We start from the raw sequence: 60948 nt of genomic DNA, 5'->3' as shown, positions 1-60948 counted from the left end.
GGGGACCGCCCGAGGCGCCGGCGGGGCCTTTCCGTGCCGCGGCGGCGGTCACAGCGGCTGGGGCCACCCGAGGGGGCAGGCGGGCGCTGGCCAGCGGCTGGGAGTGGCCGCGGGCAGCCAGGCCTCGCGCCCGACGGGTTCGCGCTCGGCCCCGGGGGGACTGTCTGCGCGGCAGGAGACCAGGGTGCCCGTCACGGGTCTGCATCAGGGTCCAAGTGCCATTTTTTTAAAAAAGTGAAATGTTACTGCTGCAGCACAAGGAATGGCGGCGTTCACACGTGGGAGGCGGCTCAGGACCATGCCAAGCATCCAGCCCGATGTCTGAAGCCAGCGCTGGGGCGGGGGGGGGGGGGCAGGAGCAGGGTTTCCGGGCCCAGGTGTTGGTTCCACAGAAAAGCCGTTTGGCGGCGCCATTTCCCTCACACACCAAGTGCCGCTCTGGCGAATGGCTGCCCTCGGAATGGGACGCGAAGCCTGGCCTTGAGTGACAGGCAGCAGGCGCCCCGGCCCTCGGACCCCCGCGCCGCGCAGAAAGGAACTGGCCCACCTGTCCCTGCAGGACGGCGCCGCGGGCCTGCCCTCCGGGCAGCCAGGCTGGGGGGGCGCCCGTTTCCCTGCGCAACGCCTTAGCGGACCCGGGGGCAGGGTCGGGGCGCCCACGACCCTCACCCTCGCCACGGCCTCGGCCTCCGCACTCCCCCTTCCGTGGCCGGCGCCGGCTTCTCCCGTGGGCTCCCCCAGCTCCGGGGCACAGCCTGCCCGGTTCCGGGCGCACTGTCGCAGACGCGAAGCCTCTGGCCACCCGCGGGCGGCGCTCGGGGCTGCCCTGGGCGGGGCCCCGGGAGCCTGCGGGGACAGGCGGAGGGCCACCCACTCGTCGCCCCAGCTCGCACCGGGCGGGGACGCGGCAGACACCGTGTCGGGGGAGGGCAGGTGTAGGAAACCCATTTATTGGGCAAGGCCGCCCTGTGCTTGGCCGGCAGGGCGGTGAGGGGTGGGAGTGATCCCGCTGGTTGGGAAAGGCACGCTCAGGCCTCCGCCTCCGCCTCCTCAAAGAGCGGGTTGACGAAGTAGCTCTGGCTGGTGGTGCTGGCGTCCGCCTGCGAGGCCGGGGGCGCTGGGGGCGCTGGGGGCTCCGGGGGCTGCGGGGAGGCAGAGTCAAGGGCCGTCGGGCGCCGGGCCCGGCCGCGGGGAGGCCCGCCCCCCAGCGCCGCCGCCACTCACCTGCTCCACGGAGCCTGCCGCGCCGAACACCGGGTTGGGGAAGCCCAGAGGCCCGGCCGCCGCGTCGCGCCTGCTCCACCTGGAGGCGGGAGCTCCCGTGAGCCCCCGAGGCCCCACCTCCTGCTTTTACCCCGCACACCTGAAACCCCGTCTCCTGCCCGAGCCCCGCCCACCCGAGCCCCGTTCCGCGTACCTGAGCCACCCCTTGCGGTGCAGCAACAGCGCCCCCGCCGGCAGCACCAGCAGCAACAGGAACAGCGCGGCCGCCACGCCGCCCGCCAGCCCCGCGCGCGACCCCGACTGCTGCAGACCCGCCGCCGAGCCGTCCCCGACGGGCGCGCCCGACTCCCGGACGGTGGCCGCCAAAACCCCGAGGGCCTCTCCTGCAACGCAGGGCGGGGCTCAGTCTCCCCGAGCGAGGCGCGGCGGGGCCAGGCTGGGGGCCAGGCGGGGCGCCCGCGGTTACCGTGCTCGGCGACGTCGGCCAGGAGGGCCCGGGCCAGGCGGCCCGCGCCGCCCGTGCCGCGCCCCACCTCCACCAGCACCACTTGGATCTCTGTGTCGGCCCCCGCGCGCGTGGCCTCGCGGGGCTGGGGCGAGCGCGGCACCTTGGACACGGCCGCCTGCAGCTCCCGGTACTGGGGCTGGGGAAGGGGATAGGGTTAGCCGGGGACTCCGCCCCTGGAAACTGCGGGGACGTTGCGGGTAGGGACACACGGTGGACAGGTGGGCGGAAAGGGGAGGCGTCCGTGAGGAGGTGCAGTGGGGCCCCCGCGTCCCTGGCAGGAGGATGCCCGGGCCGGGGGGCGGAGCGGCGGGGCCGCATTACCAAGGTCAGGAAGTTGTGCAGCAGCCGCGCTCGGTACTGCTCCAGGTCAAAGGCGGGGCCGTGGGTCAGCGACACAATAGCGCCTGCGACAGGAGGGCAGGGGTCAGCGCCGGGGGTCCGGACCGGTAGGGAGACTGAGCCAGGGTGGCCAGGCCGTCCCAGCAAGCAGGGGCCGGGCGGGGACGCTCACCGCAGAGGTCGCAGCATTGCCCCTGGGGCCGGAGGGCATCGTGGCAGGTGGCCGGGGGACAGCGGCCGCCCAGGGGCTGGAGCAGGGCCGCGCAGATCCATGGCTGCGCCTGGAGGCAAGGGACGGGGTTGGCGCGAAAAGCGCGAGGGGCAGACCTGCGGACCCCGGCCCAGCGCCGGCCTCGCCCCCGCGCGGAGCCCTCGCCGCCCGGCCGCGAGCCGCGCTCACCTCGGCATTGCCGCAGACGCAGCCCGACGGGTCGGCGCAGGGCTCGGGCTCCACGCGCAGCGCGCCGGGCCCGTGGAAGCGCAGGCGGCCGGCGCGGGACGCCACGAAAGCAGCCAGGTCCTCGTCGCGCGTGAGCTTCTGCGGTGGCCGGGTCACCAGCGGAGTCAGACCGAGAAGGCAACATCTGAGTGCTCGCAGCCCACGCGTTCAGATGACAGGGGTGGGAGGCGCCCCGGGGAGGGGTCCTGCCAGGGGCCGAAGTGCCGGAGACCCGCGTCCCTGCCCCGCCCCCGCGCGCCCCGCTCACCTGGCCCAGAGCCCAGACGCTGCGCACGCGCAGGGTGCGGAAGCCGGGGCCGAGGCCCACCCGGAAGGAGCCGTCAGACGGGAAGACGACGTCGTCGTGGTGGCAGGGCACGCGTTCGGCGTCCACGGAGAAGAGGCTGTGCGCCGCGTCTCTGGAGCGCCACAAGCGCGGGTCGTGCCACGAGAAGCGGTCGGGATCGAGGAAGAGCGCCGGGGCGCCTGGCGGGCGGCCGGGCAGGCGTGTGTCCCTGAGCCCCGCGGGGACCAGCCCTCCAACCAGGGCCCCGCCCGTCAGGCCCCGCCCACAAACCGCACTTTAACCCGCACAAGCTCTCACTCGGGACCCGTCGGGATAACGCCCTCCGCGCAGGCCCCTCCCCAGACACGCCCCTCTACCAGGCCCCGGCTCCGACCCGGCCCCAAGGCGGGTCCAGGCCCCGCCCCCCCACCTGCGCAGCCCGCCGCGTCGGGGCGGGGCTCCGCGGCGCCGAATCCTGCTCCCGAGGCCAGGACCAATTCCCCGTCCAGCGGCAGGAGCTGCAAGGAGCACAGACAGGCAGCGCCGCGCCGTGGTCCAAGGCGCCAGACATTCTGGCCCGCGCCCGCCCGGCCCCTGCGACCCTGGGGAGGAAAACCCAGACAGCGGCCAAGGGGGCGGATCCCGGGCTGTGCAGTCCCGGCCTCGGGTGCCGAAGGAGCCACAGCAGCAACAAAGCCAGGAGGGGAAAGGCTGACTGGCCCCCTCCGCTCCCCTCCGTCCCAAGCCTCAAGATCCCACCCCTCCTCCTGTTGTCCCTCCTCGGGGCTGGCACTGGGGGCTGAGCTGCGGGAGCGTCCAGTGCAAGGGCCATGAGGGGTTCAGCCTCATCAGGGGCGCAGCCTCCTGCCCCAACCCGCTGCCTGGGGCCCGCTCCTTAGCTGTCCCCAAGCACTAAGGAGCTGACCCCTGGGCGGATGTGAGGTCACAGGCCAACTACCTCCCCACCTGAGCGTGCAGCCCGGTGACAGCAAGTCAGCCCCACCCACAGGCACCAGGGCGAGCCTTGGGGACAGACGGACGTCAGGTGCCTCCGGAACAGGGGCGGCATCGGCATTGTGAAGCATCAACTCGTTTTCGTAAAGAACCGAAAGGGGAAGTATAAATAAATTATGAAAACTGATACTTGAAAAACACAATCGGAGAGAGGAACGTGAATACGGACCCAGCTGAAGACCCGCCAGGGACGCGTGTTGCTGTTCAGGAACTGCCTCCCAGACAGCGGGAAAGGGCGCGGAAGGACGGGAGATCGGGGTCACAGTCACGGTGTCACAATTCAGATACAAGGACTCGGGCCGGGGTGGGGGGAGATATTTGAAGGGACAGTGAAGGTGAAGTTTCCAGATTTGAAGAAAGCTGGGGAACTTCGGATTGCAAGGTCTCAGTGAGTGCCCGTCAGGAAGTAAGGAAGGTGACACCTAGACAGGGGACAGTGTCCTGTGGAGGGTTAAAGGCACAGGGAACATTCTGAGAGCTTCAGAGAGAGAGAAAGATCGCCCAGGGAAGAAAACTTTTCAGAAACCAGGTTTCTCAGCAACAACAATGGACTCAAAGAGAATAGAATATTTTGTATATTAAAGGAAAAAAACTTTCCAGCTAGAATTTTATATATATATATATTTTTAATCCTCACCCAAGAATATGTTTATTGATTTTAGAGAGAATGAAAGGGGGAGAGAGAGAGAGAGAGAAACATAGATAGGTTGCCTCCTGCACACGCCCAGACCGGGGATCAAACCCCACCAACTTCTGGCGTATGGGGTGACGCTCCCACCGAAGAGCCACCCAGCCAGGGCGCCATCTCGAGTTTTATATCCACACTTCCATTCAAATGCCAGAGCATAATACAAATATGCTCAAGCCCATCCCAGCCAACACCGAGCCATGGGCATCTCGGGACAGCTGGCACAAGGGCCACAAGACAGGACCCGAGAGAAAGCCCCACCGCAAGAAGTGAAAGTATCAGCGGGGACGCGCTGCGGCCAACCTGCGAAGGCCCGCAGCCCACAAGCGGCCAGGCGACAGGCAGCTCCGGGCCTTGGGGCTGGGCATGGGGCCGCTCCCGGGGCTCGGCGCAAGGTGCACGCCACGCGGGGGTCACTGATGTGGCCTACAAGGCGCCCCACCGCGAACTGGCCTGCAGCCAGGCCCTGGCAGAGAACTGCGTCCGGCGCGCGGACCGCCCAGCCCGCTGACCCAGCGCGGCAGGAGTCCACTGGGCGCTGCCCGGACCGCAGAAGGGGAGATCGTCAACAAAAAACGATCAGAGAAAATTCAGAAGAAACAAGACGACAGGAAAAAGAGTGCCACCGTCAGCAGTCTTCTCGAGGCACCGTCCCCGCAGGGCGAGCTCCCGCGCTCACCGCCCGAGACCAGCCGGTGGCTGAGGCGGGGCGAGCGCCGGAGGGCGAGGAGCCGGCCCGGATGGCAAAGAGTCCTCCCCCGTCTTAGCTCTTGTAATTAAGGTGTTTATTCTTTAAAAAAGAAAAGCACAACAACAAAAGAGCCCCTCAAGCCTAAAAGACACGGAATGACTGCCACACACCGACCTGCCCCCAAAATGGCCTTGGGGGTCAGAAGGAGAACAGCCCTGAAGCTGTGAAGTCACGTGTGCGGTAAAGTGAGGAGATGCTTTGGTGACGTCGAATGTTGTCTTTTTAAAAATCTTAAAAGCAAGGAGTGAAGCGTGACGTGGAAGGGGGGCCGCAAGGACAGGCACCCGCGCCAGGCCTGGCCTGGCCTGTCAAGGGAAGAAACAAATACTGAAAAGTTTGAGAATCCAAAGGGACCGCCAAACCCGAAAGCCGAGGTGAAATATATTGGTTTCTAGAAAAAAATTAAAACATCAAAATTGACACAAGAAGCAATAGAGAATTTGAGTAAGTCAGCAGATGTTAAAGAAATTAAAATGTTAGAGGCCTCCTATTTTCAAAATCCTCAGTCCAGATGTTTTCACTGGTGAAGTATACTAAATTCTCAATTACTTTCTTCTTACAGAAATTGTTCTGGAAAAAAAAAAAAAAAGGGGGGGGGGAACTGCCCAGTCCATTTGATGAGGCCAAGGTGATCTTGATTCCAGAACCAGATGAAGGGTCTCCCAAGATAAGAAAAATTACAAGCTCATTTTATTAAGAGGGTACTATGCAAAAACCCTAAATAACGTATTAGCTGACCAGATGCAACAGTGTATTTTTAAAAACACATGGTGTTCAGCCCTGGCCAGTGGCTCGGTTGGAGCATCATCCTGTGCACCAAAAGCCCGCGGGTTCAATTCCCAGCCAGGGCACATTGCCTAGATTGCGGCTTCTATCCCCAGTCGGGACACGCACGAGAGGCAACCTATCAATGTTTCTCCCTCACATGAATGTTTCTCTCTCCCTCCTTTCCTCTCGCTCTCAAATCAATAAACATACCCTCACGTGAGGATAAACAGAGAATGAAAACATGGCGTTCACAGGGTTCAGGGTTCAGGTCCCAGGAACGCAGGCAGGCGGGCCTGGGACGTCCCAGCAGCACGGGTGTCTGGCCACGTCCCAGCAGGTGGCAGTGGAGTCTCGTGCTGGGAAAATCAGCCTGTTGTGACAGAGGGGAGTCCTGCGCCTGGAAGAAGCGGGCGGGTGGCTCTGACCTGCGCCCGCTTGGTGGCGCCAGGGGGACAGCCTGGCAAGGATGGCTCAACCTCCAAAAGCCTCGCTGACAGGCTAAAGGAGGGACAAAGCCGCAGCTCCACCGTCAGAGGAAAAAACTGAAAAAGTCCAACAGCCTGCTTAAGACTTTCAAAACACTGCTGGCAAACAGCAATAGAACAGAACCGGATAAAGCCTACGCTCCGAAACCCCACGGCCAATGCGGCGCTCAGCGGGGGAGGCCGACACACTTTGCCGTTCACGTTGAACAACAAAAGGACGCCCACTGTTGCTGCTTTTGTTTCACACGGTCAATGCTATAAGGAGAGAGCGAGGACTAAAAGGAGTTAGGACCAGAAGGGGAAAGGAATGGCTGTCATTATTTACAAAAATAACCTACTAGGGAATACAATTTTTTAAAATTGAGCTCCATTCACAACAGACACCAAACCATAAAGTATTTCTAAATTAACCAATACTATAAAAGACCTCCATGGGGACCACTTTAAAATTCTAGTAAAGGGTTTTACAGGTGGGTAAGCTGAAGTATTTGAAGAGACAGACAGTATGACTCCCACAAAGACGCAGCGTCGGACATCAGCCGTGGGCAGGGGATGGGCAACAGGCGTGGGGGACCTGGGGGAGCCACGCGGGCACCTGCGCAGGGCGGGCTGCGGGCAGTGCCGCGGGCCTAGAGCAACGCTGGTGCTGGCGGTTTGAAGGACAGCGTCTGAAACTGGGCGTGTTCCAAGAGAAAAAAGGAGAAAAAGCTGGTCCTGCCGCTGGCGCCTAACTCAGACACGCGCCCTGACGGTGAGGCTGCGGCTTAAGAGACGGAGCGTGTGGTTTGTTGCGCCGTGATGAGGCGCAGGCAAGGGACCCAGAGAAAACTGCAGAGCCGGCTGCGAGGCCGTGGGTTTTCGCTGGATTGTAACAGGGCTTCTGCCCAGGGAAGGGACAGGGGGCGAATTCACAAGAAACAAGAAAACTGGGCGAAGGGTTGAAACAGGAGGGGAGGGGGCTTAGGAGGAAGGAAACCCCAGGGAGAGACGCTTCAAACCTGAGAAACACACGTTGAAACACGGGTGTCCCTGAGCCTGGGACGAGGGCAACATCGAGGCTGCGGGACACTGCTGAACCCCAGAGGTCGTGGAGGACAGGACCCGCGCAGCCGGGTGGGAGGCAGGCTTGTGGGGCGCGGGGTCCACCCGCCCCCTGCCAGCCGGGACTCCGGCCCACCGCCCCCCTGTTGCGGGGCCCCCGCCTGTTCCCACCCGGGTCCTCCGGGGCATCAGGGTGTGGAGGAGAGGCTGGGAGGTGAGGGGGCCGCCCCAGGGGCCGTGCACAGGGACATGTGAGCCTGGAACCCCCCCAAGAGAGGAGGGGCTCCTGTCTGGGCGGTCTGATGGAGGAACCTGTCCAGCAGTGAATGAGGGACGGAGGGAGCGGGGGTGGTTGTCTCTTAAGAGCTCCAGGATCTCAAGATCATCAGAGCAATGAAGTCAACTGGGAGGGGCCCCGGTCGAAGAGCCCCTTCATTGGCTCCCCTGCCTGCGGGTCCCCCACCTGCCCCAGCTGCTGCCCAAGTGATGCTTCAAATTAGGGATCCACTACCCTTTCAGCGACGGGCGGGAGACGGAATATTTTAGGCTTCCCGGTCACCCGGCCGCCTCGGCCCCTGGGCTCTGCCGTCGCCGCCGCCGCGGCGGCAGAAGCAGCGGCCAAATGGGGGGCCGTGGGCGGGTCACTGAAGTCTGAGTCCTGTCCTTTTCTCGAGTCACAAAGAAGCCTTGTTCTTCCAGTGCCGCCCCCCAACCATTTAAAATGTGAAAACCCAGGGCGGGGCATGGGGTTTCCGGCGGCTGGCTGACCGGCCCTGACTCGCCTGCGGGTCCCGCCCACGGGCCTCACGGGCTTCTAACACCGCGCAGCGCCCGCCTCCCGCTGCGGCCCCGGGCAGACCCCCTGATCCCCCGCGGTCCCCGCCGCGGGGCTCTGGCAGCGGTTGGGAGAGGGGCCGCGGTGCCACGTGGGAGGGCGACACGCGCGGGGACGCGGCGCCCGCGGCGCCCCAGCCTCGGAGCGCACGGGGCGGGCGCCCGGCCCCACAGCCCTGTCCGCCGAGGGTCGCGCTGAGGACGGCCCCTCCCGTCCCGCAGCCCGGAGCCCCGTCGGCACCCCCCGCCCCCGAGGCCCGGGCCGCGGGCGCAGGCTCCTCACCATGTCCGAGACGCCGTGGGCTCCTCGCACCAGGACGGACACCACCTGCGGGGAAGCGGAGTCAGCGGGGCCGCCGGGCGCCCGCCCGCACCGCGCGGCGCGCAGGCCTCCTGCCCGCACCTTGTCCGCGGGGAACTCGACGGCGCCGCCCGCACACGGGGTCCGGTTCTGGCTCCAGTTGTCCGCCGTGTCGAAGGCGGTATCGGCGACCCAGATCTTGGAGGCTGCCCGGGCCAGCGCTGGGGAGGCGACACTGAGCGACACTGCGCGGCCCCCGCGGCCCCGACCCAAACGCCCGTCCCCGGGATCGACCCGCGCCCCGGGCGCGGCGGCCCCACCAGGCGCCCCCCGCCCCGCGCCCCGGGCGGACCCGACCGGATTGCAGCGCCCCGGATCCGGGGAGGGTGGTGTCCGCGGTGGGGGTGCTCGCCACGCGCGCGGGGTCGTGTGGAGCAGGGACGGGGCTGCGGCTCTTAAAGCCTCCGCCCGGGTGCGGTGGGGCGGGGCCGTGGTGCCTCTCGTGCAGGGAAACTGAGGCAGGACGCGCCGCCCCGCAGACCCGGGCACACCGGCCCGGCCCCTCGCCTCCCCGGCCGCGGGCTGGGGCTGCGCTGCTGGGACTCGGGCCGCCCCCGCCGGGACGTCTGGGCCTCCGCCTGCGCCGCCGCGCGCCCGCCCGTCGGCGCGCCCCGCTCACCGCAGAGCTGCAGCCCTAGCAGCAGCGCGCCCCCGGCGCCCCTCGCGCCCCTCGCGCCCATCGCGCCCGCTCCTCCGCCGTCGTGCCCAGGACTTTGCCCCGCGGGGCTCACGTGACCGAGCAGGGTGGGTGGCGGCCGCCGGGGGCAGTTACACATTTACCTCCAGACCCGCCTGCGCCCTGCGCCGAGTCTCCAGGCTCCTCGGCGGCACCTGTCGGGCCTCGGGCCTCCCGCGTTCAGCCGCCCAGGACCCGCGGGGCTGGCGCCGCCGGGACAGGGCTCCTTAGGACCCGCCCATGAAGGGGGTGTGTCGCGAGGAGAATAAACAACCTTCCGGGTCCCCCTTTTCTGTCCCCGGCGCCCACCTGTCGGGGCCCCGGGTCCACCCTTCGAGCAGGGCCTCCCGCCGCCGCAGCCGCGCTGTGGGTGGGGACAGCGGTGGAGGCCCACGGAGGGGCCGGGTGCGGGGGCTGGCGCCGCGGAGGGCGTGTGCGCTGGGAGGGTGGGTGGGAAACGGCGCCTGCCGCAGGGGCAGTAACCAGCGACGGGGGACAGAGCGCGAGGCATTCCCACTGCCTGGGTGCCGGCCGGGAGGTGGGCGCCTGGAGGCCCCGGGACAGGGCCAGACGCTGGACGGGGCGGGGGCGTGGGGCGGGGGGCAGGCCGCGGGCTGCGGAAGGAGCAGCGGCGCCGAGCAGGCAGGTGGTGGGTGGCAGGTGAATGGCAGTGGCAGACGGGCGGATGGCAGATCCCGGTGGTGGATGGGTGGGCGGGGGAAGGAGACGAGGTGGAGGACAGAACGCTGACTGGACCAGCGGGGGGCCCAGGGCGGAAAGTCGCAGCGGCTGTGGCTGGACAGCCGCCTGCGGCGGGGGCCTCAGGAGGCCAGGCTGTGGGTTTGGAGGGCAGACGAGGGGGAGGGTTTTGAGGACTTGTGAGTGGACGGCTGGCAGAGCGGCCGCGGCTGAGAGTCGAGGCAAGGAGGAGACGCAGCAGACAGGCCGCTGGACGGGGCCCCTGGCGGGCGGGGACAGAGGGATAGAGGCCAGCCGGATGTTGGGGGATGGGCCTGGGTGGGTGGCCAGACTCAGCCCGAGAGGTAGGTGCCTGGCTCCCTGCTGGCTGCGCGTGGGGACGGACCGTGAGTGGGCGGAGGAGGATTGTGGGTGATGGGTGTAGAGAGCGGGCGGGTGCCCAGGTTTCGCAGGGTAAAGCGGATGAAGGGCAGCGGGCTTATGGGTGGCGGGGTGAAGGGTGAACGGATTGCTGGGGGCTGGGCTGCGAATCAATGGAGGGCGGGCGTCCCCTGGCCGGCGGGCGGCTGACGGGGACGCCTTGCTGCTTCTGGCGACCGCGGGGGCGGGGGCAGGGCGGGGGCGGGGGCAGGGCAGGGGCGGCTGCGTGGACCCGGCGGGCGAGGACGAGGCGCAGGACTGCAGGTGAGCGGCGCCTGGGCCGCCTCGGGAACCCCTGCGCCTTCCTGCCCCCAGACGCCCTGCCCTGTCCCGCCTGCCCCCCTCACCTGCCGCCCCAGCCCTGGGCAGTGTCACACACAGCAGACAGATCTGGGTGCCACGGGGGGCGCTCTTGCCTCTGCGCCCTGGGGATGGACAGCAGCTTGTCTTGAAGGAGGACGTGAGCAAACCCCCCCCGCCCCCGCCCCTTGGTCCTGGTGGGATGGGGCGCCTGCCCTCGGAGGCTCAGCGGAGCCAGCCCTGCCCAGAGGGGCAGGGACAGAGGGTCTGCCTGGCCTGGAGTTAGGCCTCGCCCGCCTGTTGAGCTCTCAGGCGGGTCCACCCTCTGTGGCCTCGACCAGGAACACAGGGGCTGTGAGGGGGTCCCGTCTGTTTTGGCCCGCATCTCACTCCTCTCTGGGAACGAGGTGGTCCTGTGGACAGGGGCTCCGGCCCAGAGCCACAGCTCTGTCTCCCACCCCCACCCCCGGGCTCAGTGCAGGCAACCTGGAGTCTCAGCGGGTTGCTCCCGCAACCAGGGCACTGTGGACACCCTGAGCGGCCAGGCGGGCCAGCTCAAGGCCAGGGCTCCTTTCTCGTGACACAGGCAGAGGACCGTGCAGAGGGCAGGGGCCCAGGGAAGCCCCGGAGGCTGGGACAGGTGGGCCTGGGAAGCGGAGCTCTGCCCGTTCCTGCCCACCTGGGCAGGCCCTTCCCTGAGAGACTGCGTCGTCTGGAGAGGGCAGTCAAGGAAGGCTTCCTGGAAGAGGCAGCACGGAAGCCGCTGCACAAAGGCTGCGGTCACCGCTGTAGGCACAGTGTAGAGGCTGGACGGTGGAGCCGGGGGTGGCTGCCCTGGGTGTGGGCTGCAGCCTCCCACCCTGAGCAGCATCGGGGGCAGCCCACAGAGGGGCCCGTGCCGGGCGGGAGACAGGTGCTCGCCCGGACCAGGCCGCCAGAGCAGCAGACGTGAGGTGGCACGTGGCTGGACCACGCTGGCCGCTGCGCGCTCAGTGCCCCACACCCCCAGGGCCACGGGGCCGCGCGCGCCCTCAGAGGCAAGTGGGAGAAACGCGGCGTCCCCGCGAGAGTTCCCTCCAGCGCCCAGGAAGCCCCTCAGAGCAGCGGCCGCAGGCACGGCCGGACCCAGGGGCTCGGCCTGCCTGGTCCCTTGGCCCCTGCGTCTGTCTGTCTTGCTCTGTCAGGGCTCGGCTGCCCTCAGCGCGCCGCCGTGCCGGTTTCTCTGGGCTCCGCCTTCTCTGTGTGGCGGGGACGGTGGCCGGGAGAGCCGGACCCCCGTGGCCCCGGCTGGACTGCAGGTGGGGGCTCAGCAGGGTCTCAGCGGGTTCCACCTCTGCACCAGTCGCACCGCAGAGCCGCTGTCCTCGGACGACCGCCGCGGTCTTCCCCGGGGCGGGGCGCCCTGGGCGGGGACGGGGGGGGGGGGGGGGGGGGCGAGCAGACCTCCCTGAGCCCCGCCCCCAGTCAGCCTGTGAGCCCGTGAGAGCACCCGCTTTCCTCGCCCTCCCCCTTCTCTGTTCTTCTCACTCTGCGAGGGCCCACTCCCTGGTCAACTCCCCAGCTCCTTTCTCCCACCTTGGTCCTGACAAGTGGCCACCCCGTCCCCCAAGCCAAGGGAGGCCCTGAGGGTCCCGCAGGCAGTCCACCCCGCAGGTCTGGCCCTTGGCCTCCCGGGAGCCGCGGTCCCCAGTGCCGACCCCCGGACCACGGCCGACAGTGGCCCGCCGCGCCGTGGCCCCCTGTCCTCTGGAGTCTGTCCTGGGAGCGGGCAGGGCACCGCTCGGGAGCGGCTGCCGCGCCCCGGTCTCTGGGGCGCCTGCTCGGCTGCAGCCTGCGGCCCGGCCCGCACGGGTGTTCCTCTCCTGGGCTGTGCACGGCTCTTCTCTCCCCTCCCCTGGGGCCCCGCGTGGCAGCTCTGCCGGGGAGGAAGGGCCGGGCCCAGTTTCCGCCCCGAGACGGCACAGGTGGGGCTCCTGGCCACCCAGGGCGTTGCGCAGTGTCTGTCTCTGATGGGGTGAAGGCTGCGGTGGCACCCCGGCCTGAGCACTGGCCCAAGAAGGCGGGTGGAGCATCGGGGGTGCGTGGGCGTGGGAGCCACTCAGACGGAGGGGCCCGCGGGGCTCTGCCCTTCTCTGAGCAGCACCGGGCAGCTCATGCCAGAGGGGCCGGGGCCCCAGGCCCTGAGGGGGGCTCCCCGCAGGGCTGTAGCCGTGGGCTGCCAGGGGCTCTTAGGTGGGCCTGCTGCCCTAGGGACGGCAGGTAGCGCGTGGCCACACCCGTGCGGGGCCCTGGGCTCCGAGAGAGAGGGGCCTCCCTCCCTTGGTGGGTTGAAGCCGTGGCCTCTCCCAGGCCCAGCCCCACATGGCGACTTGGAGAAGGGGGGTGATCGTGGCGCTCCAGTGGCTGAGTGGGGCGCAGGGGTGGCCCGTGGAGGGACGGGGGGGGCGGGGCGGAGCAGCGCCGGGGTCTGTGCCCCCAGCTGGGAGGCGGCCCCCACGCCCAACAGGCTGGGGGCGGCTCGAGGGCGTCGCAGGCTCCCTCCTGCCGGCTGGGCACGCGTGCACCCGGGTGAACCGCGAGGCCAGCCCGTGGGCGCTGCGCTGTGACGGCCTGTTGGCTGTGGAGCCTCTCGCACACGAGGTGAGCGGCCACGCAGGTGGCGTCCCCAGGGCCCCCACACCACCGTCAGCGCTGGGAGGGCTTTTCAACAACTGCTTGTTGCAAAAACAGAGGCTGTTGCTGACCCCGACCTGGCAGAGGGGGAAGCCAAGGCCCAGAGAGCCCTATGCCCCGAAGCGGAAGGAGGCAATGTCCCGAGGGCGAGGGCCACCCCGGCTCTGGACCAGGCCACAGGTGGGCGAGCCCGGCCGCTGGTGCACCGGCCCGGGATGCAAGGGCAGAGCCATCGCCTGAGGGGACGGCCACGCAGCCCGCAGGGCCCGGGGCACAGTGAGCCCTCAGGGCCCTTTTTCAAAACTTAAGAACCGCGCCAGGTGGGGGCCCTCTGAGCAGCCACCCGGACGCAGCGGCCGTGCGAGCCCAGGGCCACGCGCCGCCCTGCCCGCGAGACAGCGTGAGGAGGAGACAGAGAGTCCTTAGTCCGGTTTATTTTCCTCTAATAAGACAGCTTAGCATTTCAAAGTTCTGCATTCTACATTCTTACAAACTTTAGTTTTAGCATCAGAACACAAAAAACGTTACAAGACCTCAAAACACAAATAAATACCAAATAAAACCACACACAATATACAGTAAACAAAAATATAAAACATAATAATGCTATCCGAAAATCAGACATGTTGTTTACTCATATTAACAACATGATTATTGCTGAGCAATAACTTACACTATGTCTTTTTGTTGTTTTTTCTTAGAAGAGCAGAAAAACGCGGACGTGAGTCACTGGTCACAGTCACTTGCACTGTCAAGATGGGGCCTCACAGCCGGCGGTCACCAGAGGGCGGGGTGCGGAGCGGCGGGGCGGGCGCAGGGCTCCGTGAGGCGTCGGCCTTCTTTGGTCTTGGTTGTGGGTCAGAGGGCTGACTGAAGAGGCGAGCGAGCAGGAAAGGGTGCAGTTCTGGAAACGCCACCCAGCGGTGCGCCCGGGGCCACCCTTTTCCTGTGTCCCAGATGTCACCCCCCCGAGAAGTCCTTGGAAATCACACTGCTTTTGCGTTCACTTAGGTCGCTGGGTTTGCTGTTGAGGGTTATCTGTCTTTTCTAAGGGGGCTGAGTCGCGAAAACTGCCCACCACGAACGGCAGGAGCGGAGCAGCCGCCCGACGCCCCTCGTCCCCCCCACTCCGGGACTGCAGGTGCCGCAGCAGCAGCAGGAGGATGAGGTGCGAGCCGGGCCCGCGGAGGGCACCCCCGGGTGCCTCTGTGCTGCGCCTCCCTTCTGCCCACCGGGCCTGGCTCCCTGGCAACAACCGTCACTGCCCAGACAGGCAGGAGCGACCACAGCTGCAGTGGTTGGAGCCGGGAGATGGGGCCGCGGCTGCGGAGTCGACGGGCGGCAGGCGCCTCACCGGTCACGAATGTGCACGAAGGCCGAGGGACCACCGGGCCCCAGCTCGCCCGGCCGCTCTGGGAAGGGCTGGCCTCGCGCCAGCGGCTCGCAGCTCCGCTGGGCCCTTCCCGCACGGAGGGCGGCCGAGGTGCAAGCTCCTGAGCGCCGGGGGAAGACAGCAGAGGTGCTGCGGCCGCATGCGTCCCTGACGGCACCGAATGACGGTGCTGGCGTCACACGTCCAGTGTCGAGGGACAGGTGCTGGGCCCCAGGGTGCGAGTCAGGGTCCTGCCTGTCTCCCTGCCCCCTGGCCTGAGCAGGGAATGACCGCCTCGGCACCTGGCTGTGTTCCAGGCTCCGTCCAGACGCCCCTTCCTCGGCTGGACATCGCCCCCTGCCCTCCGCTGCAGGTTGCCAGGCCGGCGCCGGCCATGGGGTCCCCCGGAGACATCCCCGAGTGCGAAGGGGGTGGTGCTGCTGACTGCAGGCGTCGGTGGGGCGGGGCCTGACCCTGGGCAGCCAAAGACCCTGGAGGAGACAGGTTGGCTGTCCCCTGGGGTGCCCGAGGGGGGCCACCGTGGTCTAGGGGAAGCCCTGGGGGCATCAGTTCCACCTGAGCCCCCCCCCCGGGGACCGGGTGGCAGAGGCGGGACGGGGAGGGCAGGCAGGAGCCGCCCGGCCGTGGGCTTCCCGATCCGCCAGCTGCTCCGGCATCGGGGTCAGTGGGCACTGGGCACAACTGGACCCAGGGCTGGGACGGCAGCCATGGCGAGGCCCCCGCTGTCCATCCTGCACGGAACCTCGTTCTGGGGCCAGTGCCGCCAGCAGGGCTGCGAGCAGGGCGCACTCCACCTACGCCCCCGTTGCCTGGACGTCCGGGGGTGGGGACCCTGCTCAGGAAAGGGCCCAGCAACGCCCCAGCGGCTCGCGGCCCTCGGGGGCATGCGGGCGGGGCCCCGCACCTGCTCCTGCGGGCGTCTCGGCTGCGCGGTGCAGCAGGCAGGGAGGTCACGGCAGCGTCGGTTTCTCTCAAGGCGGGAACTGCTGTCTGGGGGGGAACTTGGTCACTTCTAGCAAAGAGGAAATTGCACCCTATCTCACGGCACCCCATACCCTTTGCTTGTCGCTGGGACGGGAAGCAGAGGGGGTGCCCCAGGACCTGCGGTCGGGCCTCGGTGACACGGGCCAGGCAGCAGGCCACTGGGAGGCTGCCGTCTAGCGGCCCCAGAGCACACAACACGGAAGACACGTGCACACGACAGCGGCCACAGGCCCCCAGGTGCCGCCCAGTACAACCAGGCCGCAGGGCGCCGCTCCCGCCCAGTCGCAGCCTCTCCCCCGGGGATGCTGCCAGCTGCCTGCACCACGTCTTGTGGGCTCCCTGGGAGTGGGGAGGACCAGTGCCGGCCCCCGGGGCAAACCTGGACACGTCCCCCCACGGGGACGGATGTCTCCAGAGGCCGACCCAAAAGGACTTCAACCCAGGGAGCGGGGGAGGGGAAAGGTCTGTTTTGTTTTCCTTTTTGACCACACCAAGCTGCTGCTAACCCCAAATCTGTTAGAGAGGGAGCCACAGGGCTTGCCCCCGATGGCTGCCCCTGACCTCGGGGCGCCCCCGACCTCGGGGCGGGCCTGCCAGGCGGCTCTCTGCCCTGGGCCCGCAGGCCTGGGACGCCTTCGAGGGCGCGGTGGTCCCGCAGCACCTGCCGGGAGCCCCCTCTGAACCGGCACACGCAACCCCTGAACTGATGACGCGGCTTCGCCCTCGGAGCCATACTGGGGGGGCGGGGGAGGGGGGGAGGCACGGGCAACGGGCCTGGCGGGGGCTCGGGGCCCAGGCGGCGGCGGGGGAAGCCCAGGGACGGTGTGCGAGGGGGCGCCTCCCACAGGCACTGGGGCGAAGGCACGCCCAGGGCAGATGGCAGCACCGGAGACGCGGGGGGCTGCCGGGCACCAACCCCGCCGCCGCCGCGCCGCCGCGGGGAGCCCAGAGGCAGGCAGTCGGAGCGCGCGGCCCGCTGGCCGGGGGGGCGTGGCTTCCGGCCGAGCGGCGCGGATGCGGCGGGTCGCGCACTGGCCGGGCCGAGCAGCACCCGTCACGTGTAGCACCCGTCGGTGGTCAGAGCACCAGGAAGCGCGGTGCAGGGCAGAGGGCACAGGAGGCCGGGCGCCGGCTGCCGGTCACAGTCGGGCCATTGAGAGAAGGTAAACAGTGAGCGGAGGCGGCGCCGGCTGGGCCCGCGGACCCCCGCGGCCGCCCCTCCCCGGAGGCGCGGTCCCGGAGGCCCGCGGCCGCCCTGGCAGGCCCCCGAGCGCCGGTCTCTGGAAGGCTCGAGGGCTCCGCTTGGGGGGGCCTAGAGGTCGGGGTCTGTGATGGTGACGCGGGGGCCCGGCCGCCCTGGGCGGAGCCCGCCCCCCGCCCCGCGCCGGGTGGAGCTGCCTGAGGGCGGAGAGAGACGGTCCAGTGGTCAGAGGAGTCTGGCTGCACGGTCACTCCCGGGGACTGCGAAGAGCGCAAAGCTGGGCCGGAAGCAGCATGCACGCCTAAGGCACGTGTACCGTCCGCCGCCGTCTCGAGGCAAAGACGCTGCCCGTGGAGGTCGCGAACAGAACGCAGCAACGTGACAGAATGGAGGACGCCTGCTGTGGCCGCCTTCAGCGCACGCCGCCTGCCCACCCCCGGCACGGACACTGAGGGTCGGCGGGGTCAGCGATCGAGACCTTGTCGGAACACATGGGGCACAATTTTAAAAACCTACAGGATTTTGTTTAGAACTCCAAAGTTCAACGAATGCCCTATTTTAGGGTGAAAACAATTATAAACCTGAAAACGATGCACAGCATCCATGAGCGGTTCTCCTCTCATAGCGATTGTGAAGTAGTGTCATCGGCTACGACGGATATTGAAGGTTTACATTTCTAACGAGAAATAACGACAGGTTGAATATTCTCTTTCCTATCACAAGTGATAACCAGTGTTTGATATTTTACATTTTCTTCCAAGAAATATAAGTCTATCATTGTTTTAAAATAAAATGTCTGCAGTAACAATTATCTTAGAACTTTAAATTAAAAAATGATTCTGAATTTAGAGACTTTCCAAAAAAGACCTAGGTGTACTTCAGGGTCTTCTGACAAACAAATTATTAAAACAGAGACCAGGTGAGGCCTTAAAAATAGACAATATGCTATATTTGGAACAAGATTGCACTCTTGAATTTTAGAATGAATATATAAGAACTGCATTATTATTTCATAAACTCCTCTCTCACTTAGCATGCTGACGTGTCCAGCTGTCCCCAGGTGTGTGTGTGGGTGGGTGGGTGTGGGTGGTGCTTTTTTTTTTTTTTTTTTTTGGGTGTTCAAGTTTCAGGAAGAAAAATCACGGTTCTTTCGTTTAGCATATATGTTTTCCGCCTTACTTAACTAGATCTTTAAAAATGAAAATGAAACCTTCTCTGACAGCAGTATTTATCTTGTCGAAGGATAAATAATTCTTCAGTGAAGTGTTGCTAGTCTATTAGGAAATGTCCTCCCGCGTGGCTCCTCCCGCCGGCCCGCAGCCGCCTTCTGCCACTTCCTCCATCCCACAAGGTCCTTTTCGGAGAGCGAGGACCTCGGTGGAGACAGCGGTTCAAACCCCCCAGAGGAGTTGCCTTCTGCTCGATCTGCCTCCCCGGGGACGCGTCAGGGGTCGGGCAGATCCGAAGTATCCACTATGACTTTAATAAAGATGGTATCATCTTTAATGTACGTCCCGTTCTCCAGCACAGTCTGGGCCACGAAGACTGGGCAGCCGGAGGCGATGTTCATCTCCCCGGTGGGCTTCTTGAAGCTGCTGCTGTTGGGGTCGGGCTTGAATGCGTCCCCCAGGTGGCGCCGAGACGACCCCTGGTCCATCAGCATAAGCGTCACCTTCTGCTTGAAGGGCCAAGGAAGCAGCGCGTCGTACTCCCCGCGCATGATGACGAAGAAGAGCGACAAGTGCGTCCCCTTCCCCATGCCGTCCCCGTTCAGGTAGACCCGGGCACACATCTTGTAGCCGAAGTAGCCGGTGTAGAAAGGCTGGCTGTACAGGGACAGCGTCTTCCCCATGACGGCCTCCTGCTTCCGCCGCTTGTAGTCGCGGATCTTCCAGATCAGCACCCCGTTGTAGCTGGCGGTCTCCAGGACCTGGAACCGCAGGTCCATGTCGGCCAGGCGGATGTCGTGGACGCTCAGCATCTGGTCATGCCGGCTCAGCTGGGACTCCAGCAGGCCTGGCGGGCGGGAGAGATGGGCGCGGTCGTCAGTGGTGATCAGAAAGGTGGGGAATGCCGACGTTCACCGGCGTTTGAACGGAACGCCAGGGAGCTGCCAGAGCTCTCGGCGGGCGGAGGGCAAGAGCCACGCCACGTCCCGACATGGGCCCCCACACCCACAGCGACGGCCTGCTGCGGTGCACCAGCCTGGGGTCCCCGGGCCCTCCCTCCAGGGTCTACAGGGCCCCGTGGGGGGCAGGGATGGCCCTCGGGCCCCTCGGCCGGAGGCTCGGGGTCACCTGTGCCGCGAGTGCCAGCTGCTTCTGTCCCCACTCCAGGTCCTCGGCTGCTGAATCGGACCCCAGTGTCCCCTGACCACCAGTCCTTCCATGCAAACAGCATGTTCGTTCAATTCCCAAGTCACAGGCCCTGAACACTCCCAGGTGCCAGGCACACGTGGCCTGGGCCACGGGGTCCTCACCTTGCTTCTCACGGGCCGATCCCTGGGCCTTCAGAAGCACCCGACCAGCAGGCCCTGCCCCACGGTGGGTGTGCCCCCCCACCCCGCCATGCCCCCGTCCACTGTGCTGGCCTCACGGAGAGGGGACAAGTCTAAGTGGAACCATTTGTTTCTGCCGAGGCCACCGAGGCCGCCTCGGCAGGAAGGCCGCCTCCCTGGGCACATGCTTCCCGCAGGGGTTCGAGCCACAGCACGTGCCTGGGGTCCCAGGCGGAGTCCGAGACACGTGCCACCTGTCCCGGGTCCCGCCCAGACCCGTCGCGGCCCCGCGCCGCCCTCACCTGTGTTCCGGGCCGCCTGCCCTGAGCTCTTGTCCACGCTCTCCAGCTCGGTCACGCGGTTCTGCAGGGACTCCACGCTGCTCTTCATGCTGTCTGCCTCCTCCCAGTTCTGCCGGAAGGGGCGGATCTCCCTGTCGAGCTCTTTCAGCTTCTCGGCCTGGCTGTCTATGACTCGCTTCCGAGTCCAAGGCACCGGAAAGGCAAAATACGGTTGGAGTTCGTGGAAGAGCCCGGCCACCGCCATCAGACCCAGCCCCACAGGCGCCCTGCCCGGCACCTCGCCCGTCTCGGGGGACAGAGGGAACGAGGGCCTGGCCTCCCAGAGGGAGGGGACGGGGCACAGGGAGGCCTCCCCCCACCCACGGCAGGGCAGATGGCGCCCCTCACTCGGTCCTGGGGCCTCCAGCTCAGGACGCCGGCATGATGCCCTTCGGCGCCCCCTGCAGGCCCGTGTCCCCAGAGGCTCGGCCACCAGCTGGGGCCCCTCCCGGCTGCAGGGGCTGCCCTGTCTCTGCCGCTCCGGAGAGCGCCCCCTGGAGGCCTGTGCGTCCGCACGGTGAGGTGGGGAAGGGCCTGGCGGCGGGTCTTCGGGCCCCGGGTGAAGCATGGCGGGGGGGGGGGGGGGCCCAGGCCTGGGGACACGCTGCTTCCTCTGCGCTTGCGCAGGGCGCCCGGCCGGCTAGACATCCACACGGGCTATTGACGGCGGGGCCTGACTTTATGCCACTTTAAACTTAAATAATTCAGGAAACCTCTTCCCCCAGAAACAGACAGAGTGTTCGCATCTCTGACGGGGACGGAAGGGCCGCGACCCGCGCCCCGGCAGTGACGGGGACCCCCATGCCCACCGCTTGAAGCTGGGTCTCAGGGGCTTTGGCGTGCGAAGGGGATTTGCATTTCTGACCAGAGGCTCCTGGAGGCCGAGCAGGGCCGCCCCGTGGAGCGGCGGGGCGGCCGGGCGCGGGGAGGCAAGCTCACTTCTCCTTTTAGAAGCCTATTTTTAAACACGTAGGTTTCAGCACCTTTTCTGGCTCTTACTAACCATGAAGGAACAAACATGGTAGGTTGGGGTTACTTTTTGGGGGTAAAAGTACTGTTATTCTTCCTCTTCTTTCCAAGAAAGCCTGATGTTACCTAATGTTTAAAAAGTCAAGAGAATTTCACCAACGAACACCTTCTATACTGATGTTCCTTTAGCTTGCTTTTCAATGAACTGTGGCCAGAGGCCACTTAACTAGCTCACCAGGTCTGTTTTCTGGGCACAACACTTCCCGCTAATGAGCGGCCAGACCCATAGGCGCCGCTAACGCACGCCCATGGCTGCTCCCACGGGCCTGCCCCATGGAAACGATCAGCTGGGCGACTGTGGACGCCGACAAGTGGAAGGGGCCTCAGGGGCCTGCCGTGGCCAGGGACAGCCGGGAGGGGCTGCTCTGTGCCCTCGGGGGCCGAGCAGGGGGCTGAGCAGGGGGCTGAGCAGGGGGCTGAGCAGGGGGCCGAGCAGGGAGCCAGGAGTGCTAACAAGACCCATCAAGGGCCATCCCCGCTTCTGGACCTTGCGCCCCCCAGGTAAAAAGCGTGGGTGCCGAGCCGCCTCTGCCCCGGGAAACAGGCCTGCAGAGCAGAGCTGTGGGGTCTGAACAGTGGGAGCGGCCCGGGCAGCCAGGCCCCGGCTCCAGCCCAGGAACGCGGAGCTGCCCGCGCCCACAGACACGGCCAACCAAATTGCTTAGAGGGAGCGCCACACAGCAAGGGAAACTGCTACTTTTAAATGACCTTCCATTTGTATAAACGGCACCGTTTCAAATGCCGGTCTACATGGAGCATTCTCTGCGAGATGCCGCGAAGGCGCGCTCCTTCCTGGAGCGGGGCTGTGCTCGACCCCGGAGTCCCGGCAAGAGCGAGCCTCGGCGCAGGCGCGGGACCCTGTCGGAGGGCGGGGTTCCAGGCCGAGGTGCCTACACGGGCACGTGCCGCCCAAGCCCCCGCGCAGCTTCCCGAGCACCCACGTCTGTCCCGTGCGTGTGCTGTCACCGCGGGCCCCCCATGTCAGGGGACCTGGACCCCAAATGCTGTCCCAAGGAGACAGTGCAGGTGGTGCGCAGGGCCCAGGTGACAGCCGGTGGCTGGGGCTCGGAGACGAGGGGCACGGCAACGAGGGAGGGTGTCAGCTCCCGGCTGGGCGGCAGCCAGGCCGGCAGGACCCATGGGAGAGGAAGGGCCTCGCCTGCAGCCCCGCCTGCTCGCGTGCACCCCACGGGGCTCTACCCGGAGGCTGCTGCCCCGGTCTCTCTCCCCGCAGCTGAGCGCTGGCGGACGTCCGCGGGGCCGCAGGCACACTGACCCCCCCATTCCTGGCTGCCACGTCAGGGCACCCACGCCGACAGGATGTCTGAGAGGGCCCTCCAGTGCAGGCGGAGCCCTGCCTTCAGGTGCTGCCACCCGGAGGCGCTCCTCTCTCGGGAGTGGGCGTCCCAGCGAGGCCCCTCATCCCTGGCCCCAGGGCGCTCATGAGGGCGGCTGCCATCAGCTTCCCCTCGCTGGCTCCGCCGCGTGGTTACCCCCTTTCTTAGATCACATGGGTTTATTCAATCACAACAGTTTTAAAATATAGATCGCACACAGCGGAATGGCTGAGCTCTACCAATAAGTAAGTTCAAGTCAAGTCCAACTTCTCTCACTGGATGCGGAGGAAGCGAGCGCACAGGAAGCGCTGGAGGCTCGGCCAGGGCACCCAGGACCTCGCTGCGGGGATCTCGTGTTCCCGTGACACAGGAGCCCGCGGCAGTCACTCTCTGTTCGACCGTGAGCATTTCTACATGGAGCAACCGGCCTCTCCACGCGCCCGAGCCCCAGGCTGGACCCAGCAGCTCCGTGGCACAGCCAGCGCCGGTGAGGCTGAGGTAGAGGCGGGCCGCTTGGCCCCCTGTGTCTCGGGGCCTGGGCATAGCGCCCAGGGCCCTCCCCAGGAGGCGTGTGGGAGTTCCACACATCGCTGTGCCCCGTGGACTATTCCTGCCAAGGACTTGTGTCTTTGCTAACAAAGTCCAACATTTCATCGTGTTTCTCCTCATCTCTAGACACCCACACACTTCAACACCAATGAGAGTTTACTACGTCCCTGTGTGCTCCCTGGAGGCGCTGTGACTAATCTGCGGTGTAAAAACAGCGGAGAGCCGTCCCCAAAGACGCCGAGACGGAGCCGTCGGGCTCTCCCCCACAGGCGCATGTTCTGGCAACGCGCCGGCGCCCCCGGACGGGCGTGCGGGCGGCAGCGACAAAGAGAATGCACTGGCAGTGCCCGGGGAGGCCTGTGCCAGCGTCAGGCAAGGGGGGCAGCCCTGCGACCAGGCCCGTTGCCACCGCCGCCTTCCGCCGCGGCTGCGAAGGCGTCCGTGCTGGCGGTGCCTTTGGTCAGACGGTGGGATCAAGTGAGCAAGCATGTGCGTCACTGGAAGATTCAGAACAAAATAGGACGGCTTCACCTCACTTCAGGAAGTGAAACTTTACACATGAACAGTATGAGATCAGAGATCATGATAAAAACAGCTAATTTTCAAAATCATGGGCCCTTAAGTCTGACTGCACCTACAGGGACGCAAAGCCATGGTGGGGGACAGGCGGGGAGGACCTGCGGGGCCTGCTCGCGGCCAGAGACGCGCGGCACCTGCCTGACAGGTGGGCTCTGGCTCACCCCTGTCCTGGGACGGCCTCTGGGGGAGGCCACAGCGCGGAGCCTCCACCCCCGACACACCTGGCCTCAGTCTCCCACCTCTTACCTGCAAATGCAGTATTTTGGATTCATTGTTGCGAAGCATTTCCTTCTGTCTCTCAATTTCGATTTCAAAGCTGCATATCTGATTGTGCAGACTTTGGATGCTCTTGTTTTTTTCCACACTTTCATTCTGCAGCAAGGAAACCTGAAAAAGAAACCCTTCAATTAAGCAAGCAACGTTGGTTCTAATATGAAGAACAAAAAATGAACAGCATTATGACAGCAATTAAATTCTCACAGCACAGGCCCTCTTTTAGCTCGCAGGAAGGAGTTCCAGGAAAGGTCCCTTCACCCGGGGACGGAAGCCCTGGGGTTGGCCAGGGAGCCACCCGCCCGCACTTCCCGACATCCCTGCCGGGATGAAACCAGCGAGGCCGCGTGTGGCCGCTGAGCTCCAGCATCAATGCGACGCTGTCCACAGTTTTGCTGAAAACAAATAAACCTCTTTCCAGAGAGGCTTTCACACTATGAGCAGGAGACACGTCCCTACACCACCCTGCGCCCCCTGATGACGGCGTGTGTCCCAAGAGGCAGGAATCGCAATGCCACGCTTGGCCTCATCGCCTCCAACGCACCCTGATGGCTCCCATTTTACTCTGTTTTGCTTTAAAAAAGTGCTAGTCACAAGCCACAAAAGGATTTCACGTCTACGGATGGGCCACACCCTGCACTGTGAAAGCCCTCCCGGCGAGAGCAGAGAGTGAGGCGCCCGCCCCCCGCACAGAGCCAGGGCTGCGGGGGGCCGTGCCCACTCCCGACAGCCCCGACAGCCCCAGCACCTCCAAGCCCCCTCCAGCTTTTTCAAAACCTCTTTTGGAGAAACAATTAGCTCCTGAGATCCAACTTAACGGGTCTGAAGCCGCGGACGAGGAGCGGGGGGCAAAGGCCTCCTCTACCCCAGGTTGTCTCCGCCCCAGTAGGTGTGGCTGCCACCCTAGAAGTCACTGGGCGCTCACTGCACCCCGTCCCCAGCCTGTGCTACATTCCCGACTCATGCCTGAGATGACAGGCAAGGAAGGGTGTTTTTAACTCCACATTTTACAACACCGTTCTTCTATAGTTTGACCATGAACGTGATGGCCAGTCTCTCTAAAGCAACCCAAACATTCTGTTTCCTGTTGCAGATGAACAAAATAACCCGAGGTTCCAGCTGCATAATCTGTACTGAGAAAGAAGACCCACTCTAGGAAAATACAAGCGTCTCCACTTCGGTCCAGCCTTTGCTTTGGGCTCAGGGAATAGACGGGACCGGGGGCTGGGGGCAGGGGGAGTGCACCGAGGGAGGGGCCTCCAGGCACCCCCGGGGTCTCAGCCGGGGAGCGAGGCGTTTGGATGGAGGTCACCAGGCCAAGTCCGGCTGCCGGGCCCACACGGGCTTCGCGCTGCCCGTCCGTGCGCGGTGCGTGCGCGCAGGCTGGGCCCAGATGCCTGGTGCCTGTTTCGTAAACAAGCCGCAGGAAAGACCGCAGAGCTTTCTGCCCCCTCCTCGGAGGAGTGGGCCTGCTTCCCCAGGAGCCAGAAGGGCTGCCGGCAGCCCCGCCTGCGTGCAGCCCCTGAAGGGCGACAGGCGAAGGCGTCCGTCTGGGAAGGGGCCTGCTCCACGCCCCGCCTCCCGCAGTGCCAGCTGGGAAGCCGCGGCGCACTGGTGACAGGAAGGTGTCCTGTCCGAGGCACTGAACGTGAGCACCCTCCCCGGCCGGGGCTGCACTTTCCCTGCGAGGGCCGAGAACGAGGGCGCTGGGCTCCGCAGTCTGCTTGCGTCGCCTCAGCCACTCCAGTCGCGGCAAGGGGTGCAGAAAGGGACGCCAGCCCCCAGCAGGACTTTACCTCCAGGAGAGGGGCGGCCGGAAGCCTCTCAGCCCCTGCTCCAGAGCAGCGCTGAGACACCCACATGTGATTTAAAAAAAAAAAAAATCAAGGTGCACTTACTGGCAATTCAAAAATCAGCACACACACTAACACCTTCATCTATAGGTGCAAGATCACGCCAGAAGAACTTACTGTTTTGACCATCTCTTGATGCTGTTTCTTTTACCCCCAAACTGCTAACAACTACACAAAGGGCTTGCTCCTCTTCCAAGAACTGAGGGGAATGATGGAGAGCCAATGGGGGCAGGGCGTGCACGTCCTACCTTTTTCTCGAGAGAGTTGCTCCACTCCTTCAGCAGGTTGACGTGCTGCACCGCGGAGCTGGCCTCGTGGGCCTTGATCTGCTGGTTCGTCCCCTGCGAGAGCAAAGTGCAGAGCGTGAAGCTGGCCTCAGGCCGTGGGCGCACCTCCCCCCGCCCTTCCAGGGCCCCCCACCAGCACGGACACCAGGGGGACCCTGAGCCTGACGAAAGCCGTGCCCGGTGGCCCCTGCTCCACGCATGCGGGCCAGGCAGCCGGCTGTGCTGGGCGCCCGCGGGCAGGACTCAGCCGCCTCGAGGTCAGGCACCCCCCTCCTCGAGCTTCCTATCAGGTGCCCTCTCAGCTATGCCTCATCCTCATAATGTCGACAAGTTAAACTTCAGACGTATCGTTTTTATCCCCTTATGAATTTTTTCATTAAAAATATGAATGGAAAATGTTTAGACACCTTCAGTTACAGCTAGATACTGGTACAATAATCTAGCGGACATGTAATCAGACTAGGATTCTAATGAACTCACCAAAATATTAACTCATTAGTGAAATACACTATCACGAAAGGTATTGTTCGTCACTGTTCTGAGTATACTTAGAAAGTTACGTACAAAACATAAACAATCTACAGAGTACATAAGATGTAGACCATCTTAGTCATAGCACAAGGAAATTGTACTTCACATATTTAAGGAAATAATTGGTATGAAAATATAATTTGATTTGATACTGGAAAATTCAGAAGCCACAGCAAGCATTTAATGATCTCCAAAACATATACTCTGTACATAGAATATCCATATATATATGTTGAGATAAGGATCGCTATATATCAACATATACATACACATACACAGAATGGATGGCGCTACGTAAGACACAACAGTGGAGGGGGCTCTGTCCCCTCAGAGACGGGGATAAGGGACAGCTGGTCATTCTCGTGCTTACGCTCTTCACTTTCTAAGGAAATACTGGGATGCCAATGTCCCCGTACTGATTTCATAACAATGTATTATGCTAATACATAACGATAAAATATTTTGGTAGTAATACATATGTGTTTTCATAGTTTTAAGAATAAGATAGGCTTTTAAATAAAAACTCAGTTCAAATTCACTAGCAATCTCAAACGTGTTAAAAAATAGAGCTAGAAACAGGTTTGTCACAGCCCAGGTGTGGCAGTGACGAGGACGTCCTCTCCCCACTGTTCTTCCGGGAGGTGCAGCCTGTATGCGACACCCTTACGGACACAGGTGCATGTGGTCCTTACAACTGGGCGCCGGTGCGCTCACCACGAAGGCCACACCGGCTGGGCAGCTGCTCAGGCTCAGCGACAGCTGACATTTCTACTGCTGTCTACCTCGGGGCCCGGCCCCCCCTCAGGCTGACGTGTCCTGCTCACTAGCTGGTTCTAGAAGCGGCCGTCCTCCTGGGGCGTGCCGCCTTCCTCCCGGCTCGGGGGTCTACCTGGGGCTCGGAACCCCCCCACGTGGAGAGCAAGCACCCTCGTCCGCTGCGCGTGGCTTTCGCGGCCGAGCGGCAGCAGGGCGATGCGGCTCCACGACAGAGGCTGAAGCCCAGAGCTGGCACGTGTAACGCTGATGTCATGACTTTCTCTCATGGCAGAATGTCAGTGACTGGGAAGGACAGATGTCGGATACTGACCTGAAAAACGCAGCCATAGCGCTTAAAGCTACAGGTGCTGGGGGCATTGACGCACTCTGACAAGTGCGCACTCAACTGCAACGGGAAAGAGACGTGAGTTGTGGCACGAACGTTCGCATGGAAATGTTCAAACACGTTAGAGGCACAGAGAGCGCCCGGGCCGGCAGGGCGGCGGTGCCTCCAGCCGCAGCCGCGCACGCACCATCTGCCCCCGGCCCCTCGGCAGCAGGTCCACAGCGCCGCCACGTGTGCGCACGCACGTACATCGCTATACAGAAACACATTCACTGCAACACTGCTCAGACTCGCATTTCCTTTAGAACTGTTCAGAATGGGACATGCCATCTGCAGTGCCAGAATTAAAAAAAAAGGGAAAAACGTAAACTGAAATGTACATTTACAGACTATAAACAAAAATTACATGAAACACACAAAAAAGAAAGCATCCAGGATGCAGCTGGCCACACATCTCATATACACACATGAAAATAAACCTACTTCCAAAGCAAGCTCACACGATGAACCGCCACACTCAGCGCTCGAGACCCCGGGAGGGGCGCGGGCGCCGCCTTCTCCTACGAGACTGATCCCTCTGTGCGGCCGCACGCTCCTGAGCTTCCAAAGACCACTAAGGTCACTCTAACACGTGAGTCTTAACTCTGCCCCCGATGCTGGCAGTAAATTAGGAGGAAGGGGGAGAGGAGAGCCCATCGCGGTGCTGCTCACGCATCAGCAACGCGTCCAGCTAACCACTGGGACACACCCCTCGAGAGAGAAGGGGGCGAAACACCTGCGTCGTAAAGACAGGACGGGGCATCGGGCGGATGCCACGGAAGGAGAGTCTCCCCTTTTACTAGGGAAATACATTCTCATCGGGAACCTCTGGACCCTGAATTAGGAAAGCGGGCGTGGGACGTGTCTCTCCATGTGCCAGGGCCCACGCACCCCCATCGGCCCAACTGGGGGTCACTCTGGAGGGTGCAGTTGGTCCTATAACTTCCCCTCAGTCTACAGGATAAAGATGGCCCTTCCATTCAGGCCAGTCCTTTGGGCAGAGAGGAGAGTGGACCACACTGGCCCCGTGGTGACTCCTCCAGAGGCCTGTGCCGAGGGCCCCGCCCGCCCGCCCGCAGCCAAGGCCAGGGGAGGGTCTCGGAGCCCAGGCCGTCGCGGTTACCGGCACAGCAGCTGAGCCCACGGGATGCTCCTCTGAACCCAGCCCGGCAGCCCTGGCCCTCCCCCGCGGGTGGGCGCTCCGGCGGCCGTCCAGGGCGGCCGGCACAGGGACGGCGCGCGGGGGCGTCGGCCCACGCTGCTGATCGCGCTCCCTCTGCCGCCGCGCCGTTGCGGCCCGAGCCCCTCACACTGGCGTCGGGGTCACGGACAGCGGGACCCTGGCGTTATTTCCAGGGCGCCGCTACACATCCTCGCTTTTTCCTAAAATGGCTTCATCGTCGTTACCTCAAAGCCTCACAGACTTTACAGGCAAAATGGAGGCAGCTTTTGTCCCTAATTCAGAGAGCCCTGATTGAGTAAAAATTCAGGGAAGTGTGTAAAACCCTGAAAATAAAGCCCACACAGACTCCCCATACGCCCACTTTAACAGGCGGCTTCGCGGCCGTGGACGTGATGGACGCGCACGTCCCTCCCGCCAGCGGCATGACGAGGGACCAGGGACCAGTCCCCAGGCAAGATCCCACCCTCGCCCAGCAGTCAGCCTGTGCGAGGACACACTTGAGGTGACAATGGATCCTGGGGTCCTCCCCACACCCTATGTCTGTTGCTCAGTGGGGACATGAGACTCCCCCCATATCCAGCGGTAAAATTCCAGGCTACTGAAAAGGCTGAGGTAAGCAGTTGCCTCAGATGAGCGCGCCCAGGACTAAAGGGACGCAGTGGCCTGAGGCCCTCCAGAGCCCCAGGGGGGCACCCTGAACAGCCACCGGAGGGGCTCTGGGCGAGGACTGATGCGCAAACGTGAAGATCCTTGGGATGTTTCCACCGGGATACGTCCTGGTGATGTGACGTCCCGCACAGCCCGCCTGCCTTCAGGGCAGCACAAGCCCTGCGGCTCGGGGGAGGCACCGCCCCGGCCACCTGGCAGGCGGCGGCCGCCCGGGTGCCACTGGCTTCCCAGGGCCAAGCCCGCAGAGCACGCGCGGCCAAGCGGTTCTGCAGCACCTCCAGGCTCCTCTCAGATAACCCTACAGTGATTCCCGTTTCAGTTTTAAAAACAGTGATTCCTACTTTAGTTTTAAAAAGAGCTTTTTTAAGAAGACAGTGTTACCTTTGTTTGTATTGTAAAGTAATCCCATTCTCCTCAATTCTGAACAATATTTTGTTCTGAATTTACCACTTTGTAGCGTTTAACCGCTTGCTTCTTCAGTCTCTGACTCCTGCAAAGAGCCTGAGGTTTTGCTAGATTCCTCCACCGCGTCACGCCTGTGGCCTCAGGCAGCAGTGACTCCCGAGCCCGCGAACCCCCGGGAGGCCACCCGCGCCCACGGGCCCAGCCGTGCCCTCACCTCGCTCCTCAGCAGGGTCTGCACTCGGCACTTGTGCGGGCAGGACACCACCACACAGGGGCAGTCGGTATCTTCGTGTTTCTGGAGGAGAAACGGAAGTGCCGTCAACTTTGAAAAGCGCAGGCCCCGCCACCATCCCCATGCGAGTCACGGGCAGCGCCGCCGCCGCCGCCCCTGCTGCCGTGACTCCTGGGGCTCGCGGCACCTCCGACCTCACCCTTAGGCTGAAAAGGCCCGCGGTGCCGACCCCAAGGCAGCGCGGAGACCACCCAGGCCTGGCAAGGGGCGGCGCCCGTGCGGAGAGCACCGCGTGCCCACGCCGAGCACAGGCGGGCCACGACCGCCCAGGTCGGCCTCTCCTAGCGAGGTGGCCGGGCTTTGTCCGGCCTCTCGGTTTGCAGTCTGCAAATGATGCTTCTCAAGTACCTGAAGCAGCGAGACCTCCTGGGTGTTTGAATTACTGCCCTGAAATTGCACTGAGATTATCTTTAGCGCACGGAAAACGGAGAATTCCGCAGTCGCGGTTCTGAGCGACGGCGCCACCCAGGGCCGCAGGCCCCGCGCAGCTCGCCTCCCGTGAGCGAGGTGGGGGCCGGAGCACAGGGAACAGGGGACAGCAGCGGTGGGGCCCCAAGGCCGCCTGCCGGAGGACGGGCCCGGGGACAGTTCCCACCCCCTTGCCCGGTTTCAGGTTCTCTCTGGCCTCCACAGTCAGGCGGGGAGCCTGGCTGCGCACCTGTCTGATGGGGCAGGCGTGGGGATCAGGGACCAGAGCGGCCCATGGCCGTGAGCAAGGACACGCCTCTCCTCTGAGAAGCCAGCCAGGCCCCTTGTCCCCACGCGTGCATGGAGGACGCTGCGTGGAGACGCCCTACAGCACGCGCTGCCCTGCCCTGGGGCCAGGGCGCCCCGGCTGCTCAGAGCCCGTCAGAGGGCACCCGCCAGGCAGGCCCCCGGGGGCCCGGCTCCCACTTCCCACCCTGCCTGCTGGTGCGCAGGTGCCAGAGGAGGGGCTTGCTCCTCTGTGGCGAGATGCCTGGGACAAAGGCGTCACCTGTCCACCCTCCGTGCACAAGGTGGGAGCGGCCAGGCCCCCGCGCAGCAGCTGGGCCTGCAGAGGCCCTTCCCGAGTCTGGCCCTGACCCCACCTCCGCTTGCCAGCCTGGGCAGGCTGGGTGCTGGGAGGGAGAGGACGGGCAGGGTGGCCGGGGCAGGTGCTGGGAGGGGCCGCCGGGGCCAGCCCAGCCCACACCTGTGCCCGGGCATTTTGCAGACCTGTGCAGGGACACCTGGCGGACAGATCTCAAGAGGCAGGCTTTGCCGGGTATCAGGGGCACGGGCACCTTACGTGGGATTCTGGCAGACAGGCCCAGCTGGCCGCCTACAACCCCGCGCGCGCCCGTGCCCATCAGTCCCACCAAACCCCCGGCCTCCGATGGCGGGTGCGGCCGGGCGGGAGGGCAGGAGACCCAGCTGCAGCTCTTTAGCAGGGTGGGGGCCTCCTTTGCATTTCCTGTGACTCGCCTGTTCACGGCGTCTGCCCAAGTCAGTGGGTTGACCGGTGACGCCCCCCCATCCATGTCCACTGGGGACCTCAGAATGTGGCCTTATCTGGGAACAGGGTCTTCGCAGGTTAATTAAGACGAGGCCACAGTGGATCAGAGCGGGTCCTCGAAGAGGAGAGGACACACGGCAGCAGGGCAGCCGCGTGCTCGCGGGCAGACCTGCGGCAGGGAGGCTGCGGGCCCGTGGGCCCAGGGGCACCCCCCGTGAAGCTGGTGGGGGCAGGGGAAGCCGCTCCCCCCGCCCCCCGGAGCCTTCCAAGGCGACGCGGCCTGGCGGCACCTCGGCTTTAGGCTTCTAGCCTCTGGAACTGTTGGAGGATGAACTTCTGTGGCTGTAAGCCACCAGCTCTAAGGACCCTGTCACAGCAGTCCCAGGAACAGCATGCGGCCATTGGAAAAATGGCTCGCCTACCGGCGCAGGACGCCTACCGGCGCGGGAGGGCTCGGCACGTGGGTGGAGCCGGCCTGTGGGCAGAATCAAGTGTGGCTTTGACAGGTGTGCAGAGCAGGCGTTGCGCACGCGTGAGCCGGAAGCACGGCTCCGCGGTGACCACGGGGGGCAGACCCAAGGGACGGCCTCCCACTCTGCGGGGGCCCGGCCCGGCCCCTCCCCCGGGAGCGACCACTAACCGCAAACCTGGGCTCCGCGCACCCACTCCCTTTGCTTAAAAACAGAAGGTGCCCCAACATGCACATCTGTGCCCGACAAAACCCTGCTCTGCGGCGACTGCTTCTCGGTTTTATCAAAACAGAACTGTAGTCTCAACGTTGCGACCTGGCGCAGGGTCGGCTCCTCAGGCTGATGCGTGTGCTCTGGACAGCTGCCCGCCTTGCCGTGGACAGGCATCCCTGCCGTGCCACACGGCCCGTCGGGGCTCCCACGGCTGGCGTGCCCGTCCCCAGTGGGCGGACATCGGGCCGCTTCCAGGTCCCGCCACGCTGGGGGCGCGTGGCGAAGCTCCTGGGGAGGGCGCCGCAGCCTCCCCTGCCCAGCGGGGGAGGGGCTGCTGACTGACTGAGCACATGACCGCCCTGCCAGGTTGCCCTCCTAAGTCCCTGTGCCTGCACATGCTCCCAAGGCCGCGTGTCCGTTTACCCACAGGATAGTCTCTAGAATTCTGACTCCTCACCAATGAACAGAGCTGCATAACGACACCGATGCTCAGTGACGTCCAGGCTCAGCATGACATCATGCTGGCCTGTCCATCTGCTGACGTGCCGTCAGCGCGACAGCTTCGTCAACCTGTCCTCTGTCGGCACGTGATGTCGGACGTGGCACAAAGTGTGGGAGGCGCAGGAGCGCTGGGAGAGCTGGCGCTTTAGTGCCCGGAGCCAGGCAGCTGCTCTCCAGAAAGGAAACCGAGGGCTGAGAGGACGAGGCCGTGTGTCCAAGCTGGGAGACCATCACCCAGGCGTCGGGTCGAGCCGCGATGGGCAGGGCCGGGCGCCGCGGACCTCCCGTGGCGTGGAGGGCCGGCACATGCAGCCGCCCGCCGGAGGCCGGTCCTGGTGCCGCAGCAGGCCCTGCGGACAGGAGCATGCGCCTCACCACGTCTCCAACGCCAGCATCGTCAGAACAGTTTAAGGACAACTTTCACCGCAAGGGCGCAGTCAGGCGTCGAGGAACCTCCGTCTGCGCCCTCGGGCCCCAAGCGCAGCAGCCATCGTTCTGGGCTGCCCACGCGCGTCTGCCGCCCACGAGTCAAGGCCCAGACCGAAGCGGATGCCGCCTGCGCGCCGCAGCCCTCGTGACCCGCCAGGCGAGGCAGCCCCCACCCCCCAGGGCTGACTCCCGCTGCAGCTGGTGCGCCCACCACCAGGCAGTGACGTGGGGGGACAACCTGCCGCCGGGGGTCTCCTGCGTCCCGAGCAGCGAGCTCCGGCGGATGCCCAGCAGGCGCGCGATGTCATGGGAGTCCGCGCGCCGTGTTATTTTAAAACTGGCCTCGTCATGGAGTTCAGAGTCAGCACCTTATGTGGTGTTCAACGGACATGCTCTCCACGTCTTTCTCCAATGAAAATTAATCACTGCATTCTATTGTGCAAATAAGGGTAATTGATCCTAGCAAGAAGCAAAGCGCAGGTTTGACAGCAACGTGCTAACACGCGCAAGGCCGGGGGTGCTGGCCGTTAGCTGCGTGTCTCTTTCACTTAATTTAATTGCTGAGGGATTATTCAGCTGTGACAAATACAGATGCTGTCCTCCAAAGCGGAGGGCACAGCTCTTAAAAGTTCTGAACGACCGGAAATCGCCAGGGGTCACACAGGAAGAGAAATCACGATGGGACAAAGTCACAAGCCTGAAAAAGTTATACAGAGGACAGTGAACGTGGAGGTCACCCAGAGCACAGCTCATTTTACAGCAAAAAGCCAAAGCTTTTCCTACATTTCGGTCAGTAAGTGCTTCGGAATATCCCCCAGAAATTCCTGAACTGTCAGCTGCTCCCACGGGGTCTGCCTTCAAAGCTACCGTGGAACCTCTCCCCCCGCCCCCCGCGCGCCTGTCCCACGACACTGGGCCTCCCGCCCCGGCCGCCACCCCGTCGCACCTGCCAGGGCAGAGCAGGGAACACGAGCTTGGGACGTCGCCCCTGCTCCAAGCGGCCCCAGGCCTGCCTGCCCGCCCCAGTCTGCCTCCTGTCCCCTCCGCGCTTGGACCCGGGTTCGCGCTGGGAGTGCACCCACCTCTCACGATGCCTAAAACCCACCTGCCAAGTCGGCGCCAGCCGTGGCCTGGCCAGAGGCCTGCCCTGACCGCCCTGCTCTGCTGGAGCCGTTCCCTGGTGTCCACGAGCCGGCCACCGCCACACGCCGTTCATCTGCCTACTAGGGGTCTCTTCCCGCCAAGCGCTGAGCTTCACCCCAAAACCCTCCGGTTCTAGAGCAGCGCCTCATAAATACTTGTTCAACAAAGGGACCCATTTTGAGTTACCACACCACTGATGTTTAAAAAGTTTGTCCACCACCCCCAACAGCTCGCTCTCTCTTTAATTTGCAGATAAGGGATCTGATGTAGCACGTGCACAACCCTGAGCCACGCTGAAACCACCGCGGGTGGAAAAACCCCACGTCCTCATCTCTCAGCAAGACGGGCAGCCGGCGCTCCCACGCTGCGGGCCAACTGCCCCGCGGAAGGGGTCGCTTTCTCAGAGCTGTCGAAACAGGAAGCCCTTCAACAAGACTTTGAGGCCGTTCCCTGAGACCGGTGAAAAAGTCTACCTTTTGCGCACAGTTGGTCTTCATTTTCTGGCACCCCAAGTGATAGTCAACCAAGGCAATGAAAATGTTAACTACATCAATGAAAACAGGAAAACAAATTAAGCTTAACTCTGTAATAAAGTCAGGTGAAAACTGCTCCTCACTTTCTATGTTTCCTCTTTATTCCTGTCAGAATCAGTCCCTTACAAGCTACGCTGTGGACAGGCCACACCTGGACCGGGCAGGGGGCGGGGAAGGACACCTGGCGGAACCGCACCTGCAGCGTGATCATGGGGACCTGGCTTTTGCAGTGGCTGCACGTGGCCTCGCGGTATTTGCAGGCCTTCTCCACGTGGTCGCGCAGGTCCTTCCTCAGTACCCGCTCTTTGCAGTCGGCACGCGCACACGGCAGTTCTTCAAACTGGCAGTCGTTCTTCAAATGCACCTGTAGGGCCAACGACGTGAAGTTTGCAATCAGCAAAACATGCAGTCGGAAGCACCAGATTTTAGCCTCTGTGCAATCACACCCTAAAGAAATGTTTCTATCTGTCATTAGACCGGCTTTTCACAGAGAAGAGTGACAAATGTATTAAGAGATACTGAATTGCACACCCCAATTAGTGGTCACTCCAACTACACTGCTCTGGATAATTACGTCAACTCCTCTTCCGGCATCAACAAACAGTGATCTGCTGAGGGCTCTGAATTAGAATCATCCTAATTCAAATATCCTTTCAGGATGAAATGATACCCATCGGAAAAACACAAGTGATTACATGGAATTTCATGGTTTAAAAAAAAAGAAAAAAGAGGTTTTAATGGGCCTCCCACATTAAAACTTCACACAGGTTTCTTTCTATCCTAACCAGGCTGGGGGTGTTCAAAAGCCAGTTGCAAATTCTGCGGCTGACGTCACAAAAAGAGCATGTCAGCCCCAGGTGGCTGTGTTTGCTCTCTCGTTCAGGTGTGTTTTGAATGGTTGGTCCTCGCGGACCAGGGACTCTCATTTCCTGGATGAAAACCCCCCATGCCACCTCGGTACTGACCAGCAGGTGGCCCAGCGTCAACTGCTCTGCACAACCACGACCCTCATTCCTGCAATAGATCTGAAGAGCCAGAATCTCTCTCTTGCAGCAATTATCCTTAAACACCTGAAATGGGGGGAAAAAAGACAGTGATTTTAGAGGATTAGTATTTCTTAACCTCCACATGCTGCTACTTTGGCCAACGCGAAACCACTCTAAAAAACCCCCTGAAAGCATCTCTTAAGTGGACCTCAGAGAGCATGAAGCACCATCTTAATTTCTAACGTCTGTGAGAAGCAAGCGGCTGCCCCACCAAGAGACACAGTTTAAGTAACACGAGCTTAGCTGCGGTCCTTTATCAGACACGCCGCAGGCAAACAGGTCACACGGAACCCTCAGCGCCCAGGCCGGAGCGCCCGACGCTCGGGGCGCACTGTGGAACCCCGGGGCGGGGCTCGCCGGCCGCGTCCCTGCTTGCGCCCTGGCCCTCCCGGCAGCCAGCGTGGGGCACGCTCTGGTCACGGGCTGCGGCAGCGCCTGCTTGTGCCTTTTCGGGCCGCCTGCCAGGGAAGCTGCTGCAGGAGGCTGCCTCTCACAGATGGTTTGCAAAACATTTATTTTGGTTCCTTCTGATGAAGTCCCAACTCCTGTTTCACCAAAACACCCTGCCAAAAAAATGTCCCCCGGTCCTGATGGGCGTGGCTCAGTGGGTTGGGTGTGACCCCACAAAGCGAAAGGTCCCTTGTGTGACTCCCTGCCGGGGCACGTGCCTGGGCTGTGTGTGCGGCCCGGTCAGGGTGCGTGCCAGAGGCCGTGGGTCAAGGCCCCTCTCACACGTCGAGGCTTCTCGCCCTCTTTCTCCCTCCCTTCCCCTCTCGCTGAAAATAAATAAAATCTTTTAAAAGGTTTGAAAGAAAACCCTCTTTTAAAAACACACTGCAAAGACTGAGGGTGATCCAATAATAAAAATGTTTCCTTTTCCAATGAAAACCTCCTTTCTTTCATTGTATTTCCCCTTAGGAAACAGGGACGCTCACTCCTTCCACACACAGTCTCGCTGTCTCAGCCGCAGGGCCTTCATTTCTAGGAAACTCCCACTCACTCGCACCATGACAGGGGGGTGGGGGGGGCATGGGCGGGGCCCCCACGTGCTGTCCTTACCTCCACCGGCAGAGCGACAGAGTCAGCAGCTGTTGAGAGTTAAAATTAAACCTATTTGGAGTCAAATCTAATCCTGTATTAAAAAAAGACTGTTTACATTTTTTAAAAACTTTAAAAATATGCTTATTGATTTGAGAGAGAGAGAGGAAGGAGGAGAGAGAAACATCGACTGGTTGTCTCCCGTATGTGTCCTGACTCGGGATTGAACCTGAAGTCTAGATTTGCGCCCCGACCTGGGAAGAACCCGCAATCCTCTGGTGCACGGGACAACGCTCCAACCAACCGAGCCACACCGGCTAGGACAAACAGGACTTTTTTTTAAAAAAAAGGGCCATAATTTAAGATATGTAAGTCAACAAAACAGGTATTTTTAACTGGTAAGAAACAAGCTTCCTTTCTGGGTTGAAGTTTCTAGGGTCATTCGAATTTAACTTTACAGAGGACAACGTCCACAGTGACAGAAGCACAGACCTTCGGCACAGAGATGGGCTCGGGTCACGTGCTGCAGCTGCCCTGGGCGACAGAGGGGTGTCCGGGGCCCCGCAGGACCCCACTGTCAGTGGCCCGACCTCAGCCCCCCAGGGCCCGTGGCGCTGGCGTCCCACGTGGGGCTCGTCAGGAGAACGAGCAGTTTCCCTCCAGCTGCACCACCACTGGACGCGGGCACGGGGCTGAGGAAGGAAGCAGGGGCGCTCGGTGTCCCCCTCGGCCCGCGGTGCCAGCCCTCTCTCGGCCACCCCGGTCAGACGCGTGTTGTCAAGGTGACAGCTTAGCTACCACGTCAAGACAAGGGGTAGAGGTGAGTGACTTGTTTTTCTTAATCACAGTCCCTTCTGTGACCAACCGAGGTTTTTGGGAGCAGAAAGACAAGGCAGATGGGCACTGGGCTGACCCCGTCTCCGCCCTGAGCCGAGCGAGTCCCACCGGCGCCCTGTCCTGTCCTGCAGCCCGGGACCTGGTGGCAGCTGCCCCAGACCCCTGCACCCGGCCTGCCTGCCAGCAGCCACTGCCAAGCACTTTAGGCGGGAAAGCCCCTGAGCGAGAGTCTTACTGTACAATTTAATGACCTGCGTTAAAAAAAACTGTTAGGTTCATTAATCAAAACGTGGGAACCACAGATTTTTATTGGTATTTTGAGGGCTTTGAGGAGTCATTCCAAACTCCAAATGTGCCAGGCAGCATGTGGATGACCCGAGATGCCACGAGAAGGTATCTGGGACACAGGCGGGAGGCCGGCGGGCGGCCTGGGTGGCCTCCTGTGCCCTGACAGGTGGCCCCATGACGCCCGTGAGCGACCCCGGGCACACACGGTCACATCCGGAGGGAGGGGCTGATGTCTCCCGTGAGCGATGGCTTCGAGCCTGGGCAGGGAGCCGGGCAACAGCACCAGGGCCTGCGCACCTGCCAGGGCCCGGGAGGCCACCACACCTGCGGCAGGTGGGAACAGGCTCGGGGGAGAAGACCCTGCTGCGAGCAGACCTGCCCCGCGGGTCCGCCCAGGCGCCTCCGTGACACGGTCCCAAGGCGACCCCGCCGGACCAGCAGCCACACTGAGATGTGCCGGAGCGCCCCGTGCCAACCACCCGGTGTCAAGCATGAGGCAGAGTAACTCGTTAAAAACCCAAGAATACCTTGTCTTTAACGATGCCTTCTTGACACGCAGTGCACTTCGGGCCCGAGGAGCTGAAGGGAAACACACAGACGTGTTAGAGCGGAGGGCCCGGCGCTGGTCCCGCCCGGGCGGCCGAGCGGCCGCGGGACACCCGCAGCAGCCCACGCTCTGGGCCGCCAGTGCCGGCTGGGCTGACAGCCGAAGCTGCGGGACAAGCGGGCAGAGTAGGTTCAATGGTAATTTTCCATAAGGAAGTTGAACAGAACAGCTGGGTCAGGCCCTGCCGGAAAGCCCCTTTCAGTTACAAGTGAAATCTTATTTCAGAAACCAAAACTAGCTGCATGTGGGCCCCTCAGGGTGCGCACCCAGGGCAGGGAGCTGCCGCCTTCTCCGTGCACCCGGGCGCTCCGCCGGGCGGGGGCGGCGCCCTGCAGGGGCCGCAGCGGCAGGGGCTGAGAGCAACCTGGCTCCGTGTCACCTTCGCCCCGGGGCTCAGGCCCGGAGCCCGGGCTGCCCGGTGCCGGACTCTGCACCTGGGAACTGCCTCCAAGAGTCAGCGACGGCCAGGTCTGCGCACCCGGCTCTGGGGAGGTGGTGGCACAGGGCGCAGGCTCCACACCCCCGGGGGCTGGCGGGAGAGCCAGGGGCCGCTGGCGGGGGGGGAGTGGACATGTTTAAAACAAAGACTCGCTCCCGCAGAGAACACCCACCCACTACCGAGGAGTGTGCGCCAGACCGTTTTCACCACAGGAATCTCTAGACCCCGGGGCTGAGCGGCATCGTGAGGCGCCCCGGCACCTGCCGGAGCAGGAGGGATGGAGCCCGGAGGGAAGCAGCCCGTGCCCCCGCCCTCCTGCCCCCCCCCCGGCGGCGCCAGGGCTGCCCCCCGCCTCTGAGGGCGGCGGCATCAGGGCTTGCCGTCTGCTCGCGAGCTGCTCTGCCCACAGGCGGGACAGTGGGTTTGCCGTTTGGGCCGGTGGATAGGACCAGAGCTGGCAGTGCCCGGGGGGGCGGCGGGGTGGCGGGGCGGCCCACCTGAGCACGGCGGCCATGCAGCTGTCGCAGAAGCGGTGCCCGCACTCGGTCTGCTTCGGGTCGCACAGCACCAGCCGGCACTTCTCGCACTTGTACTTGTCCTCCACGGGCTTCACAAACCGCTCCCTGTAGCCGCCGTGCTCAGGGGCCAGCACGGACGCCGCGGCGCCGCGGTCAGGGTGCAGCTTGAGCGGCGGGTTGGTCGGCAGCGAGCCCGAAGGGTCTATCTTTTTACTTGGCTCCATTTTAAGGAAGAGAAATCCTGCTGGAGAAAACGACAAGCAGCACGTCAAGCGCCGTCCCGTCCCCCTGCACAAGGACACACCAGACATGGCTCTGGAAAAGCGACCGTGCCCGAGGGGCGGGCTCCCCCGTTTCCTGGGGGCCTCAGCGCGCGGCGGGAGCGAGCTGGGCCGCACATGCCCCCGCCCCCGCCCCCCACGTCCCCCACACGCGGCCCTCGCGCCACGACCACTCAGAACACCGGCAGCACAAACTGCGTGGCTAAGGCTCTTCAAGCCACAGGCACCGCTGGCTGCGCCCGGCCTCCCCCTCCGCGCCCCCTCGGATGTCCTGGCCCCCGCGGCAGCCGCTCGCCCCGCCAGTTTTATTTCCCAGTTCAGTTCGCTGCTGGGGCTGTCCAAGTCGCACCATGCAGGTGGCCTATCACAGGCGGGCCTGAGATCAGAGCGGGCGGCTCTCACTCTGACTAGAGCACCTCCTGTCCGCTGGTGCCTGCGGCCTCCTCGCACCTACTGGGTCCCCGGTGCGACCCCCCCAGGCCCCCAGGCCTGGCCTCGCCTCCTGCAGGTCTAACATCACTTCACTGACCCTGAACCGCGGGGTCCCTGCGCTGTGCACCACACGGCTTCAGGGTGGGCCCATCGCGCACTGACGGTCCCTCGGGTCTGGGCCGGTGCTGGCGGAGGGGGTATCAGTGCTGGATGGATGGGTCTCCCACCACAGATGGGGACAAGCGTGGAGACGGCTGGCTGGCTCCCACTTGCACGTCGCCATCATCAAAGAAAGCGCCCAGACACAAACCACAGAGGTGCCCGCCCGCTGGGAGGCAAGGCAGCGTGTGGGGACCCCCAGAGGGAGCTGCTTCCAAACTCACCAGAACTCCCAAAACTACACTGTGTTCCTTTTTAACAAAAGCTTTTAAAATTTGATTGATTTTAGAGAGACCGGAAGGCGGGGAGTGAGAGAGAGAGAGAGAAAGATCAGTGAGCAAGAGAACTGCGGACCGGCTGCCCCCCGCACGCTCCCCGATGCAATGGAACCCACAGCCCACGCACGTGCCCTGACTGGGAATCAAACCAGCAGCCCTTGGGTTCCTGGCAGGGTGCTCCCACCAACCGAGCCGCGCCCCGCGCTCCGCGGGAATGGAGGTCTGCCGAGCAGGGGGCCCAGCCTGGACCTGCTCACGGCCCCGGTCCTCACGCGCCCCTCCGCCTCGTCCTGAGGCTGAGAGGACGAACACTTCCGGCCTGGGGAGGCCCAGGAACCCAGGCCAGCCGCCCAGCAGGCCACAGACAAGCGAGCTGGCACTCCAGCCACTCCTGGGTTTGTTTTGATAAAACAGCACAACTGTGCCAAGTGTGGAGACTCCTGTTAAGTCTGTCTGTGAAACCAAAAAAAAAAAGGTTTTCAAAATGACCTCGAAAGGCCAGCAAGCCTTTGCTCACAAAGCTGTTGACCAGAACCCACGCGTTAAGGTGCCAAGCAGGGAGGTACGTGGTGCTTGCCCGGCTGGTCAGGGGAGAGGGCGGTCTGAGCCGCTTGGCCACACTGCATTTCTGTGACCACCGACTGCTCAGGAGAAGAAAACTCTCCAGCTTTCGGATCTGATCGGATGGCCTCACGCCGTAAAACCCTCGCTTCGACTGAAGCTGCTTACCACTTCGGTTAGTAGTTTGTCCTGTGGAGCTTAGGAAGCTGTGTGTTCAATCCACAGTTTCCAGAGAGAAATGTTTGCTTCTTTGGAGGTGAACTCCTACATCAAGGATGAGAGACAACTAATGTATGGAGCTAAAAATAACCAGGAAGCGTGCGCGTCCCCACGACCTGTCGCTCCCTGTGCAAATGAGCGGAGGGCCGCCCCGCAGCCTCCGTGCCCACCGACGGCCTCTCTGCAGCGGCCCTGTCCCGGGGTGGCGGGCGGCCTGCGGCTGGCGCCTGGTCGGTGTTCACCTGCCCCACGGGCACCCAGGGGGCATCTCGGTGACCGGCCTCCAACGTCCTGTGTCCCGTTCCACGCAGGGCCCATTCCTGAGCTGAGCCTTCGGGGAAGGAGGGCAAGAGGTGGACGGGGCTTGGGCTGCAGGAGCAAGAAAACAGCAGGCCTCCCGTACCTACTAGCCACAGCGAGGAAGAGGACCCTGGGGAAGACTGTCCGCAGGGGAGACGTCCGGACCAGGCCGGGCCAAGAGATGGGAGGCGGGCTCCTGGTGGGCAGGGGCTGGGGGCGGCGGGCGTCTGCTGGTGTGCACAGGGCTTCTCGTGGGGCGAGGGGAGTGTCTGGCCCTGGATGGGGGGCCGGCTGGACAACTGTGAACACACTAAAAACCGCGGGAACGGCCACTCCACACTGGTCAAGCCGACGCCACGTGGGCTTGGCTTACTCGCGATGTTCATGCAGAGCGCCACACACTTTGACACTGGGCACGCCCGACACACGAGGGGCACAGGGTTCTCACGTCGCGCCAGCACGTGCGGGGAGAAGACAACCGGCAACTGTGGGGCGGGAGTGCAGGGCTGCCGGGGGCCGCGCCCTCGGGCACGGTGTCCTCCCGGCCCCCAGGGGCCTTGCGCGCGGCCCCTCCGCCAGGCCTGCAGCCCGGGCCGCGCAGAGCAGCGGCCCCCAGCAGCCCCGTGCACAGGCCGCCTCCTCACCTGAGGGCGCCCGAAGCCTTTCTTCAAAATGCCCCCTCCCGGTGATGAAGCAAGAAAAAGAAATAAAAACCATCCAGGCTGGAAAGGAAAAAGAAAAACTATTTCTATTTTCAGAGGACATAGCACAGAACATGGTAAGGAATAAACCAAAATCCAGGTAAAATGAGGGGAATCGCTCAGCAAAGTCGCTGGGTACAGGGTCGAAATGTAAACACTTATCATTTCTATACACTAGCAATGAACAACCCAAAAATGAAATTAAGGAAACAAGCCACTTGAGGGGTGGGGAGAGGGTGGAGGAACTGAGCGCAAAGGGAAGAGGACCTGCGGACGGCAGTGCGGTGGGTGCTGGGGGAGGGCCGGTTAGGGGGTTCAGGAATAATGGGAAAAAAACAATAAAAAAAGGAGAGCTAAGGCAAAAGACAAAAAGAAAAGAAAGAAAAGAAAAGAAAAAAGGGAAGAAAAAAACCCAATCCTTTTTAAAAAACATCAGGACGAGCCCTGGAGGGCTCAGTAGAGTGAGCGCCGGCCTGTGAGCCGGGTGTCGCCCCTGCGACCCCCAGTCAGAGCACAGGCCTGGGTTGCCGGCCAGGTCCCCAGCAGGGGGATCGGGAGAGGCAATCAATGTATCTAAGTTGGGGGTGTGCAAGAAGCAACTAATGTATCTCTTACACATCCTGTTTCTCTCCCTTTCTTTCTCCCTTCCTTCCCCTCCCCCTAAAACTAAATAAATTAAACCTTTAAAAGATAACAAAATAAAATAACATCCCAAAGAGTGAAACACCTAGGAATAAATGTAGCCAAGGCCAGGCAGAGGGGCCCCGTGACTGGTGACTGTTGCGAGGCACTGCTGCCACGTGGTCCCAGGAGTGGAGGGCGGCGCTGCCCAAACCCACCCGCAGGTCCAGCCCCGCCCCGGCGGAAAGGACAGACACACAGATCAACGAGGCGGACGAGAGCCCTGCGGCTGTGCTCATGCGGACTCGGGCAAGGGCGCTGAGACCACGGGTGGGGGGCAGGCGGGGGGGGGCGGGCACACTCAGTGTCCGACAAGAAGGCGGCCCCTTTGGGCCTCTGGGCGGGCACGGCTGGCCGTCGCCCCACAGCAGCGGCTCCGGCGCCTGCCGCTCGCCTCCCCACCCCCGCCCGCTCAGGCGGTCCGCTGGGCAGCGCTCAGGGGCAGATACACTGCTTCAGGGGGGACGGGAGGGTTGGTACTAGGACCTCCCTCGCCGGCGTCCTTTCTAGTAAAATGTATTAGCCCACACATGCAAGATTCCGTGGAATACACGGGCCGGGTAAGAACACAACCAAAACAACGAAGCCAGGACACGCGGCCTCGCCGTGCGTGCCCTCCTCGGCTACCTGCCGGCCCCGCCAGCTGCCCCGGGCGGCCAGACGCGGCCTTCACAGCCCTCTTGTTCACACACTTGCCTCCTCGCACGGCCTGCTTTTGACTTCATAAAAATGGCACCCCGCCACATGCGCCCTCGGCCATCCGTGTCACCAGCATTCTCCCGGGCTCCCTGGCCGCAGCAGGCAGGCCTCGTGCACCTTCCCTGCTGCGGGCCAGTCCGTGACGGCACCCGCGCCCCGTCTGCTCTCGGGTCCTCGCCTGAGTTTCTGTAAGGTCTGCCCTCAAGCTCAGGGGGGTCGCCGTGTTGCGAACAGCCTGCCGGCCAAATCCAGCCGGCAGCCTATTTCCGTTAGGCCCTTGAGCTAAGAGTACTTTTCAGGTTTTTATGGGGTTGAACAAACAAATGAAACAAAGACAACTATGTGACGAGACTGTGTGTGCTCCGCAAAGCCTAGAATAGCACCCACCCTGCCCTGCACAGCGGGAGACGGCCGGCTCTGGCCTGGGCCCTGGGCCCCGGCACCCAGAGCGTGGCTCTGCAGGCTGTGCGCACGGCCAGCTGCTCCCCGCAAAGCGACACACGGGTTTCCGTGGCCCCGCGTCTGCATGCACACTGGGCGCCACCAGAAGGCTTCATTTCTGCCAACCTAACAGCACGATGCGTGGTCTCTTTCTTCCTTATTTGGGTAAGTAAGTAGGTTTGGCATTGCCGCACATGTTCACGGACCTCTGTGTCTTCCCTCCTGTGGAATGTCTGATTCTGCCTCCTTGCCACCTGTACATGGGTTCTTTCACAAGGTAGATCAGCAGGGCCTGGTCACATAACTCCAACTGCTACTGGTCCTTTGCCAGTTACGTGTTCTTCGCCACACTGTACGGCTTGACTGTAACTTTACTCGTGCCTTTAACGAAGAGTTCCTAATTTTAACGTAGTTGAATTTATCTGTGTCTTGGACTTTTAAAAACACCCAAGACTGGCTCATGGGAGGCACGGATGAGGGAGCGGCGGCCGAGCACACGCAGGACCAAGACGGGAGCAGCTGCGGCGACTCGGCCGGGGCTCCGCCGCCAACACAGACCCCGCCGTGTGTGGACATCGGCCCAGAGCGGGGCAGGCAGGGGTCCGGGGGCTCCCTGCTCGGAGGGTGGGAGAGAAACGGCATTTCACCACTCGGGGGACCTGGTGCTGCTCGCTGGGTCCAGGTGAATCAGGATGTGAGACTCTCCCCTGCCCAGGGCCCTGTGCTCCCGCTGACTGACCTGTCAAGGCACACGTCAGCCGGGAAGCGGTGACAGGGTCACAGCGTCCGAGCAGAGCCTGCCAGAGAAGGCGAGACTAACCTGCTCCAGGAGTCTCTTCTAAAGCCTCTGAGGCTGGATTCCTGGGGCTGCTCGGGCTTCCGGAGTTAATATTAAGAATTCATATTTCTGACATCAATACCATATTTTGCCGTGTATAATGTGCACTTTTTTGCCCAAACATCTGAAGGAAAAGTAAAGATGTGCATTATACGTGGGTATAATGATCATGTGCCACGGGTATAATAAGGGGCATAACAATCCTGTGTATAATGCGCACAAAAATGTGGGTGTGCACTGTGCATGGGAGCACATGGTACACAGCAAAATATGGTAAATTGTTAAATGTTTTCAAAGTTTTAATATATTTATGCAGCTTTAAAAAAAAGAAAGTTCTAATTTTATCACAGAATCATTTTCAAAAGGACATTCTGCTCCAGTAAAACTAGCAAAGGCGCCACCGTGTCAAGCAGACCCCGGCTGCGTGAGGAGAGCGCGCCCTTCCAGAACAGCGGCCGGCTCGGGACCCCGAGCTGGCCCGGGACCTCCCGTGTCGACGGGAGGGTGGAGGAGGGTGGCCTCGGGTGTCCCCAAGACAGCAGCAGCGAGGCCCCGGGCAGGTGCCCACACCAGCGAGCACGCTCGGGTTCCCGACACCCCTGCCCCCGACCGGCCATCCGCAGCGGCCGCGAGGGGGTGTCAGTCCCCGCGGAGGGTCAGCACTGCCGCCTCACCTCCGCGGACCGTGAAGACGGTTGGAGCAGTGTCTGTACATCTTTGGGAAAGACAAGCGCCCAGCTGTCGTGTCCCGAGAAAAGGCGGCCCTGGGCTCCGGAGAGCAGCCCTGGCGGAGGGCCTCCCGCACGCGGCTCCGACGCAGGCGGCGGCGGCTGCCCTCCTGACGCCGGCCCTGGTGGGGAGCCAAGGCCACACGAAGTCGCGCGGAGGAGGAGCCCCCGAGGTTTCCCCGTGTCGGGGCCCTCCCACCTATGTAGCAGAGCGAGGTTAAAGCCTCCAGGTCACGGGAGGAGGCAGCAGCAGTCTGTGCAGGACGAGTCTCCAGCAGCCCCGGCGGGTGGGGGGTGGGGCGAGGTTTCCACTAGAGGGTCCTCTGACCGGCAGGCACACAGCGACATGAGCGACTACTCACCTCTGCACGCCACCTTGAATTCTTTTCTGAGATCGGGTGGGGTGTACGTGAATCCGGCCAACTCAGAACTGGTCACAATGCCAACAACAGACTCGTGAGTGGAGTCAGCAAAAGAGCCTGAGCGAGGAACTCCAGAAGTCCACCCTTCAGGAAAAGCAAGAAAGAAACAAGCAAACCTGTCAGAAACAACTTTTTGGAACTCAGCAGAAAGCGAAAGCTTGCAGGAATCAGAGGAACACTCAGTCAAGAAAAATGACCTAATCTCCGTGACAACGGAGAACTCAGCGGCACCTGGCCCCACCCCGGCCCTTGACGTTGAGGGGGGGACTGCCTGGGAGGGTGCGGCCTGCACCCTGACAGGTGCCTGGCGGAGGGGGTGGAGGGCTGAGAGGGCCCCACGTGCAGGGACTGCTGCGGGGGCTCCCTGGGAGACTGGCTCAAAGGGCCTGGCGTCACCTCGCCCAGCGCTGAGGCGGCCGCTGGGGGCGGGGGCGGGGGGCGTGCTCACTAAGAACATTTACAGGACCGGGTGGTAGTCGCGGCTGCCTGGGGCGGGGGATCAGAGCTGAGGCAGACAACAGACTAACAAAAAGGCCAACCAACGTCATGCACCGCTTTAATGGGACAAGGGGGAAAAAACCACACAATCATCTCAACTGACGTAGAAAAAGCGTCTCACAAAAATCCAACGCCCTTTCATGATAAGAAGCCCTCAGGAAGCCAGGACTAAAAAGGGACTGTCCCAACATGACAAAGGACATCCATGAACAGCCCGCAGTTAATGAGGAAACACTGGAGGCTGCCCCCAAGGGTCAGGACGAGGGAAAGGATCCTGCGTTCGCCACTGCTATCCGCCATCTTGCTGGAGGTTCCAGCCAGAGCAATTAGGCAAGAAAAAGAAATAAAAGGTATCCAAATTAGAAAGGAAGAAGTAAAAGTATCTCTTTTCACCGATGACATGATCCTATATATATAAAAAATCCTCAAAGAATTCACAAGAGAATAACTAGAGCTCGTAAATGAATTCATTCAAGTTGCAGGAAACAAGATCAACACAAAAACATCACTTGTGTTTCTATTACCCAGCAATAAACAATCTGAAAGGAAATTTAAAAGGTAATTCCATTCACAAGGGCACCTAAACGAATAAAATACCTAGGAATAAACTTAACCAAGGTGGTGAAAGATCTGTTCACTGATGACTACAAAACGACTACAAAACAATTGCTAAAAGTTAAAAAAAAGAGACACAACTAAAGAACACGACATTCGTTTATTCCCAAACAATCCTGTGTGCATGGATGGGAAGACTTAATATCATTACAAAGGCAAAGACTGCTTGTGATGGTTAATTTTACCTGTCACCTTGAACGGGGCGTGGGGTGCACCTAGAGATTTGCAACGAGGATTCTAGGCGTTTCCAAGAGGGTGTTTCCGGGTGAGATTTGCAGTTCAATCGGTGGACACTCTGTGCAGAGCTGGCTGCCTCCCGGGCATGGGTGGGCCTCACCCAGTCAGTCGGAGGCCTGGAGAGAACAGATGGGCTGCACCTCCCCCGGGGAAGAAGGGCCCTCTTTGCCTGGCTGCTTCAAGCTGAGGCACTAACTTTTTTCTGCCTTCAGGTTTTAACTGAAATATCAGCTCCTCCTGGGTCCCAGGCCAGCCGGCCTCTGGACGGGACTCGGCCGCTGGCTCTCCTGGCTCTCCAGCCTGCCACCTTCTCCAGCACATCTCAGGAGTCACCCGCCTCGCCATGGCCTGAGAGCCAATTCCTTACAGTAAGTGTCTCTTTCTGCACACACACACACTCACACTCACAGCGGCAGCTTTGCTCAGAGGGAGCTGCGGAGGCCGAGCACGGCCTCGGGCCCGGACGCCGCTCCCGGGCGGCTGCCCCTCAGTGCTGGGGCATGGACTTGGGCGCCCGACCTCAGTCACACCCCCTCTGTCGGCGTTTCCTGGGCACCCCCTTTGCTTCGCCTGTGGCTGCCGTCCCGCGGAACCTTTCCCTTGCTGTGCGGACACAGACGCCCTCCTCCCAAACTCAACGCTGAAGTCGGGTGGGAAGGCCCGTGTCGGCGGTGGCCCCAGGCCCCACCCTCGCGCGGCTGACGTCCTCGCCCGAGGCACGTGCATCCAGCCTGCGCGCTGGGAGCTCCGGGCTGCGTGCCCAGACCAGGCTCCTGGACATTGGCCCCGGCCCGGCAGGCTGCGCCCTCCGCCGGCTCTTCGCGCACTGGACTGAGCTCCTGTGCTTTTCTTCTACCGACAGCTGTCGTCGGTGTCATAGAGGTTCCTTCATCTGTAATCGTCGCAGATTAAGGGAAAGATTAAGGTGAAATTTAAATTTTTTTTAAAGATTTTATTTTTAGAGGGGAAGGGAGGGAGAAAGGGAGAGAAACATCGGCGTGTGGTTGCCTCTTGAGCGTCCCCCACCCCACCCCCACTGGGCACCTGGCCTGCAGCCCCGACCTGGGCCCTGACTGGGGATCAAACTGGCGGCCCTTTACGGTTTGCAGGCCGGCACTCAGTCCACTGAGCCACACCAGCCAGGGCAGAATTTAACTTATTTTTCTTCCATGTATAAACAAGTAAAGTAAGGTATTTATATTTAAATCAAGAAATCCCCTCAAGGGTTTCCCAGTCCCCTGGTTTGGAAGGTTCCTAAAATGCAGCTGTGCTTGCTCACGGCCCCTCCCGGCCGCCGGCCCACATGGGGGCCCTGTGGGACCCCTGGCCCCTCTGCAGTGTGGCGTGCGGGACTGGATTTAGTTGCAGATTAGAAATGACCATCACGGATATTTTAGAGAAATTCATCATTTTAATTTTATGTTTGTTTTAGAGAATTGTAGTAAGAACCAAGGAACTTCCTTTTCTAATAGCAGTTTTTAGTTTGGGGCCTGTGCACACACGCGGTATCAGCGTTAGTAGCTGTACGGAGAGCGGGTGCCGTGGCTGCGGTCTGGGGTCAGGCCGCGGCGTGCGCTGTGGGCGCCAGGGCTGGCCGCGCTGCTGTTCTCTGTGGCCCACGGCTGTGCAGGAGGCTGTGCTTTGGCCGCTTCTTTCTCCTCATGTCTCTGCCTTCAGCTTCAAACTTGATTTCCTCAAGCTTAGGTTTTCATTGCCTTCTGATAGCTTTGCTCCAGTTCCCCTATGCAAGCGCATACCGTGATGCGGGAGTCCCCGGATCGGGGCGCGGGCAGGGCTGCAGCCTGTCAGGCTCCGTTCCGCCGAAGGTGTTCACTGTGGTTACTGCTGCTCTTTTTCTGCTGGGGCCGATCAGGACGGTGACCAGGCCCCTGTGCTGGAGCGACGTTAGGTTGTCTCAGTTCCGTAGACCTTTAATTTTTTTAATTAGAAATGTATTTTACATTTTTTTAAAGAAAAATTCACCCTTTAAACCCCTGGAAGTACACGATTCAGGGGTGGTCAGTGTGTCCGAATGTCCCGCAGCCGTCACCGCCGCCTGTTTCTGGGACTTTTTTTTTCTTTTTTTCCCTCCAGAGTATTTTCAGATTCCCAGAAAGAACCTCCCTGGCACTGAGAAGTCACTGCTCATGACTCTCTCCTGGCCCCAGCCGCTGGCAGCTGCAACTTCACTTTCTGTTTCTGCGGACTTGCCTGTTCTGGACATTTTTTATAAATGGAGTCATACCATATGTGGCCTTTGGTGTCTGACTTCTACCACGTAGCGTAAGGTTTTTAGGGCTCGTTAAGGATGTAGAGTGCATCAACATTTCATTCCTTTTTATGGCTAAAAACAGTACATCGTGTGTATATACCATCATTTGCTATCTTGTCATTTCTTGGTGGACATTTGGGCTGCTAATACTTTTTGTTTATTGACGACTGTTAATGAACATTTGTTAACGAATATTGCTGCCGTGACCCTTCATGTGCAAGTCTTTGTATCAACATGTGTTTTCTGTTCCCTTGGGCGTATGCATAGGCGTGGAATTGCGGGATCACATGGTAACTCTGTGTTTAACTTTTCGAGGGCCTGCCCGGCTGTCTTCCTCCACGGCTGCGCTGCTTCATGTTCTCACCAGCGGTGTCTCGAGTACCTTTCAAAAAGTTAAAGTCATGCTGGTGGGTTTGAAGTGGTAACCCACTGAGGTTTTGATTGGTATTTCCCTAATGACTAATGATGTTGAAATCTTTTCATATGCTTGTCAGCAATTTCTGTATCTTCTTAGGAGAAATGTTTACTCAGGTCTTTTGCCCATTTTTAACTTGGGTTATTTGTCTTTTTGTTGTTGAGTTGTAAGAGGCTTTATGTATTCTGGATACTAGACTCTTATCAGGTATTTGATTTGGAGATATTTTCTCCTACTTTGTTCTTGTCTTTTCACACTCTTGATAATGTTCTTTTATGCACAAAAGTTGTCAAATTTGGTGCAGTCCAACTTGTCTGTTTCTTTTGTTGTTTTTGCTTTTGATGTCATATCTGAGAATCTGTCGCCATGCCCAGGGCCACGCCGCGTTACCCCTGTGTCTCTCCCAGGAGTTTTCTGGCGTTGGCTCCGATAGTTCACTGGTTCGTCTGTTTCGCGGCAGATTGTGTCTCCGGAAGGGGGTGGGTCTGGGTTCATCCTTCTGCCTGTGGTCGCCTAGTTGTCCCAGAGACTGTTTTTTCCCCACTTAGTGGTCTTGGCCTCATTTTCAAAAATCAGTTGGCCACAGCCCTGGCTGGTGGGGCTCCGTGGACTGAGCGCCAGCCCGTGAACTGAAAGGTCGCCGCTTCAGTCCCCAGTCAGGGCACGTGCCTGGGTTGTGGGCCAGGTCCCCAGTGGGGGGCGTGTGAGAAGCAGCTGATCTGTGTTCTCTCACATCGATGTTTCTCTCCTTCTCCTGTCCCTCCCTTCCCTTCTAATAATAAATAAATAAAATCTTTTAAAAAAGTCATTTGGTCATAGATGTATGGGCTTATATCTGGACTCTGAATCCTATTCCATTGGTCTATTCTGTCTGTCCTTACGCTTGTATTATACAGTTTCGAATATTGTTAAGTTTTGAAATAGTAAGTTTGAGAAGGGTGAGTCTTCCAACTTTATTTTTCTGTTTCAATATTGCTTTGGCTTTTTGGGGTCCCTTGCAATTCTGTGTGAATTTGAAGATGAGATTTCAGATTTTTCTTTTCTGTAAAAGCAAGGCCATGGGAATTTTGGGAAGGATTGTGTTGAATCCGAGGTCACCTTGGGTAGTGTATTAGCGCGCTCAGAGAAGCAGGACCAACTGTGGAGGCGGCGGCACATGGGCCAGGCCCACAGCCCTCAGAGGTGGGGGGAGTTTGGAGGACGGGATGAAAGGAGGGGAAGGGACTGAGCAGAGAAACACACCTGGAACAGAGACAGCAGCGCGGTGGCAGGCAGAGGAAAGCAGCGGGGGAGGGGAGACTTCGCTGGGGTGATGGGCATATGTTGCCGGCGCAGATGTTTCACTGCGTTGTACACTTGAAACCTGTACCCCAATAAATTCAATTAAAAAAATAAACTTGACAACTCATAAGAATTATTACTGTTATTACATTACTTACTGTTTGCTACATGTTTAGGCATGAACTTACTATATTTTGAGGCTGTATTTTTACCCACATGGAAAACCCCCCGTTTGAGAAAATCAGTTTGTGAATGTGAGTTTCCCGCCAGCTGCTCAGGAAGCCCCTTGCAGCTGGGGCAGACGGCGCTCGGAGGCGAGCGAGGGGCCGGGCCAGGCCCCCATGCCACTGGCTGGCTGCGTGCTCTCTGCTTCTGGGAGCTCAGTCGAGTTCCACTGTATTTGGAGATTAAAAACTGGAAACAAAAGTAACATCTGCTGACAAAGGGTGTTCCAAAACGGGAAAGCCCGGGGAAAACCAAAAAAGGGAAGCATCAGATAAACAAAGAAAATGGCTCCTGCCAGCCAGAAAGTACTAAGCACACACAGACGTGAACGAATGAGCTCGCGCCAGCCCAGCAGGGAAGTTAAAAGTCCCATCCAGGCACTGCCGCACAGGGAGATGAGGGCGCTCAGGCAGCCAGGTGTGCCCGCCGCCAAGTCCCTGGCAATCCACACGCACCCCAGCGACTCGGCGCAGGTGCCGTCCGGAGCCTGGTGCCGAGGGCCCCGCCGGGGGCGGGGCCCGGGGCAGGCGAGCCCCCAGGGACAGTGCGGCAGGAGGAGATTCGATTCTTATCCAGACAAACAGGCAGATCATAATCGCATATTAAAAGCCCCACTTAAGGGAGACAGACAGACAAACAGATGGACAGCCGCAGGTACCCAGCTAGGAAAGCAATGGTATGAAACTCGGACCGAAATCCTTTAGGAATAAACAAGAGCCCTCTGAGGCCCGCGCTGCCGATACCCCTTGGCTGCTGTGATTCGGGGTTTTAAAGCTTTTGTCCCATGCCGGCTGCGTGCAGAGGTGCAGCGCCCGGGCTGGCCCGGGGCCAGCGCCCTGCCATCTGGACAGGAAGGGCTCCGAGAGCTCAGCCTGCTGACCAGCGAGCGCAGCCGCGCGCTCCGGGCGGGGGCTGCCCCGGAGCCGGAGCCGCAGCCGCAGGCAGTGAGGTGCATGATCCTGGAGCACCAAGCGTGCTTGAAAAGATGAGCGGAACCCTGGCCTGGGAAGGGGCGGGTCACAGGTTTGAAGCACCTTTTGGAACGAAGCTTGAGACTGCGACCAAATGGGGCTCTGACCCCGTCTGTCCACAGACTGTCCCACCTCCACCTGTCAAGGCAGGAGCTGCCGGACGCATCTAGGCGCCTCTTCCTCCCCCTCCGCCCGCCCCTGCAGGGCTGCTCTGGGGCCCAGCTTCCACTCCCCACCCTCCCACCCTCCCACCCTCCCCAGGCCCCACCCACAGGGTAAGCTTCTAGCTCTGAGCGCCACCCTCAGAGCCCCAGACAAGACCGCTCTGCCTGCCTTGCTGCGCAGGTGCCACGCAGTCGTGCAGTCAGCGTGGGAGGGTGGGTGGGTGATCTTCAGTGTTCCCGTGCCCATTCGACCCATCCCCGCCTACCCAGGGCCGCCTGCTGCCATCCCAGGCATGGCGCCGCCGGAGCCACCAGCTGCCCCAGGCAGGGCCTCCCCCGAGCTCTCCCTCCCGCCACCACCTCCCTGTGGCGGGCGCACACCCCACGGCCAGCGAGGTGCTCTCAGGTTCGGGTTCCTCATCTGCGGTCTCTTCCAGCTAAAATGACCCATCGTGAGCTTGTGGTCCAAGCCTCCTCTTTTCCATGTTAGGAAAACCAGGGCCACGCAGGCAGTGGGTTTGCAAGGCCCCCAAACACCTGAGAAGTGTGCACCTGGGTAAATGTTCATGTGCAGGAGAAACACACCGATTAAGGCCAAAATATTTTTTATTATTAGGTTTTTTCTATAATATATCCGACATGATGGGATACTATGTGATTGTAACAAAAGGAGGAGGAACTCTATATACCATGAGGGTGTGAGCCTCACATGTTGGTAAATTTAAAAAAAAAACCAAGGTAGAGGAAAGCTTCTACCATGTGCTACCATCTCCTGAGAAAGTGAACTATACTTATACACAAATATGCACACTCACACAAAAAATAAAAAGATGAACCAAAAACGAAAGTAAGCCACCTCTGGAGGTGGAAAGAAAGCGGGTGAAATTGAGAAGGCAAGAGGAACACTGATTTGTTGTTCCACCGACTGATGCACTCGCTGGTTGAGCCTTGGATGTGCCCTGACTGGGGATCGAACCCACAACCTCGGCGTATCGGGACAACGCTGCAGCCAAGGGAGCCGCCCAGCCAGGGCCTCGTAATGCTATTTTCATTTAAAAAGTAGATTTCTTGGCTGTCCAACAGAAAAGCCTAGGAACTCTAACCAGCCCTGTACCAACGAGCACCTGTAGCACACGGATTGTGGTCTCTAGATACCAGTTTCTGCAAAAGGGAATCCGAGCTGCTTAGAAAAATAGCTAATTCCAGGTCTGGGGTGAAAAAGCACCGAATGCATGAGAATCATCCAACCGTACCAGACGGCGGGGGGCGGGGGGCGGGCGGAGGACCAGGGTGCACGGCACAGGACCAAGGAGCCAACGCAAAGAGGCCCAGCTGCAGCCGGTTTGAGATGATAACTGCAGCGCATCAGAACGTGTCCCATGTCCACATCCGTAACTTACAGCGACGCTTAAAATAATCGCCAGGCACTGGTGGCACAGGGGCCGCGGAGCCAGCCCACCGCACGGAGGACCAGAAGGGGGGCGGCACCAGGCCTCCGCCCTGCCCTCCCTGCCTGGCTCTGCCCCAGGCCGACCAGGCAGCAGGCGAGGGAGGCTCCCCGGTGCAGAGGCTTTGCAGTGAGCAATGGCGGGGCACACGGCAACACGGGCGGCACCGTCATTCTGTGTCCCCACGTGACTGCCAGTCCAGGCGCCGGAGCGGGAGCCGGCCTCCTGACCCTCCCGACCCTCCTGCCACATCACAGGAAACGCAGGGCTCAGAAGGACACGCACGATGGAAATGGCCAAAGTGCAAACAGGGAAACTCTGACCACAGAGCCCTCGGCTTGGATTTTCCAGCAAAGGAAACGCGGGGGGAAAAGGGGCAGGAGGAGCCGTGGGCTGGTGGAGAGACAAGCCCCCAGCAGCGGAAGCCTCAAACACACGGAGCCACGAGCCTGCGGGGAAACCGAGCAGCACTGGGATCGTGAATGAAAGTTTAAATAGCCGCTCTCCTGATATTTATGGATTTATCCAACATAGCTATGCATGAAACCTCACTCTGGCTGCAAACCTTTCAGACGTATTTTATATTCATTTTAATGTTTTAACATATTAAAGAGTTCTTAATTTCAAATACAAAATGCCGCTCAAGCACAAATTAGAGACGCTCAAGCACAAATTAGAGAGACGGCAACACAGTGTTTTGTTTCTTTTCGAACCCCGAGAGGAAGGCGGTTAAGGGGCACGGTCCCCACTGGGGAAGCGCACCGCTGCTCAGCCACCGGCGCACCCTCGCCGCCCGGGCGTCCTTCCAGGGAGGGGGCCTGCTGAGGCAGAGGGACGTGCCCCCGCCCTTGGTTTTCAAACTCATTCATTGTTACTGGGCCATTACACAGAGTGATAATGTCTATTATCCCCAACGTTTAATGCCGGTTTTAAATAAATAAAAATGAGGTCAGGCACAGACCAAAATAAACTGCCACATGCGGAGAAGATGCTCAAACACATCTGTTACAGATGAAAATGCTAGAGTCAAAATGAGTGAGTTCAGGATGTTTTTGAACTTAATTACTTGTATGCGAGTGAACAAACAACAGCAGAAGAAAGACATCGATCCCATCAAAACGTGCCAGCGACATACCTGTGTGCCCCGTGCTGCACGGAGACACGGCCCCGGGGGAGAGCCTCTGACAGGGAGCGCAACGCCGTGGCCGCCGTGGCCGCCTTCCAACAACGGCGCCGGGTCCCTGACCTGGGGGGCAGAGCAGTGTCTGGTCAGCCGGGAAGCTCAAAGGCACTGAGAAACAGAATTTCAAAGACGTAAAATTAAAAAAAATAATCCAACCAGACTTACTTTTTTAGCAAAAGCTTGTTTAATAAAAAAAGTGTATATTTAACAGGAAAATGGTTAACTCCAGAAGTTAAAGGTACATTAAGGGAGAGTCTTTTTTAATCCAACGTAAAGGAATTAATTTTATACATGAATAAAACTAAATTCAAGATTATTTTTAATGTTTTACTGATTATGCTGTTACGGTTCCCCGATTCCCCCTTTACCCCACTGCACCCAGTACTCCCCCTCCCTCCAGCGGTCCCCCCTTAGCTCAGGTCCGTGGGCCGTGCGCGTAGGGGCTTCGGCTCCTCCGTTTCCTGCACGGTCCCCCCCCCCCGCCTGTTCTGTGCCCACCTCTCTGTGCCCCGAATCCCTGCCCCTTTCCCCTTTTTCCCCCTTCCCCCTCCCAACTGATAATCCTCCAAATGATCTCCGTATCTGTGATTCTGTTCCTCTTCTGCTTGTTTGATTAGTTTGTTATTTGGATTCAATTATTGATAGTTCTGAATTTGTTGCCATTTTAATATTCATCATTTTGATCTTTTCCTTATATAATTCCTTTTATCATTTTATATACTAATGGCTTGGTGATGATGAGATCCTTTCGCTTTACCTTGCCTGGGAAGCACTTTATCTGCCCTTCGATTCTAAATGAGAGCTTTGCTGGGTACAGTAATCTTGGATGTAGGTCCCTGCTTTTCATGACTTTGAATCCTTCTTGCCAGTCCCTCCCTGCCTGCAAAGTTTCTTTTGAGAAATCAGCTGACAGTCTTATGGGAACTCCTTTGTGGGTAACTAACTGCTTTTCTCTTGCTGCTTTTAAGATTCTCTCTTTATCTTTAATCTTTGGCATTTTAGTTATGATGTGTCTGGGTGAGGTCCTCTTCGTGTCCATCTTGTTTGGGACTCTTTGTGCTTCCTGGACTTGTATGTCTATTTCATTCACTAAATTAGGGAAGTTTTCTTTCATTATTTTTTCAAGTAAGTTTTCAGTTTCCTCCTCTTTCTCTTCTCCTTCCAGAACCCCTGTGATTTGAATGTTGGTACATCTGAAGTTGTCCCAGAGGCTCCTTAGCCTATCCTCACTTTTTTTTTTATTCTTTTTTCTTCCTGTTGTTCTGATTGAGTGCTTTTTTTTCTTCCTTATGTTCCAAATCATTGATTTAATTCTTGGTTTCATCCACTCCACTGTTGTAAATTTTTCTTTATTTCACTTAATGTAACCTTCATTTCTGCCTGGGTCTTTTTTATGCTGTTGAAGTACCCAACGAGTTCCTTGAACATCCTGATAACTGGTGTTTTGAACTCTGCATCTGATAGATTGCTTACCTCCATTTTGTTTAGTTCTTTTTGTGGAGCCTTGTTCCGCTCTTTCATTTGGGCCGTGTTTCTTCGCCTCCTCACTTTGGCAGCCTCCCTGTGCTTGTTTCTGTGTATTAGGTGGAGCTGCGCTGACTCCCTGTCTTAGCAGTGTGGCCTGTTGTAGAAAAATGCACTGCTAAGTCAGATGCAGTGGAGCCTTAGGCACTCCCCTGGGTGGCACAACCTATGTGAACAAGGTTGATGAAGTCCCAGATGTGTTGTCACGGCTCTGTGGCTCTGCGGCTCTGCGTGAGAGGGCTCGGGCTGGGGATAATGGCCACTGCCTGGCCTCTGGAGTTCCGTCGGGGAAGAAACTGCCCCCTGCACTCACCCTGATGCCAGAAACTTCAGTTTCTCCCAGTCTTCCACTGGTGTCCTTCCAGCTGCCACCCCAGTGCTGGAGCTCAGAGCAGGTGAGTCTGTGTAAGTCCTAAGTCCATTGTGGGCCCTTTAAGAGGAAACCCCTGAGAATCCCGCAGTTTCTTCTGCGGCCTCTACTCCCACTGGTTTTTACAGCCATAAGTTATGGGGACTTCTCTTCCTGGCCCCGGAACCCTGGGCCAGGGGGTCTGGACGGGCTGGCATCCTGCACGCCCGAGGCGACCCTCCCGGTTTTCACCCACCACATGTGGGCATGGCGTTGCCTGCTCCATACCCCCACCCCTCCTGCTCATCTGGATGAATGTGACTTCTTTAGTTCTTCGGTTGTCAGACATAGCTCAATTCTTTGATGATTCTGGGTGATAGGTGTTTCGTAGTTGTCGTTTTTGCTGTGGTTGTGCAAGGAGGCGAGCCACGTTGGCCCATGCCTCCATCTTGATTGGAAGTTCAAAAATATTTTACGTTCATCATCACAGACAATTTTCCTTTGGCTCCCGAGCTGGATGGGACAGGAAGATGCTCCAAAAATGTAAAATTTCTTTAAAAACAACGAGAAAACATTTCAAATCACTCTATAGAAATGTGCTTTGGGTTTGCCACATTTTTTGAGTTGGACACAAATTACAAAGTCTAACTGTTTTCAGATTTTTATTTAACATCACTTCTATCATGAAGTGCACAGCATCGCAGGAAAGCACAGGAAATACGCAGTTCCATCGGGCGATCACACACGCGCTAGTCCATCTGCTGCCCAGGCCAGGGAAGGGCGCGCAGCAGAACCCCAAAAGGGCAGGGTCTCTCTGATCCCAAACCCCTTCCTTCCTCTGCGAGTGACAGCTGCCCTGGCTTTTATGGACGCCACTTCCCTGTATTTCTTCAGATTTGTCACCAAGGTGCGCAGTCCTGACAGTTGACTTCTGCCAGCTTCTGCCTTCGATGCGAGTGAGTCGCACGACGCATATGCTTCTGTCGCGCCTCCCCTTCCATTGTCGTTGCTCTGCCCGCCGCTCCTTCTCACTGCTGGGTGACTAATATTCCACTGTGCAAATATCCCGTGATTTCCTGTCCGTTCCCGTCCCCTGGGTAGTTCCTGCTTTGGAGCAAACACCAGCACCTTGGAGACCCTGCTGGGACAGTTCTTAAGCACACAGGCCTGCATTTCTCCGGCGTACGCCCCAGGAGTGTGAGCACCAGGTCACTGCCTGCGTGCTCCACGTTGACACTTAGAGCCACACCACCTCCCACAGCAGCCACAACAATTGACACTCCCACTAGAAGGGATGACTTTCTGTTGTTCTCCTTTTTCGAGAAGGCTTGTCAGACATTTTAATTCTTGCTTACTGAGTGACTGGGTGGTGGTAGCCTAGGAATTCTTCATTAGGTAGAATTTTACAATTATTTTGAATAAAGAATTCGTGAACTATTACTCCTGACAACTGCTGCCATGGAGATTTGGTTTTGCGACCAGGCCTTCCCTGCCTCCCCCAATGGCTCCTGCGCTCTAACTGCACGCCCCGTACACGCCCCACGGTCAGCTCACCAGTGGGAGACACTGCCCCGACCCCAGGACAGGGTCTCTGTGTCAGTGGGGGCTGCCAACCAGGGCACCCTAACCCCCGCCACAGCCAGCCCATGCCCGGGAACCCACGCCCAGGCCAGGACTAACGGCACCTTCCCGTCCTCCTCTGGTCCTACAGCGGTCTCACGCTCCCCCGGAAAACGTGAGCGTGAGCAGGCGGACTGGCAGCGGGGAGTGGGGGCTGTGTGGGGACACCGCGGGCGCGGAGGACGCCGGGGAGGGCAGGCCCCCTGCGGCCAGCACACCGTGCAGTGTCGAGCAGGGGAGCGCCAAACGCCTTTTCTTAGAACAGTGACGGCCCAGTGACATCTCAAACAGCCCTCACTGATACAGTCGCACTTCAAAAACACGAACTTGTATCCACTCAAGATACCGTATAGGTCAATTAAGGTCACATACAATAACCCCCCACCATAGTCTTCATTTACATTCTGTAAATCAAAACAGTTTATCATGGTAAGTGAAATAAGCCAGTCAGAGGAAGACAAGTACCATAGGGTTTCACTTGCCTATGGAATCTAAAGAACAAAATAAAACTAAAACAAAATATAAGTAGACTCATAGTTACAGAGAACAGACTGTAGAGGGGAAGGGGGTTGGGGGTTTGGTGAGGAAGGTGAAGGGATTAAGCAAAAAACAAACAAACAAACAAAATCCTCACAGACACAGACACCAGGGTGGTGATGACCTGAGAGAAGGGGGGTGGAGGGAGGGAGAAGGGGGAAAAGGGGGAGAAATGGTGACGGGAGGAGACTTGACTTGGGGTGGCGAACACACAACACAATATGCAGATGATGTGTTATAGACCTGAACACCTACAATCTGTATAATCTTATTGACCAATGTCACCCCAAGAAATTCAGTTAAAAAAACCCAGCTTATCACCCCAACGTGAACTACAGTCCTTGCCAATAGCAAGTCACCTCCGCGTGTTTCTTTGGCAAGTAAACACCAAGCCCGAGGCTGGGACTCGTCCTTCCCTGCCGGGGACGGAGACACGTCCCCGGAGACACGGCCCTGCTGGGTTTTCGTAACAAAGCTGTGGCCACCTCAGAAATGAGTTAGGGTGCTCCCCGCTGTATTCTGAGGAACTGCTGGGTAAGATTGGTAGAATTTAACAACGGAGCCCTCTGTGCCTCCTAATTTTTAATTACTGATTTTTTAATGCTTATAGGATTATTTAAGGTTTTCTTTTACAATTACTTCTAATACATTATATTTTACAAGAAAGTTATCTCATCTAATTTTTCAAGCTTGCTGGCAGGATGCCGTTTTCAACAGCGGTTTGCGTTCGCACAGCTCACGGGCTCCCCCGCGGAGCCTCCTCTCTCCTCTCGTTGCGCTGACTCCGCGCCCTCCCCCTTTCCTGTTGCAGGTCTCACCAGAGGTCTGTCGATTTTACTGCGCTAGTCAAAGAGCCAAATTTTGGTTTTGTTGATCTTTTCTACTGTAAATTTTCCATTTGATTGATTCTGCTCTTTTTAAATTCTTTTCTTCCTTTAGGGTTTTTTTCCTATTCTTTTTATAATTTTTAGTTAGAATGATGCTTCAGCTACTATTTTCAGCTCTTCTACTTTTCTAAAGCTATTAATTTCCCTCCATGTACAGCTTTGGCTGCGTTCTACAAGTTTTGATACATAGTATTTTCATTATCGCCCCATTGAAAATATTTAACTTCCATTATATCATGTTCTTAGACCCATGATATTTAAAAACTATTTCTTTCTATTTAAACTTAGGGGTTTTATAATTACCTTTTTGTTACTGATTTATAGTTCAGTTCTACTGAGGTCAGAGATTACAACCTATTATTGTAACAATGTTTTGAAATGTACTGAGATTTG

General features: G+C 60.2%; 2 protein-coding genes across 4 annotated transcripts; both read right to left on the bottom strand.

The window, feature by feature from the left end:
* Positions 1-1002: 1002 nt before the first annotated feature.
* Positions 1003-9427, bottom strand: AMN (amnion associated transmembrane protein). 3 transcript variants are annotated; one of them, XM_054567680.1, is made up of 12 exons: positions 9358-9427; positions 8781-8899; positions 8661-8705; positions 3227-3314; positions 2779-2996; positions 2472-2609; positions 2244-2352; positions 2054-2136; positions 1691-1868; positions 1418-1607; positions 1221-1303; positions 1003-1117 (listed from the first exon to the last, which is right to left on the bottom strand). In XM_054567680.1, the coding sequence occupies exons 1-12, from the start codon at positions 9416-9418 to the stop codon at positions 1029-1031; spliced, it is 1401 nt and encodes a 466-aa protein (XP_054423655.1). In that variant the 5' UTR covers positions 9419-9427; the 3' UTR covers positions 1003-1028. The 3 variants fall into 3 exon arrangements, with proteins under 3 accessions (XP_054423655.1, XP_054423654.1, XP_054423652.1); XM_054567679.1 differs by having other exon boundaries at positions 1003-1142; positions 1225-1303; XM_054567677.1 differs by having other exon boundaries at positions 1003-1133; positions 1225-1303.
* An 8763-nt stretch (positions 9428-18190) lies between these two features.
* On the bottom strand, positions 18191-55645 carry TRAF3 (TNF receptor associated factor 3). The gene is made up of 12 exons (XM_054567676.1): positions 55591-55645; positions 46270-46413; positions 39569-39830; positions 38553-38604; positions 35782-35886; positions 35013-35180; positions 29973-30053; positions 27448-27522; positions 25791-25883; positions 23663-23803; positions 19884-20058; positions 18191-19100 (listed from the first exon to the last, which is right to left on the bottom strand). Exons 3-12 carry the CDS (start codon positions 39811-39813, stop codon positions 18529-18531), a joined length of 1707 nt encoding a protein of 568 aa, XP_054423651.1. The 5' UTR covers positions 39814-39830; positions 46270-46413; positions 55591-55645; the 3' UTR covers positions 18191-18528.
* Positions 55646-60948: the final 5303 nt, after the last annotated feature.

Source organism: Pteronotus mesoamericanus, unplaced genomic scaffold, assembly GCF_021234165.1.
Source record: "Pteronotus mesoamericanus isolate MK-2021 breed Mesoamerican mustached bat unplaced genomic scaffold, CSHL_Meso_final contig_192, whole genome shotgun sequence".
NCBI lineage: Eukaryota > Metazoa > Chordata > Mammalia > Chiroptera > Mormoopidae > Pteronotus > Pteronotus mesoamericanus.
This window is presented reverse-complemented; position numbering and strand designations above follow the sequence as displayed.

What these genes read in the sequence shown, in the direction of transcription:
- TRAF3 (XM_054567676.1), bottom strand. Translation starts at nt 39,813, where the DNA reads ATGGAGCCAAGTAAAAAGATAGACCCTTCGGGCTCGCTGCCGACCAAC. An exon ending in AAGGCATCGTTAAAGACAAG is followed by an intron (nt 35,887 to 38,552) that starts GTATTCTTGGGT and finishes CCCCCATTTCAG; the next exon opens with GTGTTTAAGGATAATTGCTG. An exon ending in GCTATGGCTGCGTTTTTCAG is followed by an intron (nt 25,884 to 27,447) that starts GTCAGTATCCGA and finishes TTGCTCTCGCAG; the next exon opens with GGGACGAACCAGCAGATCAA.
- AMN (XM_054567679.1), bottom strand. Translation starts at nt 9,418, where the DNA reads ATGGGCGCGAGGGGCGCGAGGGGCGCCGGGGGCGCGCTGCTGCTAGGG. An exon ending in GCTAGGGCTGCAGCTCTGCG is followed by an intron (nt 8,900 to 9,357) that starts GTGAGCGGGGCG and finishes TCGCCTCCCCAG; the next exon opens with CGCTGGCCCGGGCAGCCTCC. An exon ending in CACCGCAAGGGGTGGCTCAG is followed by an intron (nt 1,304 to 1,417) that starts GTACGCGGAACG and finishes TCCCGCCTCCAG; the next exon opens with GTGGAGCAGGCGCGACGCGG.